We start from the raw sequence: 71,403 nt of genomic DNA on the forward strand, positions 1-71,403 counted from the left end.
TATAATTATCTTATAAGTGATTTAATTGTATAAATATTTACATTGGCAGTACATAAAACTTAAACTCTTTTTAAATATACTTTGATTAAGTTAGACAAGAAAAGAACAAAATAATTTTTTTTTTAATGTAAGGTACACCACTTAGTATTTCTTCACGTAGATGCATTAAGACAAAAATGCAAACAATTCTAATAAAATGATAATCCTTTCCTAGAGATAATGGAATACATTATTAATCAGAATCCTTTTCATATTCTAATATTGGTGTCATTATCTTTTAAATATGGTACGAGACAAAAAAAGGTAATCATGATCCAAACAAAATTAGTACTATATTTTTATTTGCAACTATCATTATTAACGTTATTATTCCATTTCCTTAAACTTCGCTCCAATTTAATTAATGACCCCTTGGACGCGCTCCGTGGCGTCCTGGCAAGCCTCCCAACGGCCAGCGCCACGATCGGCCCCGTAGTCTCGGTAGCGTCAAGTGACAAGTGCGCATGTGCCTCTGTCGCCCCACCGATAGTCCTCGCCAATGCCCATCGCGGCTGGCATATGCCAACAGTACCGCGCGCACATATAATGTCGCGCGCACAGACCATGATGATGTCAACAGTGATGCACGCACAGATCCTGATGCCTCGCCAGCGCCCAACTGCATGCAGATTCCAACAGCGCATGCAAATAGTGTCGCGCGCACCGACAGAACCACGCGCGTAGACCCTGATGCTAAAGACAAAGTTGCTGCCAACAGACTTATTTCTACCTTATAGAAGACTAAGTCATTTTCATTGTAAATATAGAGTAGTTTTACTTCATTTACTTTCAGTGTGCTTCTACAGCTTATATAAGTCAATTCATGTAATTTTGATTTATTTTTTTAAAGCATTTTTATGGGGATCAAACACTCAAGCAAGCAAACATTTCTCTGTACTGGTGTCTCTTCCCCTAGACACCGCGTAGCCTTTTGTAATAGCTTTCATTCATTAATGCAATCAACTTTCATTCTCAATTGTTCATTTCAGTTCTCTCAATTTCTCATAACATTGGTTTTTCCGTACGCCAATGACAATCTCGTCGAGCGTACGGAGGGAATCTCACTTGGCGGACAACAACTGCACTGACATCGGTTGCTTAGCTTTACGTTGCCTTTCCAAGGAATCTCAGGAAGGCGCCGCGTAACAACGTGTACGTAGCTAAAGTGGTGTTTATACTACATAATTTAGAAAAAATTGGTATATAAAAGTTTTTAAAATAGGAGCATGTAAAAAGAATTTCGGTATAAATTAAGGGTCAAACTATGTATTAAGCTTTTAACTACCTATAATTATCTTATAAATAATTTAATTGTATAAATATTTGCATTGATAGTACATAAAACTTAAACTCTTTTTAAATATGCTTTGATTAAGTTAGACAAGAAAAGAACAAAATGTTGAGATTTTAAGCTTTTGTAACTTAAAAAAGGTGAATGAGGAATGGAGGAAAAATAAAATATTTGAGTTTCCCTCCTTGGCAAAGGGACATTGTCCTATATTGGAGGAAGAAAAGGCTTTTGATGGTATATATATAACTGCTCTTCTTCTAGCTCTTAAAGGGTTAAGAATAAAGCAAGTCTCGCGCCGTCGTCATCGCTCGCTCGCTTGGCTTCGGCTTATAACCCATGACCCGCGATCCGGTCCGGTCAGACCCGTTTTCTTTCCCGGATTATTTTAAATTTTCTCGTAATATTTCAAACAACATGTTCCTGAAAGGTTGCAAACCTTTTCAGAAACAATGCCAGTAACTCTATAAATATACTTTGAATCTTAGAACCTTTCCTTACGAAATTTTCTGATCTTCTTCTTCTTTTTCTGCACAAAAAATTTCAGTGTGTTTTACAACCTTCGAGTGGCTCGCTGTTCACCAACATTTTTGGTACCAACACTCCGGTGAGTTAAATCGTTCTATCCTGGAAGGATATATTCCAGCACCTCGAGTACTTGAGAGGAATAATTTTCTTAAGGACACACTATGTATTCAATATTTTTCCTACACTGTTTTTCCAGAATTTATTTCTTTAAACAAGTGTTACTAACTTTCTGTTTTGTTTATATATTTAAGAAAGTTAAATGATTTAATTCTTTATTACATCAATACAGATTTATAACACAAAATAAGTTCTTTTTTTTAATGTAAGGTACACCACCTAGTATTTCTTCACGTAGATGCATTAAGACAAAAATCCAAACAATTCTAATAAAATGCTAATCCTTTCCTAGAGATAATAGAACACATTATTAATCAGAATCCTTTTCATATTCTAATATTGGTGTCATTATCTTTTACATATGGTATGGGACAATATGGGACAAAAAAGATAATCATGATCCAAACAAAATTAGTACTATATTTTTATCTGCATCTATCATTATTAACGTTATTATTCCATTTCCTTAAACTTTGCTCCAATTTAATTAAGGACCATAGGCTGGAAAATTTTAAAAGACAAAAAGAATAAGGTATCATAAACACCACACAACAAGTGTTTGAAGATTAAATAAGAGAATGTGTCTTGTGTTTCTTAATCCCTTTGTTTCTTTCTTTGTTTTGTGGCGCACATTTAACAAGAATATTAGAAAATAGTAACTTATTAAATAGCAATATTCAAGATGCAACAAATGTAGCATATTTCTTACGGGTTTGATCGAATCCAATTGGAAATAGGGCGGGTGGCTTACCTCATTGAGCTATCGATCGCGAAGCTATCGCTCGGTTCAACCAACCGTTTCGTCCTGATTCTTTTTTATAGGTTGAACTCATCAATTTTAAATCTCGGATCCACCCCTATTGTACTATTGGGACAAACAAGAACATGTGATTGGTCGAACGAATGTATACTTAATATTTAAATAACAAAATGGGCAAACTAAACAGAGATTAAGTCAATCTAATTAACTCTCCAGGGGGCATATACCACAGGACATTGCGATTATTGCTTTACTATGGTACCTTGGAGGTGCAAAAATCATATACATAAATCAGTTGAGACCTGGTTAGTTAATACTTAATCAAGAAGATTACCGAACTAAGTCAAGATTAAGTTAATCTAATGTACCTCTCTAGGGGGCATATTCCACAGGACATTGAACTTGTTCCTTTACTATATCTCAGAGGCAAAGGCGGACCTATGTGTATATATATCCGTGGGGATCGGATTACCGGACTCCATAAATTTCGATAGAAATTTTATAAATGTATGTGTATATTTTAAAATTAATTAATTTAAATTACTTAGCACCTTAAACACTAAAAGCCTTTATGAGATATTGATTGGACAACATATTGGTGCCCCCGTCGTGTTAAAATTCTGGGTTCGCCTCAGCTTAGAGTGCAAAATCACATGCATAAATTAAATTATTAGCTGAGTTACCTGCAATAAAAAAAATTGATAAGCATTTAATTAGTAGCATTTTCGCATAATCCTACATTTTTTTAACTAGTATTTCTTTTTCGTTTTTTAGTAGAAATAATTTTACTTTTGCATTTATATATAAGCTTGTATTCTAAACTATCCACAATATATAAGGTTCACTTTACAAATAAATAAGGTTCACTTTTGCAAAGAAAATTAAAAAAGGAATCTTACGCACCAAAACCTGTTGGGGTAATTTAGTATTTATGAATTTGAATAAGTGAATATTATAACTTTATTTGTGTGAGCTTGCTCACAGTAGTGTCTATCCCCAACCCCGAATAATATAAAAGCCAATTTATTTACAAATAAGTAAATATCATACTTTCAGTTTATTGGATGATACTATTGAAGAAAGGGTAACAACAACAACAACAACACTCGGTGAAACTGCACAAGTAAGGTATAGGGAGGATAGTGTGTACGCAATTTTACCTCTACCGTTATGAAGATAGAGAAGATATTTCTAATATACCCGGCCCAAAAAAACATAACCTAAACAAAAAACTAAGAGATAATAATAGAAAACTAAGAACTAGGAAAATACACTAATACTAAGAAACGCGCTACTACCTACTAACTTACTATTGAAGAAAGGGTCCATACTCTTTTCCTTTTTAACTTATAGAATCAACTTGTGCATTCAATTTTACAAACTTATACAATGAAAGTGTTGATTTTATACTGGGAATGTATGCGTGCATCTTAATACCAATAGTTTTCCTAATTTTGCTTCGATCTATAAAAGGAAAATAAACATTAAACATGTTGCTTTTATATTTGAAACGTAATTCATTAAAAATTAATCATTACTAGAAACCCTTTTGGTCATATTTCAATAACTTTTCCTAATTTTACTTCTTTCCTATGAAACAAAACAAAATTATTTTGACCAAACTTTTATCCAAAAATAGCATCAAAAGTCAAATTGTTGAAAATAAAAGGAAACCTCCTGGAATATAGGTACCATTAACCCCACTCCAGTAACTCAAAACTTACTGTGGTTAAACCGCGGAGCATAGAACCACGCTCTTATGCAAAGCGTGAACATCACGCGCCATGCTAATATATTTGTTCTTGTTCATTCTTCTTCTTTGGGGTCTCCAAATTTTGGTTTCTCCCAGTGTTCCTCTCTCTGTTGTCTCTCTTTAGCTCTCTCCTATATATACATACATTTTTCATATGTATATGTGCATGTAAAATTATATATACACATCAATCTTGAAACACTCCATTTATCTCTTTGGGCAATTTTGCTGAGGACCTCAATAATCTGTATGTTTTCTTTTCTTATTTCCCATTTTCTTTTTTAAGGGTCTCATTATTTTTCATTTTCAAGATTTGTTGTTATATGTTTCTGTATTTTTTGGTTATGTCCTATAAAATTTTATGAATGTTTTTAGATGATGGGCTTAAGTTTCTTTCAAATTGGAAATGAAATTTGAGGTTTTTCATGTTAAATTTTTTATCTTTATGTTATTTTTCTGGGTTTTTATGCTTTTTCATGATAAAGTTTTGATCTTTTTTGAGAATCAAGTAATGATCTTTCTGCAAATTTTAGAGGCGGTTGGGGGTGGGGTGGGGGAGTTTAAGGCTAGTAGACATTCAACAATCAATAATGTACTATAGTATGACTCAATTCAAATTAATTGAGGTGTCAGCTCTTTGAATCATTTGTATTTATTTACTCAATATGATTCCAATTGTTTAGAAAATTAAATAATTCCTAATGATTGTTAACTTACATTGACCCTCCTCGTTTATCCGGGCTTGAGACTGACTTTGATAAGCGATAGACCCTTGTGGTCCGGCCCATCCCCATCCCCATCCCCAGACCCGCGCATAGCGGGAGCTTAGTGCACCGGAATGTCCTTATGTTGAAGTTTCCTATATTTTGGTATGGGGAATGAGTAATCCATAGTGGTTTTATGTTTTGTATTTGAGAGCTGATATGGTAGTTATACAATATATTGTTATGTGAATTTGTGTCTTGTAATTTGCAAGGTGTTAAAATGGTTTTGATGATATATTGTAGGGAAGCTGGTCGCCTGACGCGAGGTAAGTTGTGTGCTTACTCCTCAATCTCCATTCTTCGGAAGATGGGCTGTTTTAGTTCTACAGCAAGACAGCAGTTTCAAGGATACGAAGATCCTATATTCCTAGCATCCCAAACAGCGTGTGAGTTCGTAATGATCTTGGTCAACTGACGTTTTACTGTTTTAGTATGTTACGATTGATTTGATAAAGTTGACCTTGTGTTGTGAAGTTGAAAGTTTTGAGATGAACAAATGGAGAAACTGTGAGGGGGAGGTTAAAGTAATGATGCTTTTTGACTGAAACACAAGATTCCTCCTTTTCTGTTGAAAAATCCTGTGCCGATAATTCTGATTTTACGTATGGAAAATCCCTCGATATCTTGTTCCTTTTTTGTGGAGAGATGCTATCGCATCACAGGTATTTAACATAACCATACCTAACGTTTTTCCAAAAAGTGGTGACGAAACGTACAACTTGTACAAATTTCCTTGCTATTTTTTAAGGTGCTAAATCTATTTACAACAGGAAGAAATTTTAGAGCTTGATCTGATGTTAGAACTTAGAACACGGTGAAACAGGGAAGTTTCCTCATTTATGCAAAGGAAAATAGTCGTTCTGAGTTGTGCTGAAAATCATTCAAAAGAGTAGTGAGGTTTATTATTATCTTTCGGTTTACTCTTACAATTGAAATTCTTATGTAGTACACAACCCTCCTCCACTTGTCTTATTTGTTTTCCTTTCTCTTATTATCCTCTTTTTGCAGTTACCGTAAGTGAAGTTCAGGCATTATTTGAGATGTTCAAGACTATTAGCAGTACAGTAATTGATGACGGGTTAATAAGCAAGGTAGGCTCTATTGAATTGGTGCCATCGGTTTTCAATGGTGCTTATGATATCATGTTGCATAATTCGAGATGGAAAGTTTAAGTTTAAAATTAGACTATGTTACGTATGTCCGGGGGCCTAATACATAAAATCATGTTGGATGTGCAGGAAGAGTTCCAGTTGGCATTATTCGAGAATAGAAAAAAAGAAGACCTCCTTGCAAATCGGGTATGGTATTTCATTGGTATAGTTATATTAGTTTTGGTTCCATTCTACATAATGCTGATTAATTAGTTTGGTACTGAGAACCTATGTTGCTCGGACTCTCCAAAAATATTGTCAGGCGTGCGTCGGATCTTCCAAAAGTAGTATATTTTTGGAGGATGCGACATGGGTGTGGCATCATTTTGGAGATTCTATGCAACATAGTTGAGAACTGGAGCGTGCTTTATTAGAATTGCTCAAGCAAACATACCAATGGGGTTCCTATGAATGTTTGTGTCAAAGAACACGTTTAAGTGGTTCACCAAAATATGGATGTTTGACTTATGGAATGCATTGAGTTTATGTTGTGCGGACTCTGCAAAATGATGTCGTACCCGTGTCGCATCCTCCAAAAATACACTACTTTCGGAGGATCGGACACGCACTCGGCAACATTTTTGGAGAATCCGAGCAACATAGCATTGAGTTGGCACTTGGCAAGCATGCTAATTTTATGTATTTACTAGCGTAGTAGTGTTTATTGCCTTGGCGCGTGAGGGATATTAATTCTCCTAGGAACTTTCCCTTGCAGATTTTTGATCTATTTGATCTGAAGCAAAGAGGAGTCGTTGATTTTGAGGATTTTGTTAGAGTAATGAATGTTTTCCACCCAAATGCCCCCCAGGAAGATAAAATTACTTGTAAGTAAAAGAAAAAATAATATAGCTATGTATTTTGTTAATTGTTTTTAGTTTATCGATTAATTGCATGCGGACAATCACATGGAACTCCATATTTTGTGCTATTTCAGTTTCATTTAGGCTTTATGATCTGGACGGCTCAGGGTATATTGAACGGCAAGAGGTAAGATATTTTTATGTATATTTTGTTTCTCTTTCGTGTTATGTTGACTGTTGAGAGTCACCTATGTGGTTCTCGTTATGTTTTATCTATTGTAGGCTTCATTATTTGTGTTTTTTCACAGGTTAAACAAATGTTGATTGCACTTCTACGCGAGTCTGAGATGAAGTTGGCTGACGAAACCATTGAGATAATACTTGACAAGGTAATTTTACTGGTGATGATGATCCATGAAATTTCATATGATCAGACGAGATTGCTGTACAGACTTTTTCTCTGTTTGAAAGAAGTGCCTAGATTGAAAGACCTATGCATATTTAGTATTGCTGAAATTATGAGATTGGTATCTAAAGCAAGCCAAGGTAGCAAGTCCTAGGCTTGATTGTTCTTTTACAACGTAAAGCTATCAAAATTCTTGTGTTACTCAAGTTATTGACATTTTTGCAAACTTGCTGTTCGAAAAAGTGCAAATGTTGGCCTCATTTCTGGTACACGTCGGAAATCAGCTGGCTTAATTTTTCTTCTTTTTTTTTCCTTGAGAAAATGCATCACTACACTAGGTTATTGACAACTTTGCATTAAGATAACCTTTTTACTTGCTTTTTCTGGAAATTTGCAGTCCTAATAAATGGTAGTCTCAGCGAACTTTGAATAATTAGTGATTTTATTTCTGTGTAGACATTTTCAGAGGCAGATTCAAATCAGGATGGGAAGATTGACAAATCTGAATGGCGAAGTTTTGTGGCTCGAAATCCTTCATTATTAAAGATAATGACACTTCCATATCTAAGGTATTGCATTTAATCACTGATATATGTATGCACATTTAGAAAACGAGTTTAAGTCACATACATGGACAGATGACAGTGTAAAGATCAGGTCACATTTACCTATTGCAGTATTTTTTAGGTGACCTAATAGTGTAAACATTTCTTTACTGTCGGTATATACAAGTTAAATTCTTAAAAGAGAGGATGATATCGGCTGATGAGATTTATACATGTTTTAATGCAGGGATGTAACTACTACTTTTCCAAGTTTTGTATTTCATTCAGAAGTTGATGAAGTTGCAACTTGAGAGTAGAAAATGTAGTTCAGAATTAGTTCTTCTCCTCCATATTTCTTTTGTTTTTCCCCTAATATATTAAATGTATGTAAATTTGTTGGGGAATATGCGAACTATATATCTAAATTGGGTGAGGAGGTTTTGTTAGCCCTCCCTTTTTGTAAAGTGATTATGCTCTTGCCAATTTGGGCAATTAATAGTGAGTTTAGAGATAATTGTTCCAAATCCGCGTAAATGATTGATTTTTCCAAGAAATCACATTTTATTTGATGTTTTTTCCCGTATAGAATCACGTTTTATGTAAAAATTTCGACCTTTTGGTATACATATTGTATGCGGTCTCATGCTACTGCTTTGTTTGGGTTATATTTTGTAACGGCTAGTTAATATAAAAAAATGTCTTAGAAGCAGGGGGGGAAAAGAGTGAAATATTCAAACAAGCAAGCTAGTTGAGATTTCTCTTATTAGAACCTAATATTAAGATTGGAGTAAGGGGAGCCTTGGCGTAATTGATAAAGTTATTGTCATGTGACCGGGAGGTCACGGGTTCGAACTGTGGAAACAGCTTCTTGCAGAAATGCAAAGTAAGGTTGCGTACAATAGACCTTTATGGTCCGGCCCTTCCCCGCACCCCGCACGAACTGTGAAAACAGCTTCTTGCAGAAATGCAAGGTAAGGCTGCGTACAATAGACCCTTATGGTCCGGCCCTTCCCCGCACCCCGCATATAGCGGGAGCTTAGTACACCGGGCTGCCCCTTTATTAAGATTGAAGTGCTCTTGTTTTGATAATGTTCCAAGTGGAATATGCATAGATGTTCAATCTAATAGTGAACCACCAAAATTCTGGGCTATTTTCAACTTCTTTAATATGAATTACTTTCTAAATATTGTATTGACTTGTTGTTTTAAGGGAATGATAATGCTATTATCCATTTTGAATCTAGGCACGTACAACTTTAAAATAATTACTAAAGTTCTAAGCCTTGTTTCCTTATATACTAGCATCTCTCCATTGTTTTTTAAATGTGAGATTCACGTAGGGTGTCATAGAACTATCTTGTGTTGGCTCGAATAGAAAAATAAGCAACTTCTATTAGCGCCTACCTCGAGTCGAATTGATTGTGGCATGTGCAATATTCATAAATGATGGTTTATTAATGTCCATGGATTTAGGCTCATTTGCCTCTCTCAACTACGAAAAAGATCTAGAGGGGTCCGAAAAGCTCGCGGAATCTTTAAACACATAACTGAAGTCTAAGCCTTATATTTTTATTGCACAACATCTATTTCTTGTATTTTTATTGCACAACATCTATTTCTTGTTTTGTCAATGTGAAATTCATCTAGGGTGTCACACAATCACCATTTTGTATTGGCTCGAATAGAAAAATAAGTCACTACTATTAGCCCCTACCTTGAATCGAATTGATCGTGGCTGGCATGTGCAACACCCATAAATGATGATTCATTAACGTACATTGATTTAGACTCTTTTGCGTGTCTCAACTACGAACAAGATCAAGTCGAGTTTATCCTATTTTCTAAGACCAGTTAAAATTTATATGGAACAATAAATTAATAATTAGATATTGATTCCATTGACTAGAAAGACAGTTTTTTTTATTTAAAAGGGATATGACATCATATTTTTTAGTATCTTGACCTTTTCATTTTTTGATCGTTACTACCATTTCTATTTAGTTTTAATTAAAGCAATAGATGTTCCATTTTAAAGAACCAACACTATCAATACTGGAAATAAAAATAAAAATATAGTTTTCAACCTATGCTTTCCATTTCCAACAAAAGTATTATCAATTATGGATAAAGAACAATCCGGTGCACAAAGCATTCCGAGTTCACGCAGGTTGGGGGAAGGGCCGCATGCTAAAAGGTACGATGTAGACAAAGGCGGATCCAAAATTTAAAGTTTATGGATTCCTACACAAATTTTAACTTAATATACAATAATAACTAGATTAATGGATTGGGTTCCAAGCTAAATATTCTTATATATTTAATGAATTTTTTAATACAAATACCAAATCTAGACAAAAACTACTGGATTCACGAGAGCCTGTATCTAATTCACTGGATTCGCCCCTGGATGTAGACAACATACCCTAATGCAAGCATTAAAGGCTGCTTCCACTGCTCGAACTGTGACCTTTGGATATCAAATAAAAATTTGGTATACTTGATTAATTCTAGAAATGGTTTAAGGCAATAAAAAAGAAAAAGAGAGAAGAGGGGTAATATTCTTTTCAAACAAGTGGTCGATCAACCGCATGTTATGCTCAATTGAAATTCTTTAATCACATAAAAATTAGAATCTATGCAAAATTCTGATGAATAAAAATATAACCACTCTTTTTCCTAAGACATCTCTTAACCACAACATTAATTCTCATCTTTCTTCTTCTCTACATTGTTTTCTTGTTTCATTATCAAAATTGTGTACCTTTTTGTAACCCCTTTTGGGACTTGACTCCATAATCATCTTTTGTGAGAGGAAACAGGTCTTTTTTGATCTGTTCTCTTCTCTCTCTTTTTTTTTCATTAACCAGCCATTAAAAATGGCTTGGCCACTACTTCTCCTGTTGTTTTCATCTCTAACTTTTTCACATGCACAACTCACATTAGACTATTATGCCAAAACATGTCCACAATTTGATGCTATAGTGAGGGACATCACCCAACAAAAGCAAATGCAATTCCCCACCACCGCGGCCGCTACCCTTCGAGTCTTTTTCCACGACTGCGCTGTTGATGGTTGTGATGCCTCCATCCTTATCAAACCCACCGCCTTCAACAAACCCGAGCTCGAATACGACATCAATCAATCCCTCGCCGGCGACGCGTTCGACCTCATCACGCGCATCAAGACCGCCCTCGAGCTCGCCTGTCCCGGTGTCGTATCCTGCGCGGATATTTTAGCGACCGCCACACGAAATCTCGTCGTTCAAACTGGTGGACCCCATTATAAAGTTCCACTAGGCCGAAAGGATAGTCTAGTTTCTAACGTTTCAAACGTGGAAGCGCACCTGACACGTGCAAACGCGACGGTGGACCTAATGATCAAGAAATTTCAACCTATAGGCATTGATGTTAAAGATATGGTTGTGTTAATTGGTGGTGGACACACCATTGGATTTGTCCATTGTAAGGAGTTTGCAAACCGAATTTTCCCCACCCCTGACCCTACAATGAATCCAATATTAGTTGAGAGATTAAGAACAATGTGTGCAAATTATACTAATAACAAAGACATGGCAGCTTTCCTAGATGTGATATCTCCTGGAAATTTCGACAATGTGTTGTTCAAGAATTTAATGAAGGGAATTGGAGTCCTAGGTTCAGACCAATTACTATATAATGACACTAGAACAAGGCCATTTGTTGAATTATATGCTAAAGATAGCAATGCTTTTGCTACTGATTTTGCTGTTGCAATGGAGAAACTAAGTGTATATCAAGTCAAGATTGGTAATCAAGGAGAGGTGAGGAAGAGATGTGATGCTGTTAACAATGCTCACCCTTGAAAGAGAATAGAGAAAGAAAATGCCATGAATTTTTTCTATGGTTTTGTTTGATTTTTTAATGAACCAAGAACTCTCCATTATGATGTGTAGAATTTGTACTTATGATGATGAATGGTATATTGGATAAGAAAATCATTAGTATTGTGATTATTTTTATCAATTTAGTGTAAGTTTTGCATGTTAAACAATGGGAATAATGGGGGTCCCCTTCCTTTCTGAAATTTGGTTCTATCATAAATTTAGAGAATGTATGTTTACTTGATATTTAAAACTACAAGGGAGTAACATATTAAATCAAAACCTTGCTAGATTTTTCTTTCCCACATGTGATTTTTGCATCAAATTTCACACAGAATATGCTAAATCAAAGCACTGTAATCAGATATAGCACACCATTTAGCCCGAATATTGGATAAGCAAAGACCATATTGAAGTAATAACACCATCAGAATAGATCACTTTCCCAAACAGTAGCTAATGACTAATTTGAAAGCGTTCACAAACATTAAAATGGTCTTAAAATTGAAAAATGGATCTGATTTCAGAATTCCATAGACAAATCATAAGCAGATAGAAGGAAAGGCAGATGATTGCTCTAACTCTCGGTTTGCTCCCTCAGTCTTCGGATTGTGCTCCTAACTGTCACAGCACTAGCAGTGCTATTGCCAAAAACAAAAAAATTGAATTAATTATTCGCACACAAAAGGGAATTTTATAACAAATATAGAGAGAGTAATTACTTCAATGTATAAGCACCGCCTGCTTTGACTTTGCCGCAATCTTTGCAGCCCCAGATCCCCACTGCTTTTCTCTTCACCGCGTACTGCTCATAGTAGCAAGTATATATATATTCAGAACCCGTGTTTTTAATATACTAGCTCTTTAGAGTAGAGCAGAAAGGCATCCAAGAACCATTACCTTTCCACAAAACTCGCAGAAGTACTTGCTATGCTGGCTAACCTCCATTTTCTTAATCTGCTTTCGCAAACTGGCACCATAACGGGTACCTAAACACATACCAAGACATTTAGGAATATGAAATCTGCCAGACACAAAATAGAACAAATTCTAAGCAACCTCAAATTATGAAAAGGCCATATAAATGCAAAAATCAAAGTTAAATATAAGAATTATGTTATACATATGACAAATAACCAGCGGAACAGAAAAACGGGGAGATAGTACTCCATCAAAACAAATAAAAAAGGAAGCTGACCCCTCCCAATAAGTAGGGTTCTGGACCAAACTCAAGTTCAAAGAATCCACAAAAGTAGTTCCAACTTCGACAATTTGATAACATGCACACAATGTGTGTGCTACAACTTCTAGCATAATCAATAGTACGAGGAAATTATTTGCACATCAATTTTTAAAGTGTGCGGCCAATCTGTGGATTACTGAAATCCAGGTTAACTCGCCATTCTCGCCAAGATAAAAGTCATTTGAAAAAATATATATACTGAAGCAAGCTGATCAACCATATTCGTGCATAGCAAACATACTAACTGTGCATTTATGTTTAAAAGAGGCTAACATGGACCAAGCAAAAGGAAAAAACATTGTTTAAGAAGAAACCATTAACTCACCATATTTCCCAACTATTCCAGCCTTCTTGGTCCTCTTAGTCTGCAGGGAAAAAATCATATATTATTTTATAACTCATAAAAAAAACCTCAAATGAACAGTGCATCTGCATCATCTAAAGTCGTGTATTGAAATAAACTAAAGTTCAATGCCAACAACCTAGTCCAATGGAATACCATCCTCTTACTGGATCAGTAACTCATACTCCGTCTATCCCATTTTATGCGACACACATTCCTTTTAGTTTATCCCAAAAAGAACGACACCATTCTCTTTTTGGAAAAAACATAACTACATATAAACTTTCAATTCTACCCTTAGTAACATGATTTATAGCCATATAAATATCGCTTGTTTTAAGTTTCAAAAGCATTTCTTTCTTTCTTAAACTTTGTGCCCAATCAAACACGGTCACATATATTGGGATGGAGGATAACATAATTGCTAGATTAGGAATATTCTACCTCACTCCAAATCCATCAAATCCGATACCTTTCCTTTTCACAAAAAATTTCCAAGTGAGCCTAATCGCATGAACAGATTAATGTTTTAGTTTACTAAAGACACCCTTTTTAAGCAAATTGTTCTATGAAAAGAGTAAAGGGTTGCACCCAAGGATGTGGTGTAGTGGTCAATATTGGAACGGACCATTGGGATATCAATTGTCACAGCTCCAGAAACCGCAGCTTAAACTCCTTATCCGCAACTAATTTTATCGGACTCTTTACATCACAAATCTGAGATAAAAACAGCTCCAATTCCAAGTAACCAGAAAGATAGGTTCTTTAACACTTGAACAGTAATCTTCACAAAAAGAAAATCACTAGATTTAACGCAAGCAGAACTATAAAAGAGTTTCTCAACAAGCGAATTTTAACAAAGAAAAACAGAAATCAATCTCCGGTTAAACAAATTATGAAGAAAAGGCAAAACAATTGAGCTGGGATGTGTAAACACAGTTGCATTTATATACAGATTCGTAAAAACTAAATTAAACCATGCATAATTCAGAGAAAAACGAACAATACCATTTTCGCTGACCGTTGATGAATGTCCTGCGCGGGAGCAGCTGTTGACGAAGGGCGTTAGCAGACGAAACCCTAAAAGTGATCATTTTCCTTTAAATAATTATGGACCCGGGTTTGAGTTCGGCCCATTGATAAAGATATTCAGTCCGACCCAAATTTAACATCCAAATAGCATAGGTAAGTCAATTTTTACGACTGATAATTAAAAAATAGTCAGTATTTGTAAAGTCATTGGAAAATAACCATTATTTTATGCGGAGATAAAATCTGAATAAAAATATCCTAGGTGGAATAGGTAAAGTTACAGCATAATATGCTGGATTATGGAGCTCTCGCGTATACTTTCAACATATTATATTAGAACTCCAGCACATTATGCTGAAATCTCATATGTAAAAAAACAAACAATATGCTGGAATATTTCCGGATTATTAAAGGTATTTTTATTCAAATTTTATTTTTACATAAAAAAATAGTTAAATTTCGATTACTTTTGAAGATGTGACTAATTTTTAATTAGCGGTTGTAAATTAGGCAATTTCGGATTTTATTTTTTTCTTCTCAAGTTTAACACCCGCCTGGCTGTTTCGTTTTTTACATTTTAAAGATTAATCACAGCTCTAGTGTATTATCTGCTTTAATTTCTTAATAAATTTAAGTATATATATTTTTTCAGTGTAAAACATTTCATACCATCAGGTTATTTTTACGGAAAAGGGTCAGCTTTGCCCCTGAACTATTAGATTCGGTCTAATATTGCCCCCCATCCACCTATTGGGCTAAATATATCATTTTCCCGTTAAGGTTTTGGCTCACACATGCCCTTTAAGTTAACATCCCATTTCAGATTAAAAATCAAAATTATTTTTAATGACGTGGCATTATCCTATTGGTTGATTTAAAACCCACCCCAAATATGTCCAATCCACCCACCTGTTTGAGCGCGACCCGACCCGACCCAACTCCTAGATTACCCACTAAACCCTCTAACCCATTGGCCAAAATACACTGATACTCTCTCATACGACTAATACTCCCCTCTTTGAAAATTAGGGTTCTTTTTCTTCTTCCCTCTCCCAAGTCTGAAAATCAGAGTTCTTAGATCTTCTCCATCTTGTTTTAGCTTCAAAATGTCTGAATCTTCTTTTGTTTCTTCCGAAATTCATATGACTGATACTCCCCTCTCTGAAAATTAGGGTTCTTTTTATTCTTCCCTTTCCCAAATCCGAAAATCAGAGTTCTTAGATCTTCTCCATCTTGTTTTAGCTTCAAAATATATGAATCTTCTTCTGCTTCTTCCCGTGACCAAAGTGAGAATTGTACATGTTATTGTGGATTGATTTCCAACCAATTTACTGCTACAACACCTTTGAATGGTGATCATAGATTCTACAAATGTTGTCGTTATGAAACTAATGGTAGTCGATATTGGGAATGGCGCGACGAAAAACTTTTACCTCATGTGTCAATGTTTATCCATAAGTAAAGAAATTATTTGAATGCCCTTCGTCTCGAAAGAAACAAGCTGAGGAAGACGATGGATGATATGGTTGGGGAGTAAAGCTGCATATTTGAATAACGTATCCTTGGAAGAGAAAGTTTCAAACTTGAAGCAGAAATCGAAGCGATGGAAAAGACTTGCGATATGGTCATGGGCTATTTTTGTTGTTTATGTAGCTGGCACAATGATGTATTGAAGTTGGTGCCCTCTAATGTTTTGCGTTGATAATGAAAAATTTCAACATATCTGTGTATTTTTGCGTTGATGGCACAATGATGGTCTGGTTGTATTAATGATGAAAATCTGCTGATATTAGTTGTTTAAACTAGTTATTTTGGTTGTTAAATGAAGGAAATATATAGATTTTAATTGTTTAGATTAGTTGTTTTGGTTGGTTAATGAAGGAAATCTGCAGATTTTAGTTCTTTAGATTGGTTGTTTTGATTGTCAAATGTAAAAAATCTGCAGAAGTTGATGAGAGGAAACTGATGTTTGTTAAGTATGTAAGGACTGTTGGTCTATTTTGTTTGTTAAGATTTATGTTGGTCTATTCTGTTGGTCTAAATCTGCAGATTTCTACAAATCTGCTAATCAATCAGTACATAACCAAATACTGAAACAGTCACATAACAGAGTCGATAACAATTACACCACTTAACAATTACCAAATACTGAAAGCAGAATCGATAACAATTACATATAACAGTCATTACACAGTAATGACTGTAATAACCAAAACAATCATTACATAACTAATTCACCACTTAAACAGCAAAAAATAAGGTATGAGGCAATCAGTACATAACAGTCAGATTACACAAAAATCATTGAACTACACAAACTACTCTAATGCTTGTCCTTTTTAGTCTTCAGTTTTCCATTTTTTCCCCTTTTTTGCTACTAACTGATTTGCAGACATAGCTGATTTGCCTCTTCAAGTGAGCTTATTTGGTAAATAAGGCAGATTAGTAGGCATGTTAACACCATCTACATCTCTTTTGATGCCAGTCTTCCTAGTACCAATAGGTTCTTGATGCAACTTTCTTTGTTCAAGCCTAGTCTTAGCTTCAGATATCACCTTAGGCATCATATCCGGCTCTTCATCTTCATCTTCATTTTTATCTTCACATTCATATTCATCATCAACTATTATTGAAGGTGCAACAAATACCTTCCCTTGAGCTATGTTTGAAGGTCCATCACATTGACTCACTCTAGGAGTAGGCATGAAAACAAATTCTGAATTTTGACTGTCTTGTGGTGCCGTTAAGGGCACATCTTGTACTTTTTGGGAAGTTCCTTCACCATTATCCTACAAGAGTTGTTCATTAAATGGTGTTTATAAATTAGAATTTTTTGTGAGATAAGAAAATATGTGAAAAAGACTATTACCAAAGGGCATTTTCTTATGTTGTGGCCTGTTGTACTACAGAACCCACATGTCATTACAAGTCTTTTTCTTGAAGCTGACCAAACCCCCTCCCTTTTCCTAGCCTCATCTTTTTCTCTTTATCTCTTTACCTTTGGTTTACCCACAATTTTTATGTATTTCTGGTGGTTCCATTGCATGTTGTGGCTCAACTTTTCCAAATTTTTCACCTCTCACTGGTTGTAACTTATGCATGTATGCCAACATATAAGCTTCCTTTGAATACCACCAATGCACCGCGTTTAATGGATCTTATTTGTCGTGCATTAAGGCTTTGATAGCATGAGGACATAGTATTCCTGTCAAATTCCATGCCCTCCAAGTACACTTCTTCAATTCCAGGTTAACTATATGCTTATATTTACCCTCAACCACTTCATATCCATAATCTCCATTAAAGACAACTTTACACTCTAATGCAATCACTCTGTAATAATGGTAAAGCTCTATAGCATATGGGCTAATTTCTTCCCTCCAATTCCTGCATTCCTCTTTACGGTTCTTCAACAAATTCATTACCTACCATAAAAAGGAAGATCATAGTATAGTAATAAACAATTATAAAAAATTTAACATAAGGAAAAAAATTACCTTTAATCTAATGTCTTCCAACATCTTGATTATAGGTTTAGTTCTTGCTTTAAGAATCCATTTGTTGAATGATTCGGTAAAGTTATTGTCAACCATCTGATTCTTGCATGTAGTGTCAAAGTAAGCCCTACACCAGTTTTGAGGAAGGTAGTGTAATAGTTCCCTAGCAGCATCTTCATGAATATCACCCAGAGTCTTCAATTGATCTTTGAATTCTTCTTCATAAGTACTCCAAGCACACCACCACATTAACTTGTTCATCTATATACCTCTCCAGTTTTTTCTCCAATTAGCTTCAATGTGCCTAGCACACCACCTGTGATTTGCTTTTGGAAGGACAGTGGAAACAACCTCCAACAACCCCTACAATAATGGAAAATCAGTTAATAAAGTATAAATTAAACATATAGTTGGGAAAAAATGGCAAACAATTACCTTTTGCATATCCGACATAAATGTCACGTTTTCACCATTTTCAAGCTCCAAAGAATTTCTCAGTAACTCCATAAACCACTTCCAGGTTCTACCAGTTTCTTTATCCACTACTGCCAATGCAAGAGGATAAAAATATTTCATTGAATCTTGTGCTATGGCCACTAGTAGAATTCTCTTATATTTCTCTTTTAGAAATGTGCCATCTAGGCCTATAAGAGGTCTCAAACCTGCTTTCTGGGCTGTTTTCACTTGAAAGTAAACATACATCCTAAGGAACCTCATTTTTCTTTATGCCAAAGCATCTTTAGAAATGTTTATCACCACATCAGATTCAGGGTTACTGTCCCTCAATTCTTGAGCATAGGCCTCTAACCTATTGTAATCATCAATGAAGATACCCTCCAATTTCTCTAGCACAAACCTATTTACTCTTTTCATCTTTGAATAGCTAACATTAAGTTTGAATTGATCCTCTAGGTCCACCCTCATGTCTTTCACCTTGTATTTAGAATTATTTTGGACTTTGTTCTTAAAATAGTGTACTAAAGCTTGGGGAGTAGCTCTTCCATTCTTGTGTGCGCGTTCACAAGTATGCTTTGTTTTCAAAGTTTTGATTTTAAATCCTTGATCTCTATTATCCTGAGATATCAATAATTCAAAGGGACAACCAACAACACATATATATCTAACTCTACCAGTGTCACTCTTCTTAACCTTAAGGCCCTTCCCATTAACAATTGCATAATACCCCACAATTCTTTTAGCTTCGGCTAAATCCCCAAAACTCATACCCTTTTCCAACTCTTTATACTTGTCTAGTTTGTCATTGACTTCTTTAGTCATTTCCTTACTAAAGAGATCCAATTGATCATTATCATAATCACTAGAGTCATGTTCATATGCTTTCTCTTCCTCACATGACTCACAATCAGTCCCAACATCTACAGTGACACTGTGAGGTTCATTGTGGTGACTTATGCTAGGAGCTGACACATGTTCTTCACCCTCATCAGTACCAAAGAATTGAAGTACACTTACCTGGTTAGTTAAGAGCTATTGTAGTGTTCTAATTCCCGAATTCCCTTCAACCAGAAAGTACCTACATGAAGGCCCTATTACTAGAAGTTGTTCAACCTTCTTAAACCCACATTTTTCAATGTATTCCGAACAAATGTCTATATAAGACAACAAATCCACATCATAAGCTTGCAAACAAGTGATTCAATTTTTTAATGTATACTATTTGAGGTTTTAAGACTCATCTGCTCCCATAATTCAAGACCAAGTCCACATTTTCAACCATTCTTCATTGAAGTCACATGCAAGCCATAAAAAAGGGAAAGGGACCCATCAGACATATTCAAACAGAAAAATAAGATCCAATTTATCAATATTTAATGTCCTAAAGTACAAATAAGAATAAAGTTTAATGGACCACATACACTATAAATGCAAAAACAAACACAAAAGCTTAGAAATAAAGAACTGATTTAGCAGACAACAAGACCCCATCAGAACCCTAAATCGCTATCAACTATACAAAATCCCTAAAACAGACCAAAAAAATAAAGAGGGAACACATGCAATCTCAATATTACTAAATAATGACATTAAAAGCATAAAAGAAGCAGTACAAAAATTGCCACAACTCGAAAGTAACAGTAGATGATAAATTCCCAAGAACCCTAACCATATTTATTCAACAAAAGCAGTAAAATCTTACTTGAATAGAGAAGAGACTTTAAAAATTGATCTTCAACTTGAATATTTCGAAAATCAGTTGCAGCGAGCAGCCATCGCTATCGTCGCATTAGGTTTGGGGGAGTTTCAGTCGTATGAATTTCAGAAATGAGTTAGGGGAGTATCAGTGTATTTTGGCCGATGGGTTAGAGGGTTTAGTGGATAATCTAGGAGTTGGGTCGAGTCGGGCTCAAACGGGTGGGTGGGTTGGACATATTTGGTGTGGGTTTTAAATTAACTAATAGGATAATACCACGTCATTAAAAATAATTTTAATTTTTAATCTGAAATGGGTTGTTAACTTAAAGGGCATGTGTGAGCCAGAACCTTAACGAGAATGATATATTTAGACCAATAGGTGGATGAGGGGCAATATTAGACCAAATCTAATAGTTCAGGGGTAAAGCTGACCCTTTTCCGTTATTTTTATTTGTTGTAACAAGTAATCTATCTAATTTTTAAGATTATAAATTTCATATTTTAAGGAGGCTTATTTAATTTTAAAGGGCGCTTACCTGTAAATATAAAATAACGATAATACATAACTTAAATTATTTGTTAATAATAATGATTTCCGGGTGAGCTTAAAATACCTAAATTACTGGCACAATGAAGAAGGTAATTCATCTTTCTTGGCTAAAGACTAATATGTTATGAGAAATGACTCCTTATTTCTTATTGGAGCAGAGATAACTGAAGGCTATTTTGACTTTGGTTGAAGATTCTTTGAGATCATGGTAACAACCTAAATTTCATGTTTTTCTTGCTTCTGATTTTGAGAATTTACCTTCATCTTCTATAATATCAGTTTTGACATTTGATTTGGATATTTTTATTGTAGATTCATGATTTGGTTTTGCCTTAAAAGGTACATTAACACTCTGCTACCTCCTAATGCACGGGCACCGAACAACTTTGTCATTCAAAGCTTAGACGGATGAAAAGAAGATACTATGACATTATTAGTTGTTCTTTTTCTACAATATGGAGAAAAAGGAAGAATCTTTAGAGTTAAAATTGTCATTTTTTCCAAAATTTTGGATGAGGAAAACCTAAATTCTTTTTCTATTTATTTATCTTTGTTTCTGTGAAAGCATTTTCACAAATAATAATGTGGAGAAAATTTCTCATGGATTTATCTCAAGTGTAGTTGCTTGATCATAATATCTCAAGGAAATGAAGAAGAAATTTGACCAGAAGAGTAGTCTATAATAAAACAATAATAGGAGCTTTTTACTTCAATAGTATTAAATATGGAAAGACAAAACTTCTTTTTTTGTACAGACAAAATAATATACTCATTTGAGGTATATATGTATCCATCATCATCCTAATGACAAGGAGCAATGAACTTAAACAACCTTCTAACAGGGGTTACAAAGATTGACATACTAAGTTTTTTTTTCTCTTTTATTCTATAGGTCTAGACATAGCAAATTGTTTTCAGACTTAAGGGGATAGAGACTATAATAATTTTTAGCTTTGTGCCCCTTTTATGTGCTATACTACAAAGTTATGACCATATTACGTGTATATTGATGAATATCTCTTTTTTTTATTACTGAGAAATCTACGACGACCATCTGGTGTACGGTTGGGAATTTGGTGCATAATCGGCCCGACCCTCCATTTAAATACCAGGCATCTGTTGTTGGCAAAGTTCGAACTCGTGACATGTGCCTAATCCACACATTAAGTATTGTGCTCTTACCACTGAACCAAAGCCTCGGGGCAAATGAATAGTTTTACACAACTACAGCCTCTGCAGTTTTCTTTGCATGACTTTGTTTGAGAAATCCAACATATAGGTCTGTCCTGCTTGTGTCACATTCTGGAAGTCTTGTTTTACCTCCTTCAGACATGCTCTTAACAAACTCAACAAGATTTCGCCAATTCTCTGGCTCGAATAACCGTTTGTTCAATCTCAAGTAGGTAAATGCACTCAATCCATTTCCAGATTCTGATCTACTTGTTGCCAAAACTTGTGCATATCCTCCTCCATCATACCTCTCTAGCGCGTTTTCTCCGGCTAGTTCAATTCCAGCAATTTGAGTCGCCTTTTTCACTTGTCGAACCAAACCTTCTGGCGAGCAATTCGCGCTTTGTGGCTGCTCGCCATCTCTCATTTCCATACAGGTAAAGTTAAACACGACACCATGTTTCGCGAACATACGTGCTATAGGTAGATAACCATCTCTATGCCTTGTATTATAGTATCCTGCTGTTAATTCTGCTGCATGTGATCTTGTGTTGTAATGCCAATGAATTCCAGCTACTTTTCCTGATAATTTAGCTCCAGTTCCTCTAAATATACCTTCTGCTGATCCTAGGATTCTGTCGCCATGTTCCAATAATTTCCCTGAATACCATTCTAGGAAAAACTGTCCATATTCATTGTTCCATGTTCCATCCCTTTTGAAAAATCCAGTGTCCTCTGGAAATTGGTTGTACTGTCCCGAATCGTGGGGCCCGCCCCAGCCCCAATCGTTCTTTCCCATTGCTTCTGCAGATGCTGCTAGTGAAGCTTTCATGTACTGTTTCATCAAAGGAAAAAGGTTAGCTTTTTGTTTCATTATGTGTAAGTTTCTATGCCGATAGGGGATTCGGGAAACTATACTATACAGATAGGGTGAAAATGACTTTTCTATATATATAAATTGTTGAATCGCTATGACATAAAGAGAAGTTTTTGTGTAGAGGCAAAGGTGGCTCAAAAACTACTTTATGTAGGTGTGACATTCTTGCATTGTTCTTGAATCCCCTCGTTAGAATTTCTGGCTCCGCCCAAGGAGAAGCCACAGTCGAAAAATTACACTGTGTATATAGATAAAATATTACGTTTTAGAGGTATATATAACACATTGAACACCCTTTGTCGAGATTTATTTTTCACTTCTTTCAAATTTGAACATTCTTAGAAAAATTTCTAGCTTCGACACTGGCTCCGCCACTATCTTTAGCTACTAATGTGATCTTGGATTTTACATGTAACAACATTAATATTTTAAACAACATAGGTGAAAAAAGGTTACCTTGTCATAACACTGAAATTCTCCGATTCCAGGAAATCTCCAAGTACCATTGCTTTCCGGATAAGATGGATATCTCAGTTCCCCACAAGGACCCATTCCCACTTGTATTTCCTATAGAAGAAAAAGAGCATTTCAATTTCAAAATTTTCTCTTTTGTTTTAGCTTGGAAACTTGTGGTCCCTTATATGTGACTTTTTAAAGATGACTCTAACTTTTTAGTGGTCCACCATTTGGATTTGTTTAAACCAACAAGCAATGGCGGAGGCAGGATCTCGGCGGCGAAGGGGTTCAAGAAAAAAAAAATCATAGCTAGTGGGAATTGAACTTATGACCTTTCAAAGATTTTGAACCCCCTTAACTTATATAGATGTAAAAAACAGATTTTGCCTTATATATACAGTGTAATTTTTCAGCGAAGGGGTTCGGATGAACCCCCTTCCGCCCCCTAAATCCGTCCCTGCCAACAAGTTTAGTGGATCATATGAGATTGACATAAAGTAATTCATAGATCTTGATCTTTCACCGATAAAGTTCCTGTTATGTGACTAGGAGGTCACATGTTCGAGCCATGGAAACAGTCTTTTGCAGAAATGCAGAGTAAGACTGCATACAATAAACCCTTGTGGTCCGGCCCTTTCTCGAACCCCGCGCATAACGAGAGCTTAGTGTATCGAACTGCCCTTTTAGTATAATTTAACACGTTATAATAGGTTATTATAGTTTATTCGAGACTACGATTAATACTTATTATATAGAATGACGTGCAATTACCTTTTGAGAAATCTGATTGTAATTTTTGTACACAATCAATGCATAGAACTTAAATGCGTTGTCGATATAATGACATTAGATATGTGACATAGAAGAGTGAAAAGACTTACCACTATAACATCTCCCAAATAATCCTTGAATCTTTCTCTAAAGCTTCTCATAAATTCAGTGTACACCTGAATTGGTGTTCTTCCCCTGAGTACAGGTAATAGATCACAACCTAAGGAAATATATTCTGGATTTCTCCTGCCTGATCTGTCTGTGTAAACAAGATCAGGATTTTTGCTGATTTCTTCAAGTACCCATGGAGGTAGAGGAATACTGCAAAAATCAATTAGAAATATTTTTAGATATATACATATTGGTTTATTTCAAGTCTAAATGGTGAAAAAGAAACTAATCTTACTCCTACTTAATTATAAAAGAAGCTTTGAACAATTACTGTAGATTATGTAAAGGTTAAATCTCCAGATTTTGGAGGATGATGCAATAGTGTAGGATAGGTTTTTGGCCATAAGTATAATTTATCTACAATTTCAAAGAGAAGATTGATTCTATGAAGAAAACTAAGATTTAATAGATGTGTTCATTTATAGAATGAAAATATTTCTTATAATATTGCAGCTTATTGGTGACTATTGGAAATAGATGTCGGCAGAGGTGAATCTAGAATTTAAGGTCTATGGGTTCAATATTTAAGGTTTTTAGTATTGAATTTATTATATTTTTAAAGTTATGAGTTCAGACCCACTATATGTTACAATTTTAGTAAATTTTTACACTAAATTTATAGTCCGTATCGAAAGTACCGGGTTTAGATGAACCTGGTACTATAATACTACATACACCTCTGGATGTTGGTAATGGCGGATTCAGAATTTAGGGTTCTGAGTATAGAAAGTAGGTTATGAAATATATATCTAGCTACCTCTATGTATATTTGTTTTCAACACACACATATATATAGCGTTCAATTTCGAAATATTAGGTTCTGCCGAACTTATAAACTCATGATTAAATATGCTCTAAATTATGGTAAAAGAGAGATAGCTAGGGAAATTATGGTATATTATTTCAAGCATATGTCACGGATTCGAGCCGTGGAATCAGCCATTGATGCTTGCATCAGTGCGGGCTGCCTACATCACACCCTTTATGGTGCGCCCTTTCGGACCCTGCGTAAATGCGGAATATATACTTCGTGTTCAAGCATAAAATAAAAATGGTTAAAGTAGCCTTATAATAATACCTGCAAGAGTCTCCAACATTGCCACCACATTGATGAAAAGACATGACAACTTGAAGCTTCAAACCATGTTCTTGAACCATTTTTACAAGTTCATAATATCCTTCCCAATTATACTTCAAAGGTCCATCTTTTTCAACTAAACCCCACCAACAATCTACCATTACACCTTCAACTCCAGCACTTTTTAATGCCATTAAACTTGCATTCATTGCTCTCGGCTTGTTCAACTTCCCTCCAATATTTATAGTATCAAGTGGTAACATCACAAAAACAGGTACCTTTGTAGTACTACTGTTATTGCTATGAGTACTAGTTGTTAGTACATGAAGTTTCTCTCCTTCTTCTTCATTGTTTATATTTCTTCCTTCCATATTAGGAGCAAAGAATTGAACTTCTTTGGAATTCTTTGCTTTGAGATGGAATGATGGCTTGATTTGAGCAAAGCAAGTCATGTTTGAGATATCATCATGTGTTCTAGAATTTTTTGTTTCTTTTTTATTGATAAAAGAAGTTGAAGAATGAAGTGTTAAAGACATTTTTTTGTGTGTATTTTTTTTGAAAATAGAAGATGTATGAATTGGTGAAGTTTGTGGATGCTTGTTTATAAAGGGGATCCAATATTGGGTGTATGGATGAGGCAAGTTTTGAGAGTTTTTATTTAAGAAATTAAGGAAAAAAGTGTAAAAGTTCAAAACAGGTCAGCATACCTTTTGGTGGTTTGTACTCAACTTGATGAATGACATATATAAAAACAATTTTATATTTCTTTTTTAGTCTTGGATATTAACAAAGTCAAGAAAATTGCAATATGATGTGATATGTGAAAAAAAAAAAGGGGCAATCCTTGTTCCTTTATTTGCCGGAAAATGTAGATTATACAACTGAAAAGAGTAATAGAAATGCTGGGATCCGTTCAACTTTTAGTCGAAAGTCTCAAATTTAGGTGTTGAAAATAAGAAGGTTTTGGTAGGAAGCGTTTTATCCCGTCATTGGTTTAAATTAGTGGGGTCAGTAGATTCAAATATCAATTAGTATTTTTTTTTTTAAAAGATGAGGTTTGTAAAAGGAACAATTGTGGGAAAAAGAAAGGTTTGGATTGGGGTGGGGTGGGTTTATATACTCCTTGGTTACTATCAAAAATTGTGATGAAATGGTATGCTTCCATTCTTAATTAAAAAAAATTCGATTCAAGCCTTGGGAATAAAGTTGCTTTTAGTCAGACGTTTTACCCTTAAAGTGGGACTTTCGGGAAAGAACTCGATGTAGTCGTGCCCCAAAACAAATATGAAACGCGCGTAAAAAATATATTAAAAAGGATTTTCCTTGAGTTCTACCTTTTGATCCCTTCAAAATAAGGGAGTGATTATTTACTTCCTTTACTAACTTGAAAATAATACAAAAGATACGATAAATACTTACGTCCTTTCCAATCTGTCAATAATTTTTTCCATGGTATAGATATTTTCAGCAGGAGGTCGAGCTGCAGAGATATTTTTAAGTTTCAATAACTTTCTAGCGTTTCAAGCAAATATCTTTTGTAACTTCGTTCCCTACCTATTTATTTGGATAGAGAAAAAAGGTATGAGAATATTGTGAAGTTTTCGGTCTTATATTCTCCACTAATTTTTTTTAAAAAATTAAACCGTCAAGGGTATGGTGGAATAGATAGGACCCTTCCGACCTTAATCAGAGATCTCGAGTTCGAAAAAACTGAATGGAGAAACTCTTGATAGATAGCATTTTTTCCTTGAATAGACTCTACACGACTCAAATCTAGATTAATCGGATCAACAAATATTAAATCCAAATAATTATAAAAAAAATAATATTTGTGTGATAACCGTTGGGTGGCTTTGTATTGCCACAACTTTGCAAGCCCCACATAAATTAGCACATTCTTCTTGGCATATACTTGAACAAGTCTAGCTCTTCATACACATTTGTGGATGAAAAAAGTCTTGAATTTTCCAATTTTCTTATGTATTTATATAATTCATATAAAGATAAGTATGAAAAAATGAAGGGTTCTCAAAGAAGTTGGAGTTTGTGGTTTATAATCAAAGTCTTTGCTTTCCTTTTCTTCAACAACTCTTTATCTCAAGAATTAGTAGAAGTCACAAATAAACTACTTTGATCCATCTTTACACATCGTTTATATATGTGTTCATAGTCAAGAAAAAAAAAATTAAAAAAAATTGTGAGTAATAACAAAATTTGGACAATAAAATAAGTAGAAGGCAACAACTATACCTCACCCTAGATTGTAGATTGGAAACAATTTAAGATGACATATATCATGCATTCATATGGATGACACATATCATGGTTAAGAGATATTAACATTATAACAATATTAAGAATACATATATGTCGTTTGATCACGGTCAAACGACAACTCTTATATGGATGATACGTGTCATGCATTTATTGTGTTTTTACATAGAGTGGATTAGAAAAAATGAGTATTATTTTTAAGTGATAATATGTGAATGTGACAATTTATGTATACAAGTGATATAACACTTTTCAATGTTTCTTACTTTATGTAGTATACAACATAGTTGAATTATTTTTTCGTCAAAATTATTAATTTTATAACTATAAATACAAAATTTAGAATAATTATTCGTGAAATTAACCCCACAACGACACAATGACTTATGAAGGTGCCGTGTTGTGTATGCTAATAACTCTGCACTTTTCACCCTTTTTGCATGCAAGTTTTGGAGATGAAAAGGATGCTTTGAAGAAAGTAGGAGATAAAACCGATCCAAGAAAGTGGACCAAAGAAGTGATTGGAAAGTTTGCAAGTTGAATGATATCCTTTTGAGTCTAAAAATTTGGAAAATGATCGGCGGAGCTTGTGCATGCGTATATACATTATGTTTTTTTGCAGGAAATAGCATGAGGTAGTCTGTTTTCGAACTAATAGTATGTTGAATATTAAAATTTTGATGATTAACAAAGTATGACTAAATGTTCAAAGAACCAGGTCCTCAATGTAGCTGCTTAACTGTTCTGAAGAACCTGCTCCTTAGGAGAAAGAATCAGCTCCTCCTGAGTGATACTTGTACGTCTGTACAAGACAGTAACTTTATCTCAAAGTTACCCAAGTCCGAATTTGGTGGACGATGGCTACTATAAGTAATAAGGGTCGTTGCTCAAAAAGATATCACTACAAAAAAATCGGAATTAGCTACGAATGTCGTCGCTAATCTGTTGCTAAAACGCTCGTAGCTAGCAGAATTTCTTGATAATTCGTTGCTAATCCGTCGCTAAATGAGATTAGTGACGAATTTTTCTGTTTAGCTACAAAATTAGTCTGTCGCTAAAACCTGATTTTTTAGTAGTGTATGGATAATTTAGTGAGAGACTAAAGTCCCAAAGCATGTGGAATCCTTAGAACAGTAGGAGTCCTATTAAAGAGGAAGCTGACTTTGAATAGGACTCCTAGAAGATCTCAAGTCGTATTTAAATAGGATTGATTTTGGACTTCTAAACCATCCTTTCGCACATCAACTAAAGAGTCATAAGTTGTTTACTTGTGTTGAGTACTTGCATTGTATTCATCTCGAGTGAGTCTAGTAAATGTGTTTTAGGTAATTGAGTTGTAATCAAGTGTGATAAACAATCAATGAATTGGAGTGAGTATTTTTCTTTACAAGTTAGAGTAACTTGTGAATCAAATAGGAGTAGTAGGAGTACTTGAGAGTATTTAATTACAGTCTTGTACTTGATATATTTTGGCTCAGTGTTCTAGTGGAGTTGGAGCTGAAAATCCTACGTGGTAGGTCGTGATTTTTGCACCTTTTGAGCCGGGTGATTTTTTACGTAAAAATCGTTGTGTTCATTTTATTGCTTGTTTACTCTGCGCTTAAGGAACACGGTAAAGAACCAAGTTCTTAAGTAATTCATAAGGGCACTCAAATTAACAATTAGTATCAGAGCAGGTTCTCTCATTTACATGGCTAACACCTAGAGAGATCTTGGAAGCAAGATGAATGCTCCATCCGGAATTAATGAAGGACAGTCAACTACCAGGCCACCCCTGTTCAATGAAAAATATTACAGTTGGTGAAAAGCAAGAATGGAAGACTTCCTGACAGCTAAAGACTATGCACTATGGACCATAGTGAACCAAGGTCCTTTGATTCCTACTAAACAAAATGCACAAAATAAAACAGTTCCTAAGGACCCCTCCGAATTTGTGGCAGCAAATTTCAGAATGATGGAGAAGAATGCAAAGGCTAAGAAAATCCTTATCTGTGGACTTGGTCCTGATAAGTACAATAGAATTTTTGTGTGCTCTAATGCGAAGCAGATATGGTGTAATGACCTGGCCGGTTGTTTCGAGAGTTGTAGCCGCATTCCCTCATTTACTGCTCCGTTTGTGCTTTATAGCTGTTATATGACTTATCAGGTTAGTTGGTTCGGGTCCGGAGAGATTTCAGAATGAATTGAGACACTTAGTCTCATAATGGAAAGCTTAAGTTGGAAAAGTCGATCAGATATTGACTTATGTGTAAACGATCTCAGATTTGAATTTTGATGGTTCTGTTAGCTCCGTTGGGGGATTTTGGACTTAGGAGCGTGTCTGGATTGTGATTTAGAGGCCTGTAGTTGAATTAGGCTTGAAATGACGAAAGTTAAATTTTTGGGAAGTTTGACCGAGAGTGAACTTTTTGATATCGGGGTCGAATTCCGATTCCGAAAGTTAGAGTAGGTCCGTGGTGACATTTGTGACTTGTGTGCAAAAATTGGGGTCAATCAGACGTGATTTGATAGGTTAGGCGTCGGTTGTAGAAATTTGGAAATTCAAAATTCATTAGGCTTGAATCTATGTACGGTTTGTGTTTTGATGTTGTTTGAGGGGATTTGATGGTATGACTAAGTTCTCATGATGTTTTAAGACTTGTTGGTATGTTTGATTGAGGTCCCGAGGGCTTCGGGTTGATTTCGGGAGGGGAGGAGGGGGGGGGGGAGGGGGTTAACGGATCAAGGTTTTGAAGTTGAAGAGCTGCTGAAGTTTGAGGACTGCTGGTGTAATCAAACCTGTAGAGTGGGCACCGCAGGTGCGAGCCCGCAGAAGCAGGAAGGGAGCTGCAGAAGGAATTGGCAGAGGTCGCAGGTGCGAGGTCCTTTTCGCACACTTGCGAGGCCGCAGATACGGCGAAGAGGGCGCAAAAGCGGAGTGTGAAGGAGTTGAGGGGTGTAGGCTGCTTTCTTTAGCCCGTATTGATTGTATTGTACTGTTTGTGGCTAGATTCGGGCCTTTTGGAGGTCGATTTTCTAGGCAAAGGCATATTGGAGTAGTGATTTGCTCGTATTGAGGTAAGTAATACTTTTAAACTTGGTTCTGAGAGTTCGAAACCCCGAATTTATGTGTTATATGATTGGTATTGAGGTGACGCACATGCCAAGTGACATGCGTGCGGGCGTGCACCGTGAGAATTGTGACCTGGTCGATTCCATGGCACTGTCTAGTAGTTCTATCTTGTTGATATCCGTATTTTCATCATGTGATAAAGTAATTGAGCTGTCACTCATGCTAGATATCATGTTTAGGCTTTATGCTGGTACTGTTGGAACTCATAGTGGTCGTTTCTTGCTGTTGTCTTACTGATTTCATTGATATTTCGTACCCAGTCATATTCATTCATTTCATATCATATCTCAGTCTTTGTTGTTATTTATTGATACATCATATCATTATTTTCGGGCTAGTATCATGACACTGTGAGCCTGTGAGAGAGAGAGTCTGGAGAGATTGATGATTGAGTGAGGCCGAGGGCCTGATTATGAATGACATTTATGGGATCGGGATGCACGCCCCAGCGGTTATACCGATTATGATAGCGCTTGGGCTGAAGGAGCCCCTCCGTAGTCTGCACACACCCCCAGTGAGCACAGTTGATTATATTGGGGGATGGATCTTCCCTGGACATGGATCTTGTCCGAAGCATTATATACCTGGAGATGGATCTTCTCCGCGGGCTGGATTGGCCCTACTCAGTACTAGGTGACTGATGGTCAGTGATGTATATATTCCGGGATGGATATTTCCTGGGCCGTATGGGCCATATACAATACTGAGTGATTGAGCATTTGATAGTGTGAGCACATGAGGTTGTCAGCATGGTGTGTCACATACAGCATGTGCATTGGCATGCAGAAGTAGAGGAGTTATATTCTTCATATTGTCACACCTTTTTTTTACCCCGAAAAGATATGTATTGTGTATCGTTGTGGATTGTGGGTTAACAAGTTTTTCTAATTAAAGTGATAAACTTGAGTAGGGGTTACTTTATTTACAGAGTCGCCACTTGAAATTGATTATTGGTGTTCTAAGTCACATATTATTTGAACCCCTATTCAAAGAAAGATTTGATTCTTTTATTATTGGTCTGCGAAAATAAAGTCCGGATAAGGAATTCTGTTGACCGGGGAGAAGGTGTAATGCATTCCCCGAGTCCCGTGGTTCTGGCACGATCGCTTTATTGACTACAACTTGGCTTGAATTAATTTTGGATAAACTGTAATTTATTAGTTTCCGTGTTTTATCTATCTGCTTTTAATTATTAAAATATAAAATTATCTTTGAAATGAATCACGTGTGTGAATTCGTTTTGTTTATTGTGTCAAAATTATGTCACGCGTACATGTACACAATTAATAGCATTTTATTATATTAAGATTGTTTTGCCCAAAGTTGCGCGAACACATACTTCGATTTTAATTTTGGAAATCACAATTATGTCATGCGAACGTATACATAATCGCGATAAACTAATTAAAAGCTTCGTGAATTATTTCTCTAAACTACTTTTGAGATTATTGTAAGGTCACGAATTATGAAATTATTGTGGGAGAAATGGTATGAATTGATAAGTATGGAAGACGTGAAAATGGGCTAGCAACATGTATATTACTTAAAACCTTGGGCGTCGTTAAATTATTTGGCTCAGGTCTAATAAAAAAAATTAGAATTCAGTCCGACATCATGTAAAGCTCAATTTCTTTCAATTGTGATTAACCCCACCACTCACCAAAATTAGCAAATATAACACTGTCACACTTCCTTAACATTTCAAATATGCTCAAACTAAATTCTATCATTCTAGTTTAAATAAAGCAACTCAAACAATGTGTACTACCAAACAAATACAGTCGTAAAAGTTATAAATAAATTAAAATGGTCATGAGCTAATCTTCATAATACCAGACAAAGACAAATTCTTGTTTTAGCATGGAGTAAATTAAACTAGACAGATATTATTCATACACCAATAAGAAATAAGATCTGAAATAAAAATGAACAAAGTTGGAGTACAACCTTAAGCAAAGCAAATCGTCTTCCAATTTAAGAAGAAATTTTGAGTATCGCATATATGCACAAGCTATGGTTGACCGAGAGCAGGGACAAAATCTGAAACATGGATCGCGAACCGGGAAAAGAAACTCGCCGGCGATTTCGACTTAACCGGAAAACCTCACTAGCGGCCTCGAAAAGAGCCTCGTCTCAGTAGGGTCGGAGCTATTTTTTTGTTGGTGGAGATGCTACATTTTTACAGCTTTTGGGATCATTTCTTTTTTGGCTACTTCAATGGCTAAAAATGGTTAAGAAAGCAGTGCTTCAAAGCTGGTTTTTACAGCTGAAAAAATGATATTACAAAGGTGACATTTCAGCTGTGTAAAAGATGGTTTTGGGGTGATTCAAAGTTGAAGTTTGGGGGTATTTTAAAGCATTTTAATGGAGGTTTTTCACTAGATTGTTTTTTTGGAGGAGAAGAACTGGCTTCAATGGGGTTTTAATGGTTGTGCTTTTCATGATGTTTCCATAGTGAGAGTGAAACCAAGTAAAGAAGAAAGGAAACAAAAAGATCTACCGCTGCTGCCCAACTTTCCTTTGTTTTTGCTCTCTCCATTTTTTGACTTTCCTCCCCCAAAGAGGGTAATCAAAGAAAGGTAATCGGCTCAAAAGGGCTAGCAAAGGGTTGATGGTATTCGGGTAGCGAGAATAAAAGCCTTCATCATCCCAATTAGAGAACATTAATACTACATAGAGGGTCAAACATAATACCTTTTGGCCGCGTCTGCATTGACAGCTATCTTGGGGTCATTTCCCTCGATGTCTCCCAAATACAACGCTCCCTTCGGCAAAACTCTTCTTATAATGTATGGACCTTTTCCAATTTGGAGCAAATTGTCCTTTGGCTTCTTCATGATGCTGGAGAATATGTCTCAGAACGAGTTGGCCCACTTCGAATTTTTTGGGCCACACTTTCTTGTTATAGGCACAAGACATTCTTTATTGGTATAACTACCCAAGGCAAACTGTGGCCATCCGCTTTTAATCAATCATAGTCAACTATTCCAATCGGGTTTTGGCCCATTCATCATCCTCGATCTCGGCTTCAACAATGATCCGAAGAGAGGGAATCTCACCTTCGTTCCAATTTTCTATTTATTTTATTACAAGCCTTGTCTTCAAAACATTCTATTTCTTGATTCATTATTTCGGGGCCTGAGAGCATTTTTAGGATCTGGGCATGAAGTCCGCAAGCATGTCATGTCATTAAAATCTGCATTAACAGAATTGAAAAGAGATTAAGAAAAGTGACAAGATTAAGAAAAGAAACATTCCTCGATAATGAAATATTTATTTTATTTGATTTTTTTTAATTTTTAAAGATAAAAGGGTTTACATCAAAAAGTAAGACAGTAAAGTAAAACATCCGGATTATACCCTGAAATAATTCGGACGCAGAAAGGACAGCAAGACCGGCTATCGAGACTCCCGCCTAATAGGGAACTTTCAGGTTTAGCGACCATTTTTTGGCTTTTCTTCTGTCTCGGTAATGGTTACAATGACCTTCAGTGCCCGATCAAATTCTTCATCATCATAGATCATTCCAATGATTGGCCCAGTGTTGTGAGCAGGCAACATATTGTTCGTCACATCAAGAGCCTCTTCGTCCCGAAGAACGATTCTTTCGGCTTCAATCAAGTCTTCAACTGCCCTCTTGAGGGTCCAACAGTCCTCAGTATCGTGTCCCATTGCTCTAGAGTGGTATTCACATCTAACATCAGCTTGGTTCGAGGGGGACTCGGGGTTTGGCCGGTTCGGGACCACTGGCTGCAGCAGACCTAGCCCGATTAGCTTTTGAAATAAACTTGAATATAATTCACCAATAGGGGTGAATTGATTCCTTATGAGGGGCTCTCTTGGGCGAGGATTGTATTGGGGAACATTTGGTTAGGGATTATATGGAGCTTGGTAGGGACGAATATATTTGGGATATGGAGCTCGGTTTTGTGTATAATGATCTAGCCCTGTGTAAGGTTGCGCGTTGATCACCGCATAGGGAGGCGGTGCCATGTCATAAGAATCATCTTGATGGGGATAATAGTATTGTGGGACTGTAGGAAGCATATTTTATTGGTTGAATGACATGTGGGCTCCCCTTGAGCTTGAAGCCATCATGGGTCCCTCTTCCCTCTTGTTTATGTTCATCAAACCCCCCGAACCATTCTGAACGGTCTGTGATGTGGCCTTAAAGGCAACATGACTCAAGATTCGGCCTGTTTTTAAATTATTTTCGACCATCTCCCCAATTATGATAGCTTCGACGAACAGATTACTCATAGCGGACATCATGTTCTGGAAGTAGTCCGCCTCTTGGGCCTGTAGAAAGACCGTAACTATTTATGCTTCATCCATTGGAGACTTTACCCTGACGGCTTACTCGCTCCATTTGACAGCATACCCACAGAAGTTTTTCGCGATTTTCTATTTCAAATTGGACAAAGAGTTCTCTTTTTTTATTTCTTCACTCTTGCTTTCTTTAATTTTTTTATTTTATTTTTCGCTCTTTGTTTTTCTTTGTTATTTTTTTGTCACTCCTTTCTTTCTTTTTCTTTTTCTCTCTCTTTTTTGTTTCAGTTTATTTAGTGGCAATGATCGAATTCCTATTATTTTAATCACACTTTTCTTTCTTTTATTTTTCACTCAATTGTTTTTCTTAATGGCAATGATCAAATCCGATGGGGATTGCCTACGTATCATGACGCCGCATGAATCAGATCATTACATAGTTCAGGAAGATTATAAATAAAATAGATAAACTAACTCTCTTTTTTTTTTACTCATATACAAATAATCTGACAAAATCTCCTAGCAACAAAAATATTTTAATTTTTTTTCCGATTTTATTTTTTTGGGGAGAATTGGTGAACGAAAGACTTCTAAAGAAGAAAGAAAATATTTTTGGATTTTGGATTTTTATTTTCATTTTTACTTCGGGGTGCACGTCGCAGCGGTTATACTGATTATGATAGCGCTTGGGCTAGAGGAGCCCCTCCATAGTCTGCACACACACCCAGTGAGCACGGTTGATTATATTGAGGGATGGATCTTCTGTGGATATGGATCTTGTCCGAAGTATTATATACCTGGAGATGGATCTTCTCCGCGGGCTAGATTGGCCCTACTCAGTACTGGGTGACTGATGGTCAGTGATGTATATATTCCGGGATAGATATTTCCTGGGCCGTATGGGCCATATACAATACTGAGTGATTGAGCATTTGAGAGTGAGAGCACATGAGGCTGTCACCATGGTGTGTCACATACAACATATGCATTGGCATGTACAAGTAGAGGAGTTATATTCTTCATATTGTCACACCCCTTTTTTACCCCGAAAAGATATGTATTATGTATCGTTGTGGATTGTGGGTAAAAGAGTTTTTCCAATTAAAGTGACAAACTTGAGTAGGGATTACTTTATTTACAGAGTCCCCACTTAAAATTAATTTTTAGTGTTCTAAGTCACCTATTATTTGAACCCCTATTCAAAGAATGATTTAACTCTTTTATTGTTGATCTGCGAAAATAAAGTCCGGGTAAGGAATTCTGTTGACCGGGGAGAAGATGTAAGGCATTCTCCGAGTCCCGTGGTTCTAGCACGGTCGCTTTATTGACTATAACTTGTCTTGAATTAATTTTGGATAAACTATGATTTATTGGTTTTCATGTTTTATCTAGCTGCTTTTAATTATTAAAATATGGAATTATCTTTGAAACGAATCACGTGTGTGAATCCGTTTTGTTTATTGTGTCAAAATTATGTCACGCGTAGGTATATACAATTAATAGCATTTTATTATATTAAGATTGTTTTGCCCAAAGTTGCGCGAACACATACTTTGGTTTTAATTTTGGAAATCACAATTATGTCACACGAACGTATACATAATCGTGATAAACTAATTAAAAGCTTCGTGAGTTATTTCCCTAAACTACTTTTGAGATTATTGTAAGGTCATGAATTATGAAATTATTATGGGAGAAATGATATGAATTGATAAGTATGGAAGACGTGAAAATGGGCTAGCAACATGTATATTACTTAAAACCTTAGGCGACGTTAAATTATTTGGCTCAGGTCTAATAAAAACAATTTAGAATTCAGTCTGACATCATCTAAAGCCCAATTTCTTTCAATTGTGATTTACCCCACCACTCACCAAAATTAGCAAATATAACACTGTCACACTTCCTTAACATTTCAAATATGCTCAAACTAAATTCTATCATTCTAGTTTAAATAAAGCAACTCAAACAATGTGTACTACCAAACAAGTACAGTCGTAAAAGTTATAAATAAATTAAAATGGTCATGAGCTAATCTTCATAATACCAAACAAAGATAAATTTTCATTTTAGTATGGAGTAAATTAAACTAGATAGACATTATTCACACACCAATAAGAAATAAGATCTTAAATAAAAATGAACAAAGTTGGAGTATAACCTTAAGCAAAGCAAATCGTCTTCCAATTTAAGAAGAAATTTCGAGTATCGCATATGTGTACAAGCTATGGTTGACCAAGAGCAGGGAAAAAATCTGAAGCATGGACCGCGAACCGGGAAAAGCAACTCGCTGGCAATCTCGACTTAACCGAAAAATCTCACTAGCGGCCTCGAATAGAGCCTCGTCTGAGTAGGGTCAGAGATATTTTTTTTATTGGCGGAGATGCTGCGTTTTTGCAGCTTTTGGGGTCATTTTATTTTGTCTACTTCGATGGCTAAAAATGGTTAAGAAAGCGGTGCTTCAAATCTAGTTTTTACAGCTGAAAAAATAATGTTACAAAGGTGACGTTTCAGCTGTGTAAAAAGTGGTTTTTAGGTGATTCAAAGCTGAAGTTTGGGGGGTATTTTGAAGTATTTTAATGGAGGTTTTTCACTGGATTTATTTTTTGGAGGAGAAGACTGGCTTCAATGGGGTTTTAATGGCTGTGCTTTTTGTGATTTTTTCATAGTGAGAGTGAAACCAAGTAAAGAAGAAAGGAAAAAAGAAGATCTACCGCTGTTGCCCAGCTTTCCTTTATTTTTGCTCTCTCCTCTTTTTGAATTTCCTCTTCTCCTTTTTGATTTTCCTCCTCCCTTTTTGACTTTCCTCCTCTCCTTTTTGATTTTCCACCTCCCCTTTTTGACTTTTTGTTATATGTGTTTGGAAAAGAGATAAATCTCTTTTTTTTGTATGAGTGTCCGTGTATGTTGGTGGAGGGATTATGTGAGGGAAGTTCATGGGGAAAGTGAAAGTGTGAGTAGAGAAATATTCACGCGTAGTCAAAAATTAGGTGCTCACACATATCATTTAGATTTGATCCATTTTACTGTTTTGAGATATCTATCGAACTTGAAAGCATGTCTACGTTTCTGCACTGTCCTTTTTTATATTGAATTGTGCTGGTTGAGTTCGTCACTACTTTCAGTCCAAAGTTTGGTTTTGTTACTTATTGAGTTGGGTGTACTCACGCTACACCCTGCACCTCGTGTGCAGATCCAGGTGCTTCTGGTTACGGCGGCTGCTGAGTGAGGTGTCGAGATCTCAGAGACTATCGAAGTAGTTGTATGGCGTTCGCAAGCCTTGACTCTCCTTCATTATCTTTAATTATATTTCAGTTCTTATTTCTCAGACATTGTAGTAGGTTGTATCCTGGTATAGATGCTCAAGTACTCGGTGACACCCTAGTTATGGGAGAGATTTATATTGCGTTGTGGTTTTATTTCGGTTTTTAAAGGGTTTTCTTAAATATTAACTGCTTTCGTTTAATTTTCAAAGCTTTTATTTGGTTGAACTAGTTGAGTAGTTGGCTTTCCTAGTCCCACGATAGGCGTCATCACGACGGTTGGTTTTGGGTCGTGAAATATGGGATGCTCTCCAAACTGCTCATGAAGGAACAAACCAAGTAAAGAGATCAAGGATTGAGCTACTCATGAGAAACTATGAGCTTTTCTTCATGAAGGAGTCTGAGCCCATCCAGGATATGATGACTAGGTTCACTATAATAACCAATGAACTAAAATCACTTGAAAAAGCTTTTCCGTTAGAAGAGTTGGTTAGCAAAGTTCTAAGAATCCTTCCAGTTTCATGAGAATCAAAAGTACTGTAATCCAGGAAGCCAAGGAATTGGACAAAATATTACTTGATGAGTTGGTTGGAAACTTAAAAACTCATGAAATTAGAAAGATGGAACTGCACAAGGAAGAACCAAAGAAGGATAAGGCCTTGGTTCTTAAAGCGTTTGAGGATGACGAATCTGACTATGATGATCCTGATCTAGCAATGTTTCCGAAGTTCAAGAAGTTCATGAAAAATTCCAAAAGTGCATCTAAGAGAGAGACAAGTAATAAGCCCATGAAGATCGACAAAGCTAACTATGATGGGTGCTACAAGTGTGGAAAGCTAGATCACATGGTCAAGGATTGCCCAATGTGGAAAATTGAGCGGAGGAAAGAACGAGCTGAAAAACAGAAATGGGAGAAGATAAGAGAAAAGGGTTCCAACAAAGAAAAAATTCTAGGCAAAGGATTTACTGAAGCAATGAAGCAGGCATTCTTGGCAGCATATGAGGACAATGGAAGTGATCAAGAGGAAGAAAAGGAGGATGAGGCTATAAGTCTCAATGCTGTGATTGATGAACACCAAGTTGTGAAGACAGAACCCCCAGTACAGCTTAGAATGCACATTGGATGACCTCTTTTGTTTGATGAACACCACTATGATGAATGAAGGCTGCGTATGGAAACATTTCTTCAGGCTACTAACTTTGACCTATGGGTAATTGTCAGTCATGGAACAACACTCCCAACCAAATTGGACAGTGAAGGTAACATGTGAAACAAAAGAGAAGAGGAATACGATGAGGAAGATCGTCACCTAGTTCAGAAAAATGCTAAAGCAAAGAACTTGCTCTATAGGAGCCTGTCTAGAAACACTCTTCTCATAGTGTCCTCTTGCATCTCTGCTCATGATATATGGAGGACATTGGAAACTGACTTTGGAAATGAAAATAGCAAAGTGGCTTTGATGGCAATTGAAGAATCCAAAATAGAGGAAGAAGTGATAGGAATGATGGCCATGAGTGACTCAGAAATTGAAGAAAAAGCAAACCAGGTAAGTATATCTGACTTGAAAGAAAATATTCATGCTATGTCCAAAAAATAACTGATGGCCATAATTGTGACCTTAATAAATAAAATGGATGAAATGAGTACTGGAAATGATAAGCTAATTAGCAACCTTTCTTGTATCAAACTTGATATCAAAGAACTTGAGTCTGACAAAGCTAGTTTAGAGAAACCGGTCAAAAACCTTAAGAACCAGGTTCTTGAGCTTACTTCTGAGAATGAAAAGTCTCTTGATATATACGGCAAAGGAAAAATGAGTGATCTACAGGGTAAGCTTGAAAAGAAATTAAAAATTGCTAATGATAATCTTTGTGATGCTGAATATAGAAATAAAATCCTCCATGAAAACCTAGAAAAAGCCAATTATGAACTCTCTAGACTAAGCAAATGGCATAGATCTTCTGATGTCTTGAATTATCTAAATGCAAATTACAGCTCTAACAAATCTGGAATTGGCTACAGAAAACCTGCCCTTAAGTTTGACCCAAAGTATGTAGGAATTTCTGAAAATAACATGTGCACTCATTGTAGAAGAGTAGGACACTTTAGAAACACTTGTCCTGTCTTAATTCATGATCAGTTTAGAAACACCTTTGGTATTGCTAAAAATGCAAATAAGGAAGAGGAGCCAAAGGTTAATCCTCATGTTCATACTAAGTGGATTAAGGTTAACAAGAAAATAGCTTCTAATCCTCTCCCCTTCTGGGCAAAAAAGGATATGATTCATCCTTTCTCAAACAAAAAGGGACCCAAATTTGTCTGGGTTCCCAAAATAACTTGTGAACTTTGGTGCAAGCTATTTAGACTGATATTTAGACAGTGGATGCTCAAGACATATGACTGGATAAAAGAAAAACTTCCTCTCACTGACAACTTTCCAAGGAGGGAGTGTGTCATTTGGAAATGGGAAAAAGGGACAGATAACAGGTATTGGCAAGGTTGTAAAGTCACTTTATCATGCTATAGAAGATGTGTATTATATGGTAGGTCTTAAACACAATCTTCTTAGCATCTCTCAAATGTGCGACAAAGGAAATAAGGTAAAATTCAATTTCAAAATTTGCACTGTCACAAAGTTTGATACTAATGAAATTGTATTAAAGGGTAAGAGACATAACAATGTCTACAAGATATCGATTATGTCACTTCCCAGAGTGAGAACACATGCTTGAGTATAGTGGATGATGTTCCACTATTATGGCATAGAAGACTGGGACATGCCTGTCCTTTCCCACCTCAAATAGTGGTATATCATCTTCATCACTGCTAAATTCTTCATCTCCAGTGAAAGGAGTTAACATAGACCCAGGTTTTTGAGCCCTTGTCTCTTCACCAATTTCTTCTAAAGGGGATATGACAGTGTTTCCAATTGTCGTGGAACCTTCAGATTCCTCACTCACATTCCCCTCTTCTTCGCCACTCTCGTCATCACCTCCTTCACTCTCACTTACCTTTTCTTGATCCTCACCCTCACTTTCAGAATCCTCCTCTTCTTCACTCTGATTTTCTTCTTCTGCAGAATCATTAGCATGTTCACATGTCTTATCCTCTGTATCACTCTCCTTCCTATCTCCAGATACTCCCTCATTCTCACTCTTTTCTTCTTCATTGGCTATGTTTTGAGCATCATGTTCCTCGTGACTGTTCACAACTTCTTCTTCTTTTTCACCTTCATCATCTTCCTCATCCTCAGTCCAACTAAAATCAAGGCCATCACAAGCCTCCTTTTGCACCGGTTCTTTACGTCCTTCCCCCTCAACCATAGGCTCCACAGCCGTTGGATATATCTCCTTTCCCAGATCCCCTGCACCTTTTTCTATAGTGAATTTCTCCACTGGTGGCTTCTCACTCGTGGGTGGGAGAGTATCTAGGGATGCAACATCTATAGCAGACACCAAAATATCTAACTTGGAAGTAGGATTTGGTACCTGATCAGGCACCAATGACACTGATTCCCCCCTGAATCACAGATCCCTTGGCTACAGTGTCACCTTTCGTAGCAGCTTCAGGCACTTTCTTGATAGATTTTCTTAGAGTTGCTTTGACCTTTGTTGACTTAGAGGTATTTTTCGCAGAAAGCTCAGGTGCATGGGTAGTTATTTTTGAAGGAGGGGTTACAGTGGAGGTGGGAATAATAGAAACAACATGATCAGTAGGAACAGTTGAGGATAAGGTAGGTATAGTAGAGGATATCGAAGGAGAAAGCACAAGTGTGGGTGTGGGTTCTCTTGAATGCTTGGCATTGTTTTTCGATTTGTGCTTCAAAATTTTGGGTTTTGTTTTAGCCTTGGTTGATGATTTAGCTTTAGAGGGTGTTTGACTGGCTTTAGGCATGATGATCAGATGAGAGACTCGAAGAAGAGAAAAAAAGGGTTAGTTTTTGATAATTGCTTTTGATTCTTCCTTAGGGTTTGATAAAATCAGTGAGGTTAGAGAAACTGATCATAAGGGCCTTTTAAAGGCGTTACTCCTGATTTGACTAGAAGAGAGAAGGTGTCCAAATTTGAGTTCTAACAGGACTCTTATAATGGTTACTTTGACTATAAGGTTTTTAGGAGTAATTGATCTCTAATTGCACAAGGATTCCCCCTTACTCTTTGACTAGAAGATGATTAGAAGTGATGCCAATCGAATTAAAAGTTTGAGTATAGCAGTAATTTTAGAATATAAAGTCCCAGTGACTTAAGACAGTATGGCACATACTTGAGTCAAAGAACCAACTCCTTAGCAACTCCTTATTCGTTTCTGCAATAAAGCTTCAGCACTTCATATTACTATCATGTAACAGTTATCAGACAGATTTTCTAAGCAAGTGTGTGTGCTTAATACAAGCATAAAGCTGAATTAATCACATTGTACTTAATTATCTACATCTTTTTATGCATTTTCTAACCAATCACTGGGAGTCAACTTAGTGGGAGGATTTGATTAGACCTAGTTCTAGTCTATTCCTTTCAAAGTGATCCCTACTCAGAGCTTTAGTAAAAATATCAGAAATTTGATCTTCAGTTTTACAAAAGTTGATTGAGATATTCCCCTTCTCAACATTGTCTCTGAGAAAGTGATGTCTAATGTCAATGTGCTTGATTCTCTTGTGCTAACATGGATTTTTAGCAATGTTTATGGCACTAGTGTTATCACAGAAAATGGGAACACAATCAATAAATATACCATAGTCCCTTAGCTGTTGTCTTAACCATAGTAACTGAGCACAGATGGATGCTGCTGCCACATATTCAGTCTCAGCTGTAGATAAGGCCACTGAGTTTTGCTTCTTGGTTCCTCAAGATACCAGACAAAAACCTAGAAAATGAGATGTTCCTGAAGTGCTTTTCCTGTCAACATGAAAACCTGCATAGTCAGTATCAGCATAACCAACTAGATCAAAGTTGTACCCTCTGGGATACCATAGACAGAGGTCAAGGGTCCCCTTGAGATATCTTAGTATCCTTTTGATAGCCTTCGGATGAGATTCCTTGAGATTTGCCTGAAATCTTGCACATAATCCCTCACTAAACACTATATTAGGCCTACTTGCTGTGAGGTACAACAGTGACCCAATCATTTTTCTATATAGTTTCTGTTCCACACTTTTCCCTTCTTCATCAAGGTCCAACTTTGTTGCAATGGCAATGGGAGTATCAATAGACTTAGAAGAGTCCATGTTGAACTTCTTCAGTAACTCTTTGATATATTTCTACTGATGTATCATGGTTCCAATAGGCGTTTGCTTGATTTGCAGACCCCGAAAGAAGTTCAATTCAACTATCATGCTCATTTCAAATTTATTTTTTATCATCTCAGCAAATTCCTTACATGTTGCTTCATTGGTGACCCCAAAGATAATGTCATCCACAAACACTTGCACAACCAGAATATTCTTCCCTCTACTCCCTATAAATAGAGTGTTGTCCACCTTTTCTCTTACAAAGTTGTTGGCTAAGAAGAATTTTGAAAGTCTTTCATACCAAGCTCTTGGAGCCTGTTTCAGTCCATAAAGAGCTTTATCCAGTTTGAATACATAGTCAGGAAATTCTTCACTTTAAAATCTAGGAGGTTGTTTGACAAGCACTTCCTCCTTCAGGTAACCATTCAAAAAAGCACTCTTTACATCCATCTAGTATAAAATGAACTCCATGTGGGCAGCTATAACGACCCGACCAACTGTTTTGCTTTCTAGGTCACTGTTCTCCCAAATAAGACTCTCCGTAGGTGATTTTACTATTTTATGACTTGCGGGGATGGTTAGTTCGGGATTTGAAAGGGTTCGGATTGACATCGGAACACTTAGTTCCTTAAGGTTGGAAAAACGGGATAAGTTTCACTTTGGTCAACGTTTTGAGTAAACGACCTCGGAACCGGGATTTGATGGCTCCAATAGGTTTGTATGATGATTTTGGATTTGGGCGTATATTCGGATCGGGCTTTGGGTGACCCGGGAGCGTTTCGACGCTTAAGGATGAAAGTTTGCTTATTGAAGGTTTAAAAGTTATTTAAATTTGGTTTAGAGTAGGTTTTGGTGTTATCGAGGTCCATTTGGGATTCTAAGATCGGGAATAGTTCCGTATGATGATTTAAGAATTACACAAAAAAACATGGTGTCATTTCGAGTAGTTTAAGTACGTTTCGACGCGTTCGTAGTAAGTTGGAAGAACTTGAAGTTCATAAGTTAATTCAATTTAGTTTATGGTGTGATTCTTGGTTTTGATGTTATCTTTCGTGTAACGTGGGTGCGAGCGAGTCCGTCTTATGATTTCAAACTTGTTGGTATATTTGGGCGGGGGCTCGGGTGTTAATCGGACGAGGCGCGAACCGAGTTTTGGACTTAGAGAAAATGGCTGAAGCATCCAGCTTCTGGTGTAATCGCACCTGTGGAAGTCCAGCTACAGGTGCGAGCTCGCAGAAGTGAGCCATTGGCCACAGAAGCGGCCTAGCACAGGCTGCCCAGTGATCGCAGAAGCGGCGTAGGGACCGCACCTACGGAGGCGCAGGTGCGAAGAAGACGAGCGCAGAAGAGGGACCACAGAAGCGGGATCCCGTTCGCAGAAGCAAAGCCAGCCAGCCTAAAGCACTTCCGCAAAAGTGGACCGTGGTCCGCAGAAGCGGTGACGCAGATGCGGCCCAGTGACCGCAGGTGCGAAATCGCTGGAGGCAAAGTGGTCCATTTAAAATGGGACTTATGCTATTTTGAGTTCATTTATCGCACACTTGGGCGATTTTGGAGCTTCTTGAGAGGGGTATTCACCTAGCAACTTGGAGGTAAGTAAATTCTATCTGATGTAAGTTAAATACATAGATTAAGGGTAGATTGTAACATGTAAATTTGTGGAAATTATGGGTTTAGATGAAAAATCTAGGTTTTGATAAAAATGAGATTTAACCACGAAAATGGTTGGGGAATTGAGTGAAAATCATATATTTGAATTCGTGAGGTTATGGGTAACAACTTTCTTCAAAAGGTTTTGGAATCCGGGCACGTGGGCCCGGTTGTGAATTTTAGGAATCCTTTGATTGGGGTTGGGTAATTACTCTAATAGTTAGAATATGAACTTTTTAACATATATTGATTGATTTGTACAATATTTGACTAGTTTCGGATTGTTCGGCACCGAGTTGAGGCTTTAGAGTAAATTTGAGGCCGGGAAGTGAGCTTTGAGACGAGGTAAGTCTCTTGTCTAACCTTGTAAGAGAAAATTTACACCATAGGTGATTTAAATTAATATTTACTTCTAATTATGGGGGCTACGTACGCACAAAGTGATGAGAGTCCGTACATAGATACTATTCATGCTTATGTCCGGGTAGTTTAGGACCCAGATCATGCATTACTTGTAATGCTTGCACCCTATTTGTTAATTTAAGTGCCCAAATTATATTAGAACTTGTTAGAGGAATTGTAAAAGACCGAATTTCACTTGAATTTTTAGCGAATTTCTTGACCGTTAATGGAAATTTTATTATATTGTGTATTAGCCCTGTTATGATATGAAAACCAAACGCAAGATAAGTAAGCACACGAAATCCTGATATATTTCTAACTCCATATAACATTTAAGTCAAATGTTTATAAAGTATCCTCTCTTCTTGTGGAGGGGGGCGAACGCCTCAGCAGTAGATAGATGCATCTATGGATCGTGTCGTACGTTCCTCGGCAGTGTACACATTATTCTGGATTGGGTCGTACGACCTCAGCATATATCGTGCTTAATAATACTTGGAGCCTAATCATACTCGATATTATTTTGTGGCTTATGGGGTTACACTTATCAATGATGGGAATTTATTTGGAATTTATCAATTTGTGAAAGAATTATTTGCTCCTGCTTGTTAATGGATTATTATTATTAATTACGTAACTCATGCTTATTTGGAATTTCTATATTGATATTGCTAGACCATAGTAAGTGTCGAAGTCGACCTCTCGTCACTACTTCTTCGAGGTTAGACTAGATACTTACTGGGTACATGTTATTTATGTACTCACACTACACTTCTGCACTAATCCTGCAGGATCTGAGGCAGGTGCATCTGGTGGTACTACTGGCGCGCATACCAGATATCCCGAGGCCTACTGGTGAGCTGCTTTCTAAGCCGTTCCGCAGTACTTAGAGTCTCTCTTTTACATTTATTTCTGTCTATTTTCATTTAAGACAGCGGCTAGAATTTGTATAATCTATTAGTGCTCATATACTTGTGACACCAGATCTTGGCACACACACTAGCAGGCATATGGTTTTGGATTATTCTATGGTTGTGATTGCACTCAGCTGTTTCATCTATTTATTTACAAATTTGCAGTTTCTTAACCTTTTTATTTAATGAAATTTATTTACTTGAAAACTTATTAAAAAGGAAATAACCTGGTTTAATTCATTGTTGGCCTACCTAGCGATAGCGTTGGGCGCCATCACGGCCTATAAGAGAATTGGGTCGTGACAACATGGTATTAGAGCACTAGGTTCATGTAGGTCTCACAAGTTATGAGCAAGCCTAATAAAGTCTTGCGGATAGGTGCAGAGACGTCCGTACTTATCTTCGACCGGCTATAGGGTGTTAGGAAACTACTCTTTCTTCATCTCCTATTGTGCAGTTGATGTGGTACTAAGTATCTTTCTTTTATTCTCTCACAGATGGTGAGAACGCATGCAACGGATGTTCCAAACCATGGAGGAGATACTCCCCCTGTTACTAGAGGCCGAGGGAGGGCTCCAGCCCGTGGTAGGGGACGAGGGCATCCTAGGGTTGCTCCAGCTATGCCCCCAGTGGATCCAGTAGAGGATCCTATTATTGAGGAGCACGGCGTGGTGCCTGCGGCAGAGCCGGCCCCGGTGGATTTCATGTTCGCACCGGGATTCCAGGAGGTCATGGGTCGTATGCTACAGTTCATGGATTCTATGACCCAAAATGGTTTACTTCCAGCAGATCCAGCCACATCCTAAGCGGGAGGGGGGCACAAATCCCTACCTCATGCTCCAGGGAATACAACTGTCGTATATCAAACCCCGGGCGCACTACCCGTGGGTGGAGCTCATCTAGTTGCATCAGCTATACCTGAGCCCAGACCAGTTGCGGCCGGCGATCCGCAGAAGTTATTGGACAGATGGACTAGGCTTCATCCCCCTGTGTTTGGAGGTGAGCGACATGAGGACCCCCAGGACTTTATTGATCGGTGTAGGGACAGATTGCACAACACGAGGATATTGGAGTCCCATGGGGTGGATTTTACCACTTTTCAGCTGGAGGGCAGGGCCCGTAGGTGGTGACAGTCATATATTTTCGGCAGACTAGCGAATTCTCCTCCCATGACTTGGGACCGGTTCATCCGTATTTTCCTGGACATGTATATTCCACCCTCTCAGAGGGAAGAGTTACGGTTTCAGTTCGAGTAGCTCCAGCAGGGTCAGATGTCAGTGACCGACTATGAGCCGAGGTTCTCTGAGTTGTCTCGCCATGCACTTATGATCATTACCACCGATACAAAGAGAGTGTGGAGGTTTGTTATAGGTTTGTACACTAGTATTCAGGTAACCACGGCACGAGAGGTTGAGATGAGGACTTCTTATGAGCTAGTTATAGAGATAGCTCGGAGGATCGAGTGTGTACATCAGTGTAGCCAAGAGCAGGCTACGAGGGATAAGCGGTTTCGGTATTCGGGAGAGTTTAGAGGTGCCCCGGCTGGGAGCAGAGGCTAGTTTGTGAGGGGTCAGTCTAGCAAGCCCACATATCCAGCACCACCACCTCCTCGGGGTGCTCCAGTGCGGCCATATTTCAGCACCATGCCAGAGAGTTCCTACCATCCACCAGCTATTCAGGGTTCCTCCAGTGGGTATTAAGGCTATCAAGGTCAAATTTTAGGGCAGCAGCTCACTGTACCGAGAGGTTATTTCGAGTGCGGGGATCTCAGTCATGTGCGGAAGTTCTACCCAGGCTTCGGGGCAAGGCAGTACAGCAGATTCAGTAGCCTATGATTACAGCACCAGCTGCCCCAACAGCCGTCCGACCACCCGGAAGCAGAGGGCAGGTGGGTAGGGGTCGTCCTAGAGGTGAAGGTCAGTCAGGTGGCGCTCCTGCTAGGTTTTATGCTTTTTCGTCCAGACCAGATGCAATGGCCTTAGATGCTGTAATCACACGTATTATTTCTGTCTATGGTAGGGATGCTTCAGTACTATTTGACCCTGGATCTACATATTTATATGTTTTATCTCTGTTTGCTCATTTATTGGGTGTTCCTCGTGTGTCCTTGAGTACTCTTGTCTATGTGTCCACTCATATGGGCGATTCTGTTGTTGTGGAATGGATCTACCAGTCCTGCATTATTACATTCTATGGTTATAAGACTAGAGCAGATCTTTTGTTGCTCGATATGACCGACTTTAAGGTCATCCTAGGCATGAACTGGTTATCTAATATCATGCCATCCTTGATTTCCATGCCAAGACTGTTACCTTGGTGATGCCAGAGTTACCTAGATTGGAGTGGAAGGGTTCGTGTGTCAGTACATCTAGTCGGGTTATTTCTTTTTTGAAGGCTCGACACATGGTCGAGAAGGGTTGTTTGGCTTATTTGGCCTATGTTCGGGATACTACCACAGAGACTCCGATGATCGATTCAGTGCCCGAGGTCCGAAATTTCTCCGTTGTGTTTCCTTCAGTTCTTCCAGGCATGCCACAAGATCGTGATATCGATTTTTGTATTGATTTGGCTCATGGTACCCAGCCTATATCTATCCCACCGTACCACATGGCTCCGAAAGAGTTGAAGGAGTTGAAGGAGCAGCTTGAGGAGTTGCTAGCTAAAGGGTTCGTCAGGCCGAGTGTATCACCTTGGGGTGCACCAGTGTTATTTGTGAAGAAAAAAGATAGGACTATGCGGATGTGCATTAATTACCGACAGTTGAACAAGGTTACCATCAAGAACAAGTACCCGTTGCTGCGTATTGATGATTTGTTTGACCAGTTGCTGGGTGCCAGGGTGTTCTCGAAAATTGACTTGAGATCAGGGTACCATCAGTTGAAGATTCGGGATTCAGATGTTCCGAAGACGGCTTTTCGGACTAGATATGGCCATTATGAGTTTCTAGTGATGTCCTTTGGCTTGACCAATGCCCCGGCGGCGTTTATGGATTTGATGAACCGGGTGTTCAGACCATACGTTGATTCGTTTGTCATTGTCTTCATTTATGACATTTTGATCTACTCACGTAGTATGGAGGAGCACGAGCAGCATTTGAGAGTGGTGCTTCAGACCTTGCGGGAACAGAAGCTATATGCTAAGTTCTCCAAAATGTGAGTTTTGATTGGATTCCGTGGCGTTCTTGGGGCATGTTGTATCGGGCAAGGGTATTAAGGTAGATCCAAGGAAGATCGAGGCAATTCATAGTTGGCCTTGTCCTACCACGGCTACGGAGATCAGGATCTTCTTGGGGTTAGCAGGTTATTATCGCCGATTTATGGAGGGCTTCTCATCTATCTCAATACCTTTGACTAGATTGACCCAAAAGGGTGCTCTGTTCCTATGGTCCGATGACTGTGAAATGAGCTTTTAGAAGCTTAAAACCGCATTGACTTCAGCACTAGTGTTGGTGTTTCCTTCCAGTTCAGGGATGTATACTGTGTATTGCAACGCTTCACGCGTTGGTTTGGGTTGTGTACTGATGCAGGAAGGGCGAGTTATTGCATATGCTTCACGTCAGCTGAAGCCCCATGAGAATAATTACCCGGTACATGATTTGGAGTTGGCTACAATTGTCCATGCACTTAAGATTTGGAGGCATTATCTTTATAGGGTGTCCTGTGAGGTTTACACCGATTATCGCAGCTTGCAACATTTGTTCAAGCAAAGGGATCTCAATTTGAGGCAGCGCAGGTGGCTTGAGTTGCTAAAGGATTATGATAATACCATACTTTATCATCTAGGCAAGGCTAATGTAGTTGCAGATTCCTTGAGTAGAAAGGCAGAGAGTATGGGTAGTTTGGCTTTCATTTCAGTTGAGGAGAGGCCACTAGCTTTGGACATTCAGTCCTTGGCTAACAGACTTATAAGGTTGGATATTTCAGAGCCAAGACGAGTTCTTACATGCATCGTTGCTCAGTCTTCACTATCTGAGCAGATCAAGGCTCGCCAGTTTGATGATCCGCACTTGTTGGTTCTCAGAGAGATGGTACTACAGGGTGGTGCCAAGGAGGTTACTCTCGGTGAGGATGGTGTTCTGCAACTCCAGGGTCATCTATGTGTTCCTAATGTTGATGGCTTGAGGGAGAAGATTCTAGAGGAGGCACACAACTCTCGGTATTCTATTTATCCAGGTGCTACAACTATGTATCGTGACCTGAGGCAGCATTATTGGTGGCGGCAGATGAAGAAGGACATAGTTGAGTATGTGGTGAGGTGCCTAAATTGCCACCAGGTCAAGTATGAGCATCAGAGGCCAGGTGGCCTACTTCAGTAGATGACTATACCTGAGTGAAAATGGGAGCGCATTACCATGGACTTCGTAGTTGGGTTGCCGCGGACCTTGGGGAAGTTTGATGCAGTTTGGGTCATTGTCGACATGTTGACCAAGTCGGCACACTTCATTCCGGTTGTGACCACGTACTCTTCAGAGAGGTTGGCCCATATTTATATTCAGGAGATTGTTCGATTACATGGTGTACCTGTTTCTAGTATATTAGATAGAGTCCCCAGTTTACTTCGCATTTCTGGAGGGCAGTACATAGAGAGTTGGGGACCCGGGTAGAGCTCAGCACAGCCTTTCATCCGCAGACGGACGGGCAGTCAGAGCGGACAGTTCAGATCCTGGAGGATATGCTCAGAGCATGTGTGATTAACTTCGGAGGGCAGTAGGATCGATTCTTGCCTTTGGCCGAGTTTGCTTACAACGACAATTATTAGTCCAACATCGAGATTGCCTCATTTGAGGATTTGTATGGTCGGCGATGTCGTTCTCCCATCGTATGGTTTGAGCCCGGCGAGGCTAAGTTGTATGGCACTAATTTGTTGAAGGATGCCTTGGAAAAGGTAAGTTGATTCTGGAGCTACTTCGCATAGCATAGTCCAGACATAAGAGTTACGCAGATCGGAAGGCGCGTGATTTATCTTTTATGGTAGGCGAGAAAGTTCTCTTGAAGGTCTCGCCGATGAAGGGGATCATGAGGTTCGGAAATAAGGGCAAGTTGAGCCCAAGATTCATAGGTCCATTTGAGGTGTTGAGACGAGTTGGGGAGGTTGCTTATGAGCTTGCCTTGCCTCCCAGGCTATCGGGAGTTCATCCGGTTTTCCATGTGTCTATGCTCCGAAGAGGTATCATGTCGACATGGCGCATATGTTGGACTACAACACGGTTCAGTTAGATGAGAGCCTGGGTTATTATGAGGATGAGCTAGCTGCCATTGTTGATAGACAGGTTTTCCAATTGAGGTCTAAGAAGATTTTTGTAGTAAAGGTTCAGTGGAGGGGTCAACCAGTCGAGGAGGTGACTTGGGAGACCGAGGAGGACATGCGGAGCAAATATCTACACTTGTTCAGCACTTCAGGTATGATTCTAGACTCGTTCGAGGGCGAACGTTTGTTTAAGAGGTGGGGAATATAACGACCCGACCGGTCGTTTTGCTTCCTAGGTTCTTGTTCCCCTAAATAAGACTCCTTATATGTGTGTTTACTGTTTTATGACTTGCAGGGATGGTTAGTTCGGGATTTGGAAGGGTTCGGATTGAAATCGGAACACTTGGTTCCTTAAGCTTGGCAAAAAGGGCTAAGTTCGACTTTGGTCAAAGTTTTGAGTAAACGACCTCGGAACAGGGATTTGATGGTCCCAATAGGTTCATATGATGATTTTGGAATTGGGCGTATGTTCGGATCGGGTTTTGGATGACCCGGGAGCGTTTTGGCGCTTAAGGTTGAAAGTTTGCTTATTGATGGTTTAAAAGTTCTTTAAATTTGGTTTAGAGTAGGTTTTGGTGTTATCGAGGTACATTTGGGATTTCGAGCCCCGGAATAGTTCTGTATTGTGATTTAAGACTTGCACGCAAAAAATTGGTATCATTTCGAGTAGTTTAAGTATGTTTCGATGCATTCAGAGTAAGTTAGAAGAACTTAAAGTTCATAAGTTAATTCAATTTGGTTTGGGATCCAATTCTTGGTTTTGATGTTGTATTCTGCGTACCGTGGGTGCGAGCGAGTCCGTCTTATGATTTCAAACTTGTTGGTATGTTTGGGCGAGGCCCTGGGGACATCGGGTGTTAATCGGACGAGGCGCGAACCGAGTATTGGACTTAGAGGAAATGGCTGAAGCATCCAGCTTCTGGTGTAATCGCACATGCGGAAGTCCAGCCATAGGTGCGAGCTCACAAAAATGAGCCATTGGCCGCAGAAGAGGCCCAGCACATGCTTCCCAGTGATCGCAGAAGCGGCGCATGGACCTTACTTGCAGAGGCGTATTTGCGAAAACGATGAGCACAGAAGTGGGACCGCAGAAGCGGGATCGCATCCGCAGAAGCACAGCCAGCCAGCCTAAGGCAGTTCCGCAGAGGCGAACCGTGGTCCACAGAAGCGGTGACGCAGATGAGGCCTAATGACCGCAGGTGCAAAATTGCTGGAGGCACAGTGGTCCATTTAAAATGGGACTTAGGCTATTTTGAGTTCATTTATTGCTCACTTAGGCGATTTTGGAGCTTCTTGAGAGAGATATTCACCTACCAACTTGGAGGTAAGTAAATTCTTTCTAATGTAAGTTAAATACATAGATTAAGGGTAGATTTTAACATGTAAATTTGTGAAAATTATGGGTTTAGATGAAAATCTAGGTTTTGATAAAAATGAGATTTAACCACGAAAGTGGTTGGGGAATTGAGTGAAAGTTATATTTGAGTTCGTGAGGTTATGGGTAATAACTTTCTTCAAAAAGTTTTGGAATCCGGGCACGTGGGCCTGGGGTTGAATTTTAGGAATCCTTTTTGGGGTTGAGTAATCACTCTAATAATTAGAATATGAATTTTTGAACATATATTGATTGATTTGTACAACATTTGACTAGTTTCGAATTGTTCGGCACCGAGTTGAGACTTTAGAGTAAATTTGAGGCCGGAAAGTGAGCTTTGAGATAAGGTAAGTCTTTTGTCTAACCTTGTAAGAAGAAATTTACCCCATAGGTGATTTCAATTGATATTTGCTTCTAATTATGGGGGTTACGTACGTACGAGGTGACGAGAGTCCGTGCGTAGCTACTATTCATGCTTATGTTCGGGTAACTTAAGACCCAAATCATGGATTACTTGTAATTCTTGCATCCTATTTGTTAATTTAAGTGCCCCAATTATATTAGAACTTGTTAGAGGAATTGTAAAAGACTGAATTTCACTTACTTGAAGTTTTAGCGAATTACTTGACCCTTAATGAAAATTTTATTATATTGTGTATTAGCCCTGTTATAATGTTAAGTCAAATGCTTATAAAATATCATCTCTTCTTGTGGAGCGAGCCGAACTCCATGGCAGTAGATAGATGCGTCTATGGATCGTGTCGCACGTTTCTCGATAGTGTACACGTTATTCTGGGTCGGGCCGTATGACCTCGGCATAAATCGTGCTTAATAATACTCGAAGCCTAATCATACTCGATATTATTTTGTGGCTTGTGGGGTTATACTTATCAATGACGGGAATTTATTTGGAATTTATCAATTTGTGAAAGAATTATATGCTCCTGCTTGTTAATGGATTATTATTATTAATTATATAACTCATGCTTATTTGGAATTTCTATATTCATATTGCTAGCCCATAGTAAGTATCGAAGTCGACCCCTCGTCACTACTTTTTTGAGGTTCGACTAGATACTTACTGGTACATGTTGTTTATGTACTCACGCTACACTTCTGCACTAATCGTGCAGGATCTGAGGCAGGTGCATCTGGTGGTTCTACCGGCGCACATCCTAGATATCCCGAGGCCTAGTGGTGAGCTTCTTCCTGAGCAGTTCCGCAACACTTCAAGTCTATACTTTACATTTATTTCTGTATATTTTCATTTTAGACAGTGGCTAGAGTTTTGTATAATCTATTAGTGCTCATATAATTGTGACAATAGGTCTTGGCACACACACTAGCATACATATGATTTTGGATTATTCTATGGTTGTGATTGCACTCAGCTGTTTCATCTATTTATTTACAAATTTGCGGTTTCTTAACCTTTTTATTTAATGGAATTTAATTACTTGAAAACTTATTAAAAGGAAAATAACCTAGTTTAATTCACTGTTGGCTTGCCAAGCGGTAGCGTTGGGCGCCATCACGGCCTATAAGAGAATTGGGTCGTGACAGCAGCAAAGGCTATCAGTATTATTATATTCTCCATTCTAGCTACAGGTGCAAATGTCTCATCATAGTCAATGCCCTCCTCTTGATTGTATCCCTGAACCACCAGTCTAGCCTTGTTCCTTATGATATTTCCTTGTTCATCCAACTTATTTCTGAACACCCATCTGGTACCAATGACAATTCTATTCTTGGGTTTCTGTACCAGGTGCCAGACCTTACTTTTCTCAAACTGATTTATCTCCTCTTACATGGCTATTTTTCTCAAACTTGTTGAGTACAGTAGCTTGTGAAAGAGAGTCATATCAGTCTTGTACATTTTTTGGGGAGCATCTAGTTCAAACCTTTGGCAGAACTTCCTGGTGACCACAATGCAGTGTCAACATCATTGTCTATGGCTAGCCACTTCTTCTTCAAGTAATTTTCAAATCCCAAAGAAGGTATATTCAGAAGTAGCCCCAGCTTCTCAGCATCAAACTCCATGTCAAAGCCCCATACCTTACTCTTGACTACCTTCCCATCAAATGTGAAATTTGTATATAACTCCACCATAACAGGAACACATACTGGGGGAAAGCTTTGACAAACATATGCTTCCACCCTTGTAGCACAAGTTTCTCAACCAGCTGAGCTATCCCCTTCTCATCAGTGTTCGCAAGAATCTTCCCATTTAGCACTTTTCTATTCCTGAACTCTATGAGTCGATCAACTGCTGTTGGCACACTCTTTCTTGTCTTACTCCTACTGGCCCTCAGAAGAGGTAGCAGGTTTGGTGACTTTGGCTCCTTTTTTATTTGGTATAGGAGACTTTGCAGGCAAGGTAGAGTCAAATTCATCTTCTCCATCCACCTCAATAACAGGTTCCACAATTAAAACCTTATTTTTGGCTTCTTTGTACTTTTGGACTTCTTCATGATTTGTGCGTCAATAACCTTTCTTTTACTCCTTGTGAGGGGAGTTCTAGCAGGATGAGCCACTCCTTTCCTTATTGAGACTGCTAACTTTGCAGCTTTCACAGTGGTCTGTTGTTCCACCGGCCGAGAAAGCGGGAAAAGTTTCTGGAGCCAACTTCAAAGGATGGCATCAAAGGGCATTTTTCTGGCTTACCACGCTTGGTATGCAGAATTTCACCAGTGAAGGCCCACCAGTGCCTGCCGCCGACATGCCGGACAATGAGAAGCTTATGATTGTTGAAGCGTGGAAACAGGCAGACTTTCTTTGCAAAGGCTACATACTAAGTGCTTTGGAGGATGACTTGTACAATGTCTACAGTGCTGTGAAAACTTCGAAAGAATTATGGGACGCACTTGAGAAGAAGTACAAGACTGAAGATGCATGCTTGCAGAAGTTTGTGGTTGCCAAGTTTCTAGACTATAAAATGATAGGCAACAAAACTGTTGGAACCCAAGTTCAAGAACTTCAACTTATTTTTCACGACCTTATTGATGAAGGTATGGTCATGAATGAAGCATTTCAAGTGGCTACAATGATTGAAAAATTGCCTCATTCATGGAAAAATTTCAAAAACTATCTTAAGCACAAACACAAAGAAATGAAGTTGGAAGATCTTGTGATTCATCTCAAGATTGAGAAAGACAACAAACTCCTGCATTCTTCAGAGGTCTGAGAGAGAAGGCATGGAGCTACTCTGCTAGACATGGCTGTGATGGACCTACTTGACACAGGTCGATATATCAATCTTCCTAGGCTAATGATTCAGCACATGGCAAGAGTTGCAGATACTTCCAAACTAAAGCATGATATGCCATATGTTTTCATGTTGACTGAGTTATTTGACAAGCTCAACATTGCCCTACCTGAGCTTAAGTTTGGAAACCACAATGATAATTTGGATGTTGTTACCCTCAAGCAGTATGGCTATGAGAAGATCAAGGCTAGAGGACTCACAAGATCTGTCATTCTTCTTGGGAGCAGTAGGGTTGCAGAACTCATCAAGAGGTTGGAGTTGGCTGTTTAAGAGAATACCTAGCTTCGTAAAGATAATAATGAGCTGAGAAAGGAAACAAAGCAACTCAAGGAAGAGCTCAGAAAAGATAGGGAGGCCCATGATCAACAGATTGCTACCCTTATGAAAGCATTGACCCCCTCTGCTTCTCAGCCTTGAACTTGTTCCTTCCTAGTGTCCTTAGTTCTTTTGCTATTCTAGTGATGCCTTATCTTTTGTTCCTTTTGTCTTAGTCTGAGTAGTTGGCAGTATGCTTAGTTTATTTTGTTCTCGACAAGACCCTAGGCTTCTTTTGGCACTACTTAATGTCTCTTATTGCTCTGCTTTACTGCTTTGTACTCTATCGGATCATCAGCCTAGTTTATTTGCTCTTTCTTATGCTTGTGTTGTCGCTTATTTGGCCTTGAATCTTACATTATCTATGCTTAGTGTCTAACATTGTTTTGTATATTTTTGATGATTCCAAAAGGGGGAAGATAAGTTTGGAAGTTGGTTGGAAGTTTTGTTGTGATTATCTGTGTGATGACCCAAAATGACATCTTTAAATTTAATAATTAATTCTGTATTCTAAGACCTCAAAAACAGTTCATAAAATTTTCCGGAAAGTTTTTTATGTGAAAAATGGATTAAAATATGAATTAGAGCTTTAAAACTCAATTGAGTTAACTTTGGTCAATATTTTGAGCAAACAGACTCGGATCAGTATTTTGACAATTCCAGTAGGTCTGTATCATGATTTGGGACTTGGGCGTATGTCCGGAATCAAATTCCGAGGTCCCTAGCCTGAGATATGAAATTTTGATGAAAAATTAAAAGTTTAAGTTAAAATAGTGACCGAATGTTGAATTATGTGCAAACGACCCCGGAATAGAATTTTGATAATTCCAACAGCTCCGTATGTTGATTTTGGACTTAGGAGTGTGATCAGAATTTTATTTGGAAGTCCGTAGTGAAATTAGGCTTGAAATGGCTAAAATAGGAATTTAAAGTTTGGAAGTTTGACCGGGGAGTTTACTTTTTGATATCGGGGTCGGAATCCAGTTCTGAAAATTTTCACAGCTCCGTTATGTCATTTATGACTTGTGTGCAAAGTTTGAGGTCAATCGGACTTGATTTGATAGGTTCCGACGTCGAATGTAGAAGTTGAAAATTCTTAGTTTCATTAAGCTTGAATTGGGATATGATTCGTGGTTTTAGAGTTGTTTGATGTAATTTAGAGGTTCGACTAAGTTCGTATGATGTTTTAGGACTTGTTGGTATATTTGTTTGAGGTCCCGAGGGCCTTGGGTGAATTTCGGAAGGTTAATGGATCAAAAATTGGACTTAAATAGCTGCTGCAATTTTTCTCTTCTGTTGGAAATTCTGGGCTATGATCGAGCCCAAGATCGAGGCCCAAAATCGAGGTCCAAAATCGAGCTCCCAAGATTGAGCTCCCAAGATCGAGCTCCCATGATCGAGCTCCCAAGATCGAGCTCCCAAGATCGAGCTCCCGAGATCAAGCTCCCGAGATCGAGCTCCCGATATCGAGCTCCCATGATCGAGCTCCCCTGATAGAGCTCCCTGATCGAGCTCCCAGATCGGACTGGACAGATCTGTAAGTTATAAAAACAGAGGCATTCGACCTATTTGCCATTTTTGACAAACTTGCGCTTGAGCAGAGGCGACGTTTGACAGATTTTCAAGGAAAGACATTTGGGGTAAGTGATTCCAACTCGGATTTGGTCTATATACACAAATATATCATTATTTTCACCATTTAATTAGTGTTTTGAGATTGAGATTTGGAAAATTTTAGAAATCTCATAGAAACGAAGTTTTGAGATTTCAGTATCGATTCAGAGTCGAATTTGAGTGAAACTGGTATGGTTGGACTCGTAATTGAATGGTTTTCGGATTTCATAACTTTTGTCAGATTTTGAGATGTGGGCCCCACAAACAAATTTTAATTAATTTCGGAATTTTTTTAAAAATATAGTATTTCTTATAGAATTGATTCCTATAAATTTTAGTGATTGTTTCGAATTATTTATGGTTAGATTCAAGCCAATCAAAGTTGGATAATCGAGGAAAGGGCCTTCTAGTGGATTAAATTAGAGCAAATTGTATAAGTCTCTTGTCTAATCTTGTGAGGAGGGAATTTATCCCATAGGTAATTAAATTAAATAATTGTTGCTAAATTGCGGGGGCTACGTACGCACGAGGTGACGAGAGTCCGTGCGTAGCTACTATTAATGCTAAAGTTCAGGTAGTTTAGGACTTAAAGCATGAATTACTTGTATAAATTGTATTCTTTATTAATTAAAATATTTGATGTATATATTGTGAATTGTTATGGAAGGTAAAGAAATATGAAATTTTCATATGCTTAATTTTTGTTTAGATTAATTAATTGTTGAAATAAATTGTTATCCTCTCGAATAAATTTTACAATAAATACTCTTATTCCGAAGGTACATAAGAAAATGTCCTCCTTTCTTGTGGATCGGGCCGAACGCCTCGGCAGGATAGATGCATCTATGGATCGTGCAGCACGTCCCTCGGCAGTGTACACAATATTCTGGATCGGGTCGAACGACCTCGGCAGAAATCGTGCTTAATAGTAATAATTACACGATACTTTGATAGTTTATTGTAGCTTGTGAAGCTAATTGATAAATTTGAAAATCTTTGGAATTTAAGGATTATTATCCCCGTTAGCTAAGGAATTAATGTTATTCATGTAAATGAGATTAATTGATAAACTGGAAATTTATTGGAATTGAAGGAATTTAGTTAATATACTGAGAATTGTTGCATTTGAAGGAATTTAATTATTTCTGTTGGTTAAATAAATTATTATTATATTCTGTGAATCATGCTGAATTATATATTCTAGTTCTATTTCAATTATTATTATTGACCCGTAGTGAGTGTCAAAGTCGGCCATCTCGTTTCTACCACTTCGAGATTAGGCTTGATACTTACTGGATACATGTTGTTCACGTACTCATACTACACTTACTGCACTTTTTGTGCAGGACCTGAGGCAAGTACTAGTGGGGGACCTACCGTCTTACACCCACGTTATCTAGGGGCATAGTGGTGAGCTACTTTTCTGGGCCGTTCTACAGCTACCAGTGTCTCTCCTTGTATTATTTTTTTCTTTATTTGTTCTATATTTATTTCAGATAGTATTTGAGGTTTTGTATAATCTACTAGATGCTCATACACTTGTGACACTAGGTCTTGGCACATACATTGGTAGGATTTGGGTATTTTATTATTTTCTTGGATTTAAAGTTTAATCAATATACGTTAATTTATTAGTTGGCTTGCCTAGCTGTAGTGTTGGGCTCCATCACGACCTATAGGTGAAATTGGGTCGTGACAACATGGTATCAGAGCACTAGGTTTATATAGGTCTCACAAGTTATGAGCAGACCTAATAGAGTTTTGCGGATTGGTAGGGAGGCGTCTGTACTTATCTTCGAGAGGCTATAGGGTGTTAGGAAACTACCTTTCTTCATATTCCATCGTACAATTGATGTAATACTAAATATCCTTCTCTTATTCTCTCACAGATGGCGAGAACGCGCTCTAATGAGGTTCCAGACCAGGGAAGAGCTACTCCACCAGTTGCTAGAGGCTGAGGGAGGGCTCCAGCCCATGGTCGAGGGTGAGGACGTCCACGACTGTTCTATTTATGCCGCCAGTGGGTCCAGCAGAGAATCCCATTATTGAGGAACAGGGTGAGATGCCTGTGGCAGAGCCAGCTCCGGTGGATTTCACATCTGCACCAGGATTTTAGGATGTCATAGGTCGTATGCTACGGTTCATGGACAATATAACTCAGGCCGGTTTATTTCCGGCAGACCCAGCCACATCTCAGGCGGGCGGGGGAGCACAGACTCCTACTGCACATGCCCATGGACAGGCAGTTGCTGTATATCAGACTCAGGGTGCACTATCTATGGGTGGAGTCCAGCCAGTGGCAGCCGCTACACCTGAGCCCAGGCCAGCTGTAGTCGCTGATCCTCAGAAACTATTGGACAGATGGACTAGACTACATCCTCCTATCTTTGGGGATGAGTGACATGAGGATCCTCAGGATTTCATTGATCGGTGCAAGGATAGACTGTACAACATGAGGATATTGGAGTCTCATGGGGTAGACTTTGCTACTTTTCAGCTAGAGAGCAGAGCCCGTAGATAGTGGCAGTCTTATGTTCTTGGCAGACCAGCAGATTCTCCTCCCATAACTTGGGACAGGTTCACCTGTATCTTCCTGGACAGGTATATTCCACTTTCCCAGAGGGAAGAGTTGAGGTTTCAGTTTGAGCAGCTCCAGCAGGGTCAAATGTCAATGACCGATTATAAGGCGAGGTTTTTTGTGTTATCTCGCCATGCACTTATGATACTCCCTACTGAGGCAGAGAGAGTGCAGAGGTTTGTTGTGGGTTTATATACTGGCATTCAGGCCACTATGGCTCGAGAGGTTAAGATGGGTACTTCTTATGAGCTAGTCGTGGAGATAGCCCGCAGGACTGAGGGTTTACGTCAGCGGAGCTGAGAGCAGGGTATGAGAGATAAGCGGTTCAGGTATTCTGGAGAGTTCAGAGGTGCTCCGTCTGGGGGCAGAGGTAAGTTCGTGAGAGGGCAGTCCAGCAAGCCTCCATATCCAGCACCACCGCCTCCTCGGGGTGCTCTAGTACGACCTTATTTCAGTGCTATACCAGAGAGTTCTTATCGCCTACCAGCTATTTAGAATTCTTCCAGTGGGTATTCAGGTCCCCAGGGCCAGACCTCTAGTCAGCGGCTTATTGCACCGCAGAGTTGTTACCAGTGTGGGGATCCCAGTCACATACGGAGACTTTTCCCTAGGCTTCGGGGTAAACTAGAGCAACAGGGTCAGTAGCCTATGATTATCGGACCAGTTGCTCTACCAGTTGTCCGACCACCTAGAGGTGGAGGACAGGTGGGTAGAGGCCGTCCTAGAGGTAGAGGTCAGCCAGGTGGAGGTCAGCTAGTTGGCACTCCAGCTCGGTTCTATGTTTTTTCGGCCAGATCAGATGCAGAGGCCTCAGATGCCGTGATTACAGGTATTATTTCTGTTTGTGACAAAGATGCCTCGGTATTATTCGATCCAGGATCTACGTATTCATATGTGTCATCTCTATTTGCTGCATTCCTGGGTGTTTCTTGTGAGTCCTTGAGTACTCCTGTTTATGTGTCCACTCCTGTGGGCGATTCTATTATTGTGAACCGGATCTACTGGTCCTGTATTATTACATTCTGTTGTTATGAAACTAGAGCAGATCTCATATTGCTTGAGATGACCGATTTTGAAATTATTCTGGGCATGGACTGGTTATCTCTATATCATGCTATTCTAGATTGCCATTCCAAGACTATTACCTTGGCTATTCCAGCATTGCCTAAGCTAGAGTGGAAGGGTTCGTCTGTTAGTTCATTTAATCGAGTTATTTATTTTATAAAGGCTCAATACATGGATACTACTGCAGAGACTCCGGCTATTGATTCAGTGCCTATAGTTCGGGAGTTCTCCGATGTATTTCCTTCAAATCTTCCAGGTATGCCATATGATCGTGATATTGATTTTTGTATTGACTCCGCTCCAGATACCCCAGCCTATATCTATCCCACCGTATCGCATGGCTCCGAAAGAATTGAAAGAATTGAAAGAACAACTTGAAGAGTTACTAGCCAAAGGGTTCATCAGACCGAGTGTATCTCCTTGGGGTGCACCGGTATTATTTGTGAAAAAGAAGGATGGAACAATGCAGATGTGTATTGATTATCGCCAATTGAACAAAGTCACTATTAAGAACAAGTACCCTTTACCGCATATTGATGATCTATTTGACCAGTTGCAGGGTGCTAGGGTGTTCTCTAAGATCGACTTGAGGTCGAGGCACCATCAGTTAAAGATTCGATATTCGGATGTTCCGAAGACTACTTTTCGGACTAGATATGGTCATTATGAGTTTCAGATGATGTCGTTCGATTTAACTAACGCCCCAGCAGTGTTTATGGATTTGATGAACAGGGTATTCGGGCCATATATTGATTCATTTATCATCATCTTCATTGATGACATCTTGATCTACTCGCGCAGCAGGGAGGAGCATGAGCAGCATATGAGAGTAGTGCTTCAGACATTGTGGGAACAAAAGCTATATGCTAAGTTCTATAAATGTGAGTTCTGGCTTGAGTCTGTAGCATTTTTGGGACATATTGTATTGGGCGAGGGTATTAAAGTTGATCCCAAAAAGATTGAGGCAGTTCAGAATTGGCATCGTCCCACTTCGGCGACTGAGATTAGGAGTTTTCTAGGTTTGGTAGGTTATTATCGTCAATTCGTGGAAGGTTTTTCATCTATTACATCACCTTTAACCAAATTAACCCAGAAGGGTGCTCCATTCCAATGGTTCGATGATTGTGAGGTGAGCTTTCAGAAGCTCAAGACAGTGTTGACTATAGTACCAGTGTTAGTATTGCCTTCCGGTTCGGGGGTGTATACAGTGTATTGTGACACTTCATGCGTCGGCTTGGGTTGTGTATTGATGAAGGAAGGGCAAGTAATTGCATATGCTTCACGTCAGCTGAAGCCCCACGAAAAGAATTATCCGATACATGATTTGGAGTTAGCTGCGATTGTTCACGCTCTTAAGATTTTGAGGCCTTATTTATATGGGGTGTCTTGTGAAGTTTACATGGATCATCACAGTTTGCAGCATTTGTTCAGGCAGAGGGACCTAAATTTGAGACAGCGCAGATGGTTGAAGTTACTAAAAGATTATGATATTACTATCCTGTATCATCTGGGCAAAGCAAATGTGGTTGCAGATGCCTTGAGCAGAATGGCGGAGAGTATGGGCAGTTTGGCTTTCATTTCAGCAGAGGAAAGGCCATTAGCCTCGGATATTCAGTCCTTGGCTAACAGACTTGTGAGGCTGGATATTTCAGAGCCCAGTCGAGTTCTTGCATGTGTTGTGGCCCAGTCTTCACTATTTGAGCAGATCAAGGCTCGCCAGTATGATGATCCACACTTGATGGTTCTTCGTGAAACGGTACAATGAGGTGGTGCCAAGCAAGTTACTATTGGTGCGAATGGTGTTCTGCGACTCCAGGATCGTCTATGTGTTCCTAATATGGATGGACTGAGGAAAAAGATCCTAGAGGAGGCACATAGTTCTTGGTATTCTATTCATCCTGGTGCTACAAAGATGTATCGTGACCTGAGGCAACATTATTGGTGGCGACGAATGAAAAAGGACATTGTTGAGCATGTAGCTAGGTGTCTAAATTGTTAGCAAGTTAAATATGAGCACCAGAGGCCAGGTGGCCTACTTCAGCAGATGACTATACCAGAGTGGAAAGGGGAACGCATCACTATGGACTTTGTAGCTGGGTTTCCGCGGACCTTGCAGAAGTTTGATGCAGTTTGGGTCATTGTCGACAGGTTGACTAAGTCAGCACATTTCATTCCGGTTGTGACTACGTATACTTTAGAGAGGTTGGCCCAAATTTATATTCAGGAGATAGTTCGGTTGCACGGTGTGCCGATTTCCATCATATCAGATAGAGGTCCTCAGTTTACTTCACATTTCTGGAGAGCAGTACAGAGTGAGTTGGGGACCCGTGTAGAGCTCAGCACAACTTTTCATTCGCAGACCGACGGGCAGTCAGAGCGGACAATTCAGATTTTGGAGGATATGCTCAGGGCATGTGTGATTGACTTTGGAGGTCAGTGGGATCGTTTCTTGCCTTTGGCCGAGTTTTCTTATAACAACAATTACCAATCCAGGATCGAGATGGCTCCATTTGAGGCTTTGTATGATCAACGATGTCGTTCACCCATCGGGTGGTTTGAGCCCGGTGAGTCTAAGTTATATGGTACTGATTTGGTGAAAGATGCCTTGGAAAAGGTAAAGTTGATTCAGGAGCGACTTCGTACAGCACAATCCAGATAGAAGAGTTACGCAGATCAGAAAGCGCACGCGATTTATCCTTTATGATAGGTGAAAAAGTTCTCTTGAAAGTTTCGCCGATGAAGGGAATCATGAGATTTGGGATAAAGGGAAAATTGAGCCCAAGGTTTATAGGCCCATTTGAGGTGTTGAAACGAGTTGGGGAGGTTGCTTATGAGCTTGCATTGCCTCCCAGCCTATCGGGAGTTCATCCGGTTTTCCATGTATCTATGCTTCGAAAGTATCATGCCGACCTATCACATGTGTTAGACTTCAGCACAATTCAGCTAGATAATAGCTTGGGTTATGAAGAGGAGCCAGTTGCCATTATTGATAAATAGGTTCGCTAGTTGAGGTCCAAGAGGATTTCTACAGTTAGAGTTCGGTGGAGGGGCCAACCAGTCGAGGAAGCGACTTGGGAGGCTGAGAAAAACATGCGGAGTAGATATCCACACTTATTCAGCACTTCAGGTATAATTCTAAACCCGTTCGAGGATGAGCGTTTGTTTTAGAGGTGGAGAATGTGATGACCCAAAATGACATCTTTAAATTTAATAATTAATTATGTGTTCTAAGGCCTCAAAAAGTACTATTTATCATTCCTCGACTTTCATGCGCAGTCCGTAAAATTTTTCGGAAAGTTTTTATGTGAAAAATGGATTAAAATATGAATTAGAGCTTTAAAACTCAACTGAGTTGACTTTGGTCAACATTTTGAGAAAACGGACTCGGATCAGTGTTTTGACAGGTCCAGTAGGTCCGTATAATGATTTGGGACTTGGGAATATGCCCGGAATAAAATTCCGAGGTCCCTAGCCCGAGATATGAAATTTTGATGAAAAATTAAAAGTTTAAGTTCAAATAGTGACCGGATGTCGAATTATGTGCAAACGACCCCAGAATAGAATTTTGATGATTCCAACAGCTCCGTATGTTGATTTTGGACTTAGGAGCATGATCGGAATTTTATTTGGAAGTCCGTAGTGAAATTAGGCTTGAAATGGCTAAAATAGGAATTTAAAGTTTGGAAGTTTGACCGGGGAGTTGACTTTTTGATATCGGGGTCGGAATCCAGTTATGAAAATTTTCACAGCTCCGTTATGGCATTTATGACTTGTGTGCAAAATTTAAGGTCAATCGGACTTGATTTGATAGGTTCCGGCATCGAATATAGAAGTTGAAAATTCTTAGTTTCATTAAGCTTGAATTGGGGTATGATTCGTGGTTTTAGCGTTGTTTGATGTGATTTAGAGGTTCGACTAAGTTCGTATGATATTTTAGGACTTGTTGGTATATTTGTTTGAGGTTCCGATGGCCTCGTGTGAGTTTCGGATGGTTAACGGATAAAAAATTGGACTTAAACAGTTGCTGCAATTTTTCTCTTCTGCTGGAAATTTTGGGCTATGATCGAGCCCAAAATCGAGGCCCAAAATTGAGGCCCAAAATCGAGCTCCCAAGATCGAGCTCCCATGATCGACTCCCATGATCGAGCTCCCAAGATCGAGCTCCCAAGATCGAGCTCCCGAGATCGAGCTCCCGAGATTGAGCTCCACTGATCGAGCTCCCAGATCGGACTGGACAGATGTGTAAGTTATAAAAACAGAGGCATTCGACCCATTTGGCATTTTTGACAAACTTGAGCTTGAGCAGATGCGACGTTTGACAGATTTTCAAGGAAAGATATTTGGGGTAAGTTATTCCAACTCGGATTTGGTCTATATACACAAATATATCATTATTTTCACCATTTAATTAGTGTTTTGAGATTGAGATCTGGAAAATTTTAGAAATCTCATAAAAATGAATTTTTGAGATTTCGGAGTCGGATTTGAGTGAAACTAGTATGGTTGGACTCGTAATTGAATGGGTTGTCGGATTTCATAACTTTTGCCGGATTTCTAGATGTGGACCCCACGGATGAATTTTAATTAATTTCAAGATTTTTTTAAAAAAATATAGTATTTCTTATAGAATTGATTCCTATAAATTTTAGTGATTGTATCGAATTATTTATGGTTAGATTCGAGCCAATCAAAGTTGGATAATCGAGGAAAGGGCCTTCTAATGGATTAAATTGGAGCAAATTGAGTAAGTCTCTTGTCTAATCTTGTGAGGGAGAAATTTACCCCATAGGTGATTAAATTAAATAATTGTTACTAAATTGCGGGGGCTACGTACGCACAAGGTGACGAGAGTCCATGCGTAGCTACTGTTAATGCTAAAGTCCGGGTAGTTTAGGACTCAAAGCATGAATTACTTGTGTAAATTGTATTCTTTATTAATTAAAATATTTGATGTATATATTGTGAATTGTTATGAAAGGTAGAAAAATATGAAATTTTCATATGATTAATTTTTGTATAGATTAATTAATTGTTGAAATAAATTTTTATCCTCTCGAATAAATTTTACAATAAATGCTCTTATTACGGAGGTACATAAGAAAATGTCCTCCTTTCTTGTGGATCAGGCCGAACGCCTCGGCAGGATAGATGCATCTATGGATCGTGCCGCACGCACCTCGGCAGTGTACACAATATTTTGGATCGGGCCGAGCGACCTCGGCAAAAATCGTGCTTAATAGTAATAATTACACCATACTTTGATAGTTTATTGTAGCTTGTGAAGCTAATTGATAAATTTGGAAATCTTTGGAATTTAAAGATTATTATCCATGTTAGCTAAGGAATTAATGTTATTCATGTAAATGAGATTAATTGATAAACTGAAAATTTATTGGAATTGTAGGAATTTTAGTTAATATATTGAGAATTATTGCATTTGAAAGAATTTAATTATTTCTGCTGGTTAAATAAATTATTGTTATATTCTGTGAATCATGATGAATTATATATTCTAGTTCTATTTCAATTATTATTATTGACCAATAGTGAGTGTCAAAGTCGGCCATCTCGTCTCTACCACTTCGAGATTAGGCTTGATACTTACTGGGTACACGTTGTTTACGTACTCATACTACACTTGCTGCACTTTTTGTGCAGGACCTGAGGCAAGTACTAGTGGGGGACCTACCGTCTTACACCCACGTTATCCAGGGGCATAGTGGTGAGCTACCTTTCTGGGCCGTTCTGCAGCTACCAGTGTCTCTTCCTAGTATTTTGTTTTTTCTTCATTCTGTCTATTTTTATTTCAGACAGTATTTGAGGTTTTGTATAATCTACTAGATGCTCTTACATTTGTGACACCAGGTCTTCGCATACACATTGGTAGGATTCGGGTATTTTATTATTTTCTTGGATTAAAAGTTTAATTAATATACGTTAATTTATTAGTTGGCTTGCCTAGCTGTAGTGTTGGGCGCCATCACGACCTATAGGTGAAATTGGGTCGTGACAATCTGGTTCTTTGAGGTGATTATTTGGTTCTGTTGTACAGAAAGTTTGTCATCATCAAAAAGGGGGAATTTGTTGAATATTGAAGTTTTGATAATTAACAAAGTATGACTAAATGTTCAAAGAACCAGGTCCTCAATGTAGCTACTTAACTGTTCTGAAGAATCTGCTCCTTAGGAGAAAGAATTAGCTCCTCCTGAGTGATACTTGTACGTCTGTACAAGACAGTAACTTTATCTCAAAGTTACCCAAGTCCGAGTTTAGTGGACGATGACTACTATAAGTGATAAGGGTCGTTACTCAAAAAGATATGGATAATTCAGTTAGAGATAAAGTCCCAAAGCATGTGGAATCCTTGGAACAGTATGAGTCCTATCAAAGAGGAAGCTGACTTTGAATAGGACTCCTAGAAGATCCCAAGTCGTGTTTAAATAGGATTGACTTTGGACTTCTAAACCATCCTTTTGAACATCGACTAAAGAATCATAAGTTGTTTACTTGTGTTGAGTATTGCATTTTATTCATCTCGAGTTAGTCTAGTGAATGTGTTTTAGGTAATTGAGTTGTAATCAAGTGTCATAAACAATCAGTGAATTGGAGTGAGTATTTTGCTTTACAAGTTAGAGTAACTTGTGAATCAAATAGGAGTAGTAGGAGTTGGAGCTGAAAATCCTACGTGGTAGGTCGTGGTTTTTGCACCTTTTGAGTCGGGTGATTTTTCACGAAAAAATCGTTGTGTTCATTTTATTGCTTGTTTAATTTACGCTTAAGGAACATGGTAAAGAACCAAGTTTTTAGTAATTCATATGGGCACTCAAATTAACATAATTGAAAAATAGTTAGCGGTTACAAAGTTATTGAAAAATAGCCATTGTTTTGCTGAAATACGGAAAGTTCCAGCATAATATGCGAGATTATGGAGCTCCTGTGTATAAACTCCAGCACACAGAAAGTTCCAACACAATATGCTAGATTATGGAGCTCCTGCATATAAATTTCTCGTATATTATGTTGGAACTCCATCACATTATGAAATTCCAGCACATTATGTTGGAAGCTCATATCTAAAAAAATCAAACTCCAACATATTATGCTGGAATATTTTCAGATTTTTAAAGATGTTTTTGTTCAAATTTTATCTTTACATGCAAAAGTGACTAAATTTTGATTACTTTTGAAACTATAACTATTTTTGCAATTATCAATTATAAATCTGACTAGTTTTTATTTTCCCCCCTTTTTTGCTTGAAAGAAACCAAAATGAAGAAGAAAAAAGATTGGCTAACTTTGCTTTCGTGTTTGTGACAGCAAAACGTGCATTGTTGGCTAGGGCGTAGCTAGAGCTATAGTTTCTAGTTTGGTTCAACTCTTTTAAGTTGTATAGGGAAAAATACGACATGACACGTGGCCGCTTAAAGAAGGAACACGCGGAACACAAGATGGGATTGGCCATCGAACATAGTTGTTTCGCTTCTCACTGGAAGGAATAACAATCATAAACAGAGTATTAAATACTTTGTACCCGGTAACATTTAATACAGAATATTTTATAGCATTAAGAATGATGGTCCGTTACAAGGAATTTAGCATTTATGTCCAATGTTATATCTTCATCAATGACCATCATAATTGACATTAAAGAAGGGTATGATCTTAGGACTTCCTTTCCCTATACTTAGTTATAAATAGGGAGCTCAGTTATCATTGTAAGGAAGGAATTTTCTGGCTAACTTAGACTACATTCTATACAGTATTTTATTACAATTTTATTCTCTCGCTTTTGATCTTATCATTGTTGTGCCCGGAAAACCTTGTTCCCGGACTCATTATCCCTGCTGTTTCATCTACATTCTAACGCTAAGTATTTTATATTTCATAAGTTATTTCATTACTTTTTGGATCATATTAATTCACTTGTCTAGAGACCACGAACAAATTCAACTATACCATTTTTTGGGTAAACAGTTTGGCACCCACCATGGGGCCTAGACAGTCATTAAGTTAAATTGATCCTTGCCTTTTTTACTAACGTGTTTGATTATTTTGTCTTAGCAAAAATCACAAAAGAAATGGCAGATAACATTGTTAATGGCACACGCAACCCTGAAATTCAAGGGGAACAACCTCATTTCGAGGATTCAATTAGTGACACTCACAACGAGGGGAATGATACTACACCAGTGCATGACGGGCGACACCCTCGACAAGTTCAGGAGAGGACTCCTGATGACGCTGATGAGGAGCATGTAGCGAATGTAGTGAGGATCCTGCAAGAGCAACAGGTAATCATTCTAGGCCATCTCACGCGGTAGGATCAAGTTATGACAGAACTAAAGTAGGCTCTATTAGGTGCTTCAAATAATGCGAACATGCGAGACCCAATTCCTCCCGAGGTTCTCGCAAACCAATCAACGCAGAGAGTCAACAACAACACTCCCAGGGGCGAAGTTGGCTCCGATGGGGCCGCGGGGAGTAGATCCAGCCTCAACAAAGATAAAGATATGTTCAAGGAGGAACTTTTGCGGTTTATCAAGAAAGTAAATGCTCGCATGGATCAAATCCCGGGAGCACCACCCGTATTAAAGGGCCCAAACTTGAAGAAGTATATTCAGTTACCGTACAAGCCGAGTGCAGCCCTGGAATTGATCCCGAAATGGTTCAAAATAGCTGAAGTATGACAGACTTCAGATCCACAGGAGCACATTACCACCTACACAATAGTGGTAAAAGAAAATGATTTGGCTCCTCACAAAATTGGGTCAGTGTTGCTGAAAACATTTAGTAAGACTCTCAAAAGGGGAGCTTTAATGTGGTATTCATTATTGCCTGAGCATTCTATAGATTCCTTTGAGATGCTCGCAGATTCCTTAATCAAGGATCATGCCGGTGCCCAAGAAGGTATAGGCCCGAAAGGCCGATATATTCAGGATCGCGCAGGGAGAATCCGAGTTATTACGAGAGTTTGTCACTCGGTTCTAGAAGGAAAGGATGTTTCTACCGGCAGTCCCGGATGAATGGGCAACTGAAGCATTCACCAAAGGTTTAAATCCGAGAAACTCAGACGCTTCTCGGAAGTTAAAGGAAAGTCTGCTCGAGTTCCAAGCGATGACTTGGGAAGATGTCCACAACCAGTATGAGTCGAAAATAAGGATCGAAGTCGATCAGATTGGCTTTCTATCGTCGACCAAAGGACGGGAGAAGAACAGAGAAAAAATGAAAAATGATATTGACACAGATAAGCGGACTTCGAGGGGCCGATTTTTGCCCTACTAGCGAATAGAAGGTCGTGGAAGGAACTTCCGGACAACAAACAAGTTCACCGTTGATAGAAGGACAGATCGTGGCCGGAACTACAGATCGCTGCAGGATAGAGAAATCTCGGGGTCGCGAGATTCTTCTTACCCAAAGTTATCAGAATATAACTTCAATGTGAGTGTCGTAGAGTTGGTGTCGGCCATGAAAAATATTAA

At 38.3% G+C, this 71,403-nt stretch overlaps 5 protein-coding genes and 1 long non-coding RNA gene across 9 annotated transcripts; 3 read left to right on the plus strand and 3 right to left on the minus strand.

Annotated features, from left to right (window-relative positions):
* Window positions 1-4,553: 4,553 nt before the first annotated feature.
* LOC104093746 (calcineurin B-like protein 1) lies at window positions 4,554-8,675 on the plus strand. Of its 2 annotated transcripts, XM_009599551.4 has the most exons (9): window positions 4,554-4,732; window positions 5,493-5,635; window positions 6,258-6,340; window positions 6,488-6,547; window positions 7,116-7,224; window positions 7,335-7,387; window positions 7,509-7,589; window positions 8,063-8,175; window positions 8,399-8,675. In XM_009599551.4, the coding sequence occupies exons 2-9, from the start codon at window positions 5,557-5,559 to the stop codon at window positions 8,460-8,462; spliced, it is 642 nt and encodes a 213-aa protein (XP_009597846.1). In that variant the 5' UTR covers window positions 4,554-4,732; window positions 5,493-5,556; the 3' UTR covers window positions 8,463-8,675. The 2 variants fall into 2 exon arrangements, with proteins under 2 accessions (XP_009597846.1, XP_009597847.1); XM_009599552.4 differs by lacking the exons at window positions 4,554-4,732; window positions 5,493-5,635 and adding an exon at window positions 6,025-6,146.
* LOC138903584 (uncharacterized) lies at window positions 5,783-6,126 on the plus strand. Its single transcript, XR_011412874.1, has 2 exons — window positions 5,783-5,911; window positions 6,020-6,126. It is a non-coding gene; the product is annotated as an uncharacterized lncRNA (long non-coding RNA).
* Window positions 8,676-10,881: 2,206 nt separating the features above from the next.
* LOC104093747 (peroxidase 41-like) lies at window positions 10,882-12,143 on the plus strand. Its single transcript, XM_009599554.4, has one exon. It carries the CDS (start codon window positions 11,028-11,030, stop codon window positions 11,991-11,993), a length of 966 nt encoding a protein of 321 aa, XP_009597849.1. The 5' UTR covers window positions 10,882-11,027; the 3' UTR covers window positions 11,994-12,143.
* Window positions 12,144-12,401: 258 nt separating this feature from the next.
* LOC104093748 (large ribosomal subunit protein eL43) lies at window positions 12,402-14,703 on the minus strand. The gene is made up of 5 exons (XM_009599555.4): window positions 14,606-14,703; window positions 13,580-13,619; window positions 12,912-13,000; window positions 12,734-12,816; window positions 12,402-12,652 (listed from the first exon to the last, which is right to left on the minus strand). Exons 1-5 carry the CDS (start codon window positions 14,606-14,608, stop codon window positions 12,589-12,591), a joined length of 279 nt encoding a protein of 92 aa, XP_009597850.1. The 5' UTR covers window positions 14,609-14,703; the 3' UTR covers window positions 12,402-12,588.
* A 2,006-nt stretch (window positions 14,704-16,709) lies between these two features.
* LOC117276169 (uncharacterized) lies at window positions 16,710-18,478 on the minus strand. Of its 2 annotated transcripts, XR_004506408.2 has the most exons (3): window positions 18,127-18,478; window positions 17,499-18,054; window positions 16,710-17,418 (listed from the first exon to the last, which is right to left on the minus strand). XR_004506408.2 is itself a non-coding variant. In XM_033655493.2 (2 exons), the coding sequence occupies exons 1-2, from the start codon at window positions 18,385-18,387 to the stop codon at window positions 17,788-17,790; spliced, it is 528 nt and encodes a 175-aa protein (XP_033511384.1). In that variant the 5' UTR covers window positions 18,388-18,478; the 3' UTR covers window positions 16,710-17,787. The 2 variants fall into 2 exon arrangements, 1 of the variants encoding a protein (XP_033511384.1); XM_033655493.2 differs by having other exon boundaries at window positions 16,710-18,054.
* Window positions 18,479-21,510: 3,032 nt separating this feature from the next.
* On the minus strand, window positions 21,511-26,051 carry LOC104093749 (beta-amylase 3, chloroplastic-like). Of its 2 annotated transcripts, XM_009599556.4 has the most exons (4): window positions 25,354-26,046; window positions 24,215-24,425; window positions 23,334-23,444; window positions 21,511-22,835 (listed from the first exon to the last, which is right to left on the minus strand). In XM_009599556.4, the coding sequence occupies exons 1-4, from the start codon at window positions 25,887-25,889 to the stop codon at window positions 22,047-22,049; spliced, it is 1,647 nt and encodes a 548-aa protein (XP_009597851.1). In that variant the 5' UTR covers window positions 25,890-26,046; the 3' UTR covers window positions 21,511-22,046. The 2 variants fall into 2 exon arrangements, with proteins under 2 accessions (XP_009597851.1, XP_070048017.1); XM_070191916.1 differs by lacking the exon at window positions 23,334-23,444 and having other exon boundaries at window positions 25,354-26,051.
* Window positions 26,052-71,403: the final 45,352 nt, after the last annotated feature.

Source organism: Nicotiana tomentosiformis, chromosome 12 (assembly GCF_000390325.3).
Source record: "Nicotiana tomentosiformis chromosome 12, ASM39032v3, whole genome shotgun sequence".
Classification (NCBI taxonomy): Eukaryota; Viridiplantae; Streptophyta; class Magnoliopsida; order Solanales; family Solanaceae; genus Nicotiana; species Nicotiana tomentosiformis.

Coding starts and splice junctions, on each gene's coding strand:
- LOC117276169 (XM_033655493.2), bottom strand. CDS start 18,387: ATGAACAAGTTAATGTGGTGGTGTGCTTGGAGTACTTATGAAGAAGAA. Junction 18,055..18,126: donor TGGAAGACATTAGATTAAAG/GTAATTTTTTTC, acceptor TTTTTATGGTAG/GTAATGAATTTGTTGAAGAA.
- LOC104093748 (XM_009599555.4), bottom strand. Junction 12,817..12,911: donor TCTGCGAGTTTTGTGGAAAG/GTAATGGTTCTT, acceptor TACTATGAGCAG/TACGCGGTGAAGAGAAAAGC. Junction 12,653..12,733: donor GGCGGTGCTTATACATTGAA/GTAATTACTCTC, acceptor TTTTGGCAATAG/CACTGCTAGTGCTGTGACAG.
- LOC104093746 (XM_009599551.4), top strand. CDS start 5,557: ATGGGCTGTTTTAGTTCTACAGCAAGACAGCAGTTTCAAGGATACGAA. Junction 6,341..6,487: donor ATGACGGGTTAATAAGCAAG/GTAGGCTCTATT, acceptor TTGGATGTGCAG/GAAGAGTTCCAGTTGGCATT. Junction 7,590..8,062: donor TTGAGATAATACTTGACAAG/GTAATTTTACTG, acceptor ATTTCTGTGTAG/ACATTTTCAGAGGCAGATTC.
- LOC104093747 (XM_009599554.4), top strand. CDS start 11,028: ATGGCTTGGCCACTACTTCTCCTGTTGTTTTCATCTCTAACTTTTTCA.
- LOC104093749 (XM_009599556.4), bottom strand. CDS start 25,889: ATGTCTTTAACACTTCATTCTTCAACTTCTTTTATCAATAAAAAAGAA. Junction 24,426..25,353: donor AATGTTGGAGACTCTTGCAG/GTATTATTATAA, acceptor TGATTTTTGCAG/TATTCCTCTACCTCCATGGG. Junction 22,836..23,333: donor AATTTCAGTGTTATGACAAG/GTAACCTTTTTT, acceptor TTGATGAAACAG/TACATGAAAGCTTCACTAGC.